General features: G+C 50.7%; 3 protein-coding genes and 1 pseudogene across 3 annotated transcripts; 3 read left to right on the forward strand and 1 right to left on the reverse strand.

Moving 5' to 3' along the window:
- Nucleotides 1-11,960: 11,960 nt before the first annotated feature.
- Nucleotides 11,961-17,155, forward strand: LOC135324533 (olfactory receptor 14A16-like; the record flags this gene model as incomplete). Its single annotated transcript, XM_064501091.1, has 2 exons — nucleotides 11,961-11,973; nucleotides 16,233-17,155. Coding segments are annotated over exons 1-2 (936 nt in total), but the record flags the coding sequence as incomplete, so codon positions are not given.
- An 8,626-nt stretch (nucleotides 17,156-25,781) lies between these two features.
- On the reverse strand, nucleotides 25,782-48,366 carry LOC135324584 (PIN2/TERF1-interacting telomerase inhibitor 1-like). Its single transcript, XM_064501164.1, has 6 exons — nucleotides 48,274-48,366; nucleotides 43,431-43,540; nucleotides 41,362-41,454; nucleotides 40,538-40,616; nucleotides 40,157-40,228; nucleotides 25,782-26,211 (listed from the first exon to the last, which is right to left on the reverse strand). Exons 1-6 carry the CDS (start codon nucleotides 48,290-48,292, stop codon nucleotides 26,093-26,095), a joined length of 492 nt encoding a protein of 163 aa, XP_064357234.1. The 5' UTR covers nucleotides 48,293-48,366; the 3' UTR covers nucleotides 25,782-26,092.
- On the forward strand, nucleotides 27,977-33,372 carry LOC135324583 (T-cell activation Rho GTPase-activating protein-like). Its single transcript, XM_064501163.1, has 10 exons — nucleotides 27,977-29,965; nucleotides 30,138-30,179; nucleotides 30,507-30,591; nucleotides 30,695-30,742; nucleotides 31,205-31,271; nucleotides 31,458-31,636; nucleotides 31,968-32,129; nucleotides 32,638-32,747; nucleotides 32,863-33,058; nucleotides 33,238-33,372. Exons 2-10 carry the CDS (start codon nucleotides 30,172-30,174, stop codon nucleotides 33,370-33,372), a joined length of 990 nt encoding a protein of 329 aa, XP_064357233.1. The 5' UTR covers nucleotides 27,977-29,965; nucleotides 30,138-30,171.
- Nucleotides 33,469-34,543, forward strand: LOC135324576 (T-cell activation Rho GTPase-activating protein-like; annotated as a pseudogene).
- Nucleotides 48,367-69,987: the final 21,621 nt, after the last annotated feature.

Consider the following 69,987-nt stretch of genomic DNA (forward strand, 5'->3'; position numbering starts at 1 on the left):
GAGAGCTGGCCATGCAGCTGTGGCAGGAGAGGTGCTTGGTTCCTGAGCTGGCTCTGCAGCACCTTGGCACATGTGATGGAGGTGACCAGATCTCCAAGAAAGACAAGGTGTCACTGAGAAAGTTCCTGGGCCTGAACAGTCTGCAAGCCAGGCACACTGTGGCTGCATCATTAGCACTGTCCCTGTTCATAGCATGAGAGCTGAGAAAAGGTTTAGGGAGAGAAGAACTAGTGGGGTTTGAGAGGGTCGGCATGCGTGGAGACCTTGGTGTGGTGTGCCTTCCATTTTTGCAGTATGGTCTGGGATGTAGATGGGATGGATTTTGCCTAAAGGCAGTGGTGGGAATGCCTTGTTTGTGAACAGGCAGGAAATGCGAGAAGCCCTGGGGTGTTTGCCCAGCCACCACTCCAAAAGGGCATGCTTTTCCTGCAGGTCCTGTGCTGTACCTGCTAGAAACCTGGTGGTTGTGCTGGACACCCCATGCATCGGACATGGCCCTGCATGAGCTGTTTGCAATGTCGGGTTCTGCATATGTCTCGGCTTCCTAGTGAGCGGAGCTCTTGCAGTAGCCCGCATCAAGTGTCATTTCAGATGGCCGAGGAGATTCTACTCCTGGCAACCAGCTGATGTCCTGGAAGCATATGGGTCTCATAATTGTTCCATCAGAGCAAGCAGAAAGTGGAACATGTCTTGGATCACCTCTGGCCCTTCAGATGTCCAAGGGTGTGTGTGTGTGCGTGGACAGCTGAGTGCCTCCCTGCATCTCCCTTGATTCCAGTGGGAGCTTAAACAAGGAGCTGCCATGCAGACAGGCATTTTGCGCACACTAAGCTTGGGCAAGGGGAATCCCACCTCCTGTGAGTTTGTGGAGAGCACGGGAGAGAACTGTATCCTATTCCAACGAAGGGCTTCGCAGTGAGCACTAGATGTATTGATTAACTCCTCTAAATCATCCCTGAAGCATGAGCAAAGGAACTCCCTTCTTGTGCCTGTGCTCTTATGAGATGGGAGCAGGGCTTTCCAGAGTGGGACGTTTCCACCTCTCCTAGATAGCCAGGTTCTGGTGAGACCAACTGCAATGCCAGAGTCAGTCTCTCCTCTGTTTCGAGAGGGATCCTCGCTGATTATTTTCATCTACTTCCGTGGCTATTTCCCAGGGGTGATCCTGCTGCCTTCCAGGAACTGTCAGCCCTGGAGCCCCAGGAAGGTCCCGAGGGTGCCCAGGGGACAGAGAAAGTCACGTCATCAGCTGGGCCTCTGCTCCTGAGCTGGGCTTGGCTCCTGGGGCTGCCGGAGCCCATGGCAACCTGGCAGGCGCTGCAGAGAGCCAGCTCTGTCCAAGTGCAGCTCCTTTTCCTGGAGAAGCAGGACTCCGGGCACTGCCTGCAGGGGCCAGAACGAGATGGACATCTCCGAAGTTGAAGAGAGTGGGGCATCAGAGGATGGCTGAGAGCTGCCTGCAGCGAGAAATCTTCCCAGCCCCTAACACAGTAAGTCTCTGGCTGCAGGGCAACATTGCTGCTGTGGCTGCCGGAGGGTTCCTCTGAAGCTGGCACCTTCCACAGCTGAGAGGGTCTGTCAGGGCGGCTCTGCCAGCTCCTCCTGTTTGGAGCAGGTGGTGCTTTAGAGCAGGGCTTCCCAGCCACACCATCAGAGGGACAGGCCATCACGGCTACCTTCTGCCAGGGACGGTGCTGGGGTGTGAAGCCAGGGAGTGCCCCCAGGTGTGCGCGGGCTGTAACTGAGAGCAGTGTCCCTGCGACCCAGGGTGCTGTGTGCCCGGGGCAGGGACTCTGCCGCCTGCGAGGGTCAGCACTCAGCCTGCCCAGGGAGCTGCCCAGGGCACTGCAGGGAGAAGCTCTGGGTGGAAGGAGCGACCCCGAGAAGGGTGGGTTCATCCTCCTGTTGAGAGGGTGCTGCGGGGGTCAGGGCTGCTCTCAGATCTCGCTCACCCCCAGGATATTTCCAGGGGACCTTTTCAAGCAGACAGCCATGGCTGGGGTTCCCTGAAAGATAAGGACCTTTCCTGAGTCTCTGCTTTCAATTTCCCACTGTTTGCAGCAGCTGGGAGGTGGAGGTGGGCAAAGGGAGAGGAAAGGAGCTGTGATGTTTGGACAAGAGGCTGATGCTCCCAGACCATTGCAGTGAGAGATCAGTAGGTCTGTGAGGGACCTCACTGCATCCTTTCACCCAGTGCGCTGCCTACAGAAAGCACCACCATCACCTTGCCTGGCCTCACCAGCGTTTGTCTGACCTGCTCCTTAGCACCTGCAAAGCCAGAGATGCCCCTGGGCAGTGCCCTGCTGCTGGGAGGTTTCTGCAGGGCAGGACTGAGTGCCCAGAGGGTGGGATGGGGTCTGTGAGCACTGGCAGGGAAAAGAGATGGGGCAGAGAAACAGCTGCCAGGAGGAAAAGCTACAGGCAGGGGAGATATGATCAGCGAGTGGGGGAAAAGTAAAGCCATAAATGCTGTGGGAGGGGGAATTAGGAAAACTCCCAGTCAGTCCCTGCAATGCAGACATCTTCCTCTCAGCAAGCCCCCCGTGTCTCCTCTCCCACCCAGCACAGCCTCTGCCCTCAAGGCCATGGGCTGCAGGGCAGGAGCCCCCTCCTCAGCAGCCTGAGCTGCAGCAGAGCAGAGGGGCATCTCTGCTGTGACGTGCCCATTTCCCACTGCACGGCAAAGGGGCTGAGAGTGACTGTGCTGTGATGCCGCTGCCTGGGAGATGGTGTGTAGAGCTGGGCGAGGGGAAGGCTTTCCTAACTGCCCATCTGGCTCTCCCTCCTGGCTTTCCCTTTGCTGGCAGGGTCATGGTACTGCTGCTTGTTTCCTCTCCTCTCTGTGCTGCTCTGCTTCTTGCTGTCCTGCTCTCTGGGGTGAAGGAGAGGGGTTCAGCTGCAGTTAAGGCACTGACCCTGTGGGTCCTGCGTGGAGCTGTCTTCATGGCAGTGATGTGCCCAAGGCCCCTTCTAACCTTCTAGGCAATGCATTTCATCTGATTGGGGAGTGATCTGACTCTCCCTTAAGGCTGCCCCCCCTCACCCTTCTTTAGATCTCTTGACTGTCTCTCTGGGGTGTCCTGCCAGGCTGCAAGCTGCCCTCCACAAGACCTCAGCTCTGCCATAGCATAGCTGTGATAGCGGAGAGTCTTTGTGCTGGTCATGCAAGTCAGAAACCTCCTCACCTGCTCTGACGAGCTCTCCAGAGCACACTCCCCATGTCTGCTCTGAGAGAGAAGAATGGGGAAATCTTCCCTCTGGAGCTACATTCCTCCACTCTCACCTCAGCCCAGGTCCTTTCTTAGAGTAACTTGGGAGTGGGATTGTCCTTTAGCTGGGAGAGGGGCTAGCACAGGGCAGCGGGCAGCAAGACTCCTGCACAGTCCAGATCCCCTGACTCTCTCTGTAGTATATAGACACCGTGAGCCCTTTTCCTGCTGGGACACTTAAGTTCTAATGCTGAGAGAAACTGAAATGCCAAAGATTTCTACTGCATCAAAGAATGCTCCCACGGTGTGACGGAGGCATCTCAAAACTCAAGAAACGTAGAATCAGATCACTCCACTGCAGCCCATTTTCTGAATAAACTGTTGAACGAACTTTCCACAAAATGGGTGGCTGTAATCTGCTGCAGGCTGTGTACATCAGAGCTAGTCACATCCCACTCCCTTTGCAGAGCCTGGAGAAAGAGTGCAGAGGGTAAACTGATGCGAGGAGAGGGTCCCTCTCACTGGAATAGAGATGTCTAGGAAGGGTGGGGTCATCCCCTGCCTTCACTCCAGTGTTTCTGTGGCTTGCTGGAGTGGGAACTGGTGGGGCTGATTCCGACACAGACACCTGTGTTCAGGAGGGCAAGGCTGGGGGAGATGAATCCCTCGCAAGGGTCTTCTCTTTCAGAGACAGCTGCCATGAGTGCTGTATTCATCTCTCACAAGGATTAAAAGAGGATATTCCCACTGGGTCACTGGACTGAATCCCCTTCACTCAGCTCACAGTTCCCATCTCCAGGAATCCCCCCCGAAATCCTGGGGGCAGTTTGACACCTCCATTTACAACCCCAGCAGAGCAAGACTGACTCCTCTGGAGCCCACACCCCGAGGGCCCTGCTGTGCACGGCACACTCAGCCACCGTAAACCAGCCATCAGAAAAGGGATCTGAACAAAGGGAGAGAAGAGAGGAAAGGTGGAGGTTTGTACTAAGAATAGATTGGTTTGGGCTCAGAGAAAACTATTTAACTTATCAATGCCTTTTCCTCCTTGGACAGTTCTGAAAGCTCAGAAGAAGCAAATGCCCAACAGCAGTTTCCTGGATGAGTTCCTCCTCCTGGCATTTGTGGACACACGGCAGCTGCAGCTCTTGCACTTCTCACTCTTCCTGGGCATCTACCTGGCTGCCCTCCTGGGCAACATCCTTATCATCACAACTGTAGCCTGCGACCACCGCCTCCACACCCCCATGTACTTCTTCCTCCTCAATCTCTCCCTCCTTGACCTTGGCACCATCTCCACCACTGTCCCCAAATCCATAACCAATTCCCTGTGGGACACCAGGGCCATCTCCTACTCAGGATGTGCTGCACAGGTCTTTTTTTTTGCCTTTTTCGTTTTGGCTGAGTATTGTCTTCTCACAGTCATGGCCTACGATCGCTATGTTGCCATATGTAAACCCCTGCACTATGGGACCATCATGGGCAGCAGAGCGTGTGTCAAAATGGCAGCAGCTGCCTGGGCCAGTGGGTTTCTCAGTGCGGTGCTGCACACTGGGACCACATTTGGAGTAACATTCTGCCACGGCAATGCCCTGGGTCAGTTCTTCTGTGAAATCCCGCAGATCCTCAAGCTCTCCTGCTCAGACTCCTACCTCAGGGAAGCTGGCTTTATTGTGGTTACTGTTTGTTTAGGCTTTGGGTGTTTCATTTTCATTATGCTGTCCTATGTGCAGATCTTCACTGCTGTGCTGAGGATTCCCTCTGAGCAGGGACAGCACAAAGCCCTCTCCATGTGCCTCCCTCACCTGGCCGTGGTCTCCCTGTTTCTCAGCACCATCATATTTGCCTACCTGAAGCCCCCCTCCCTCTCTTCCCCGTCTCTGGATCTGGTGGTGGCTGTTTTGTACTCGGTGGTGCCTCCAGCAGTGAACCCTGTCATCTACAGCATGAGGAACAGGGAGCTCAGGGATGCCCTGAAGAAACTGATTCACCTGGTTTTAGTGCAGCAGCAATGAGCTGCCCATCCCTCTTCACAAGTGGTTTCTAAGTACCTCAGACAAGTCTTGTGCTTTGGGCATTCTTGCTGTGATCATCATGTTTGTGCAGAAGTGTTGGAATTCATACCACTTCCTTACAGCCATGAACCCAGTCTGCCTGACCGAGAGGTATTATGTAAATGTCTCTCACTGTGTCAGAGTTGGCCTCTCTGTAATAAAAGGGGATTTCCCCAGTGCAGTGCTTGAAGGTTGGGCTCGCCTTTAAGAGCTGGAGCTAAGAATGTGCTCAGGGACTTTCCCCCTGAAAGGGCCTGTTGCTTTTCTGGGGCTCTCCCTGGGCTCAAGGCAATGAGCTTAGAGGTGCTGTGTTAGGGAATGAGGGCTGGATTCAGCTCTCACTTGTGGGTGCCCAGTGCTCCTGGAGATCGTGAATGGTCAAGTGATATCTCCCATATGACATGGCTGGACACTGATGCCCATCCTTCTCAAAGGGAGTATGTAACCATCAGGAGAGCACAGGGCATCCCCAAGGGCACCGTGTGCTTAGGGGTGGGCAGTGAATGGAGCTTCGCAAAATGCAGTGGAGTCATCCAGAGGGAAAGGGCTAAAGCAGTGAATGTCCAGGCTAGTGAGAGCTCTGCAATCCCACAAGAGGCAGCTGGGACCCAGGAGGCCCAGGGAAGGGAGCTGCAGAGTGGTCCATGTCATCTTCAATGAGAAGACATGGGCTGGATCTAGCGACACGCCTGAACACAGCCTGAGCCATTTGAAATGCCCTGTAATTGCTCAGAGCATCGTCCATGGCCACAGGGCAACAGACGCCTCAGTAGGGGGTTGTCAGATGCAATGCTGCCCATCCAGCTGGGTCTGCTTCCCACCCTGACCACTTTGACCAGTGAGGAGTCACCCTGTGGCCCCAGGGCACCACAGCCCACTTGCTCTGCTGAGCAGCACTGCCAGCTCGGGGCCCCACAGGGAGCACAGGGTTGGGTCCAGGAACAGCCAGGTGGGCAGAACCCATGCACTGCCCTGGGGAAAGACTCTCCCGGGAGCAGGGACATCCCTGGAAGAGCAAAGGAGCAATTGTGTGCTGGCAAGGAGGAATAAACGAGAAAGAGAAATCTGTTTCTGTGGAGGTCAAGTAAGGGCAGGCTGCTGTGTCCCTGGGGCAGCAGGAGCTGCCTGAGGAGCCCCAGGGCAGGGACCCTTGTGCTGTGCTGGAGAGAGGGGCTGGCACGGGGGGCTGCAGGCAGTCTGGGGGTAGGGAATCTCCTGTGCACAAGAACAAGGGAGATGCAGAGTGTCACTGTGCTCTGCCTCCTTGTGCCACGGGGGCCTGTTCCAGCTTGGAGGCTGATGGGGCAGCTGGCACACACACACCCCTGCCCCCCAGAGCTGCTGTGCCTGCCGGGGGGCAGGGGATGTGGTGTGAGTGCCCAGAACTCTGTAGCTCTCTGCTGTGGAGCCACCACCAGCCTGGTCTGCTCTGCTGGGTGGGCTGGGGAGAGGGCAGGGGAGGTGGGGAGAGCTGGGGAGCAGCTGAGCTGGGCTGGAAAGGGCCCAAGAGAGGCAAACACCAATGTTAGCTCAGCTGTGTGATCGGGCAGGGTGAGGACACACACTGGGGGGTTTGTGGTGCAGAGCCAGGTCTCATGCAGGGGAGCCGAGACATGTTAGCACAGAAGAGAGGAGGCCGCTCTGTGCCCGTGGTTGCACGGACTGATGGGGAAGGTGCCCCCAGGCATTCGTCCCAGACCAGCCTCTCACATGGGCTGTTTCCAGCCCTGGCCGCACACCTCAGGATTATGGGTGCATTTCCCTGTGTGGCCAGCTCTGTCCTGCTGGGCTCAGGGCCTGTATCAAGGGGAACAGCCAGCCCTGCCCGGCCTCTCTCCCAGCCCAGACCCCAGCAGACCCCGATGGATGGCTGTGTGCTGACCCCCACGTGGGACATGGCCAGAGCTGTGCAGGGCCCAGGCGCTGAGGGAGGCTGTCAAAGCAGGAGGGCTGTGGGGGGACGGGGCACCAAGGGCTGTTGTGGATATTGTGCTGGGGGGTGTTTCCCCACCCCTGAAGGCACCCTGCCCTGTGCGCTGCTTGCACAGCAGAAGTGGGGCCATGTGCAGGCACAGGGACAGGGCACAGATGGGAGCCACGATGCTCCTCACTGCTCCACTGCAAAAGAGAAGCTCCCCGAGCTCTCCCAGCCCTGCTCCACCAGCTCTTGTCCCTGCTCCAGCCATGCCAGAGCAGAGGCCGAGGACCAAGAGGACCCTCAGGCAAAGCTGTGCCAGCCTCGGGGAGCTGCCCTGAGCACCAGGACAGGCAGAGCACCCTCCTCCTATGTCCCCACCCTGCTGCGAGGGTGGCAGGGGCACCAGGGAAATGGCCTGTTTCTGCCTGGGGTCAGAGTGGGACTGTTGCATGGGAGGTGAACACAACAGCCACTGCGCTGCAGAAACACAGGCCACCACCCCTCACTGCAGCCCCCACTGCCCTCCTGTCCCCATCCCTGCTTACTTGCCCCACCCCTCCTGCCCCATCTCCTCTCCCCTCTCCCCATACCGCTGGGATCTGCAGTGCAGCAGGAGCTGGAACAGCCTCACAGCTGCTGCCTGGCCCCTGCCCTCCCCAACTCCCCCCGAAACATTGCATCCATCTTCAAGAAGGACAAGGAAGAGGATCTGGGGAATGATGGGCTGGTCAGCATCACACCAGGGATCAGCAGATCTTCCTGGAAGCTAGTTCCAGTCACCTGAAGGGACTGGGAACAGCCAGCATGAAGCCATCAAGTCAAATTGTTGACCAACCTCTTTGCCTTCTGGGATGGGATGACTGGCTGTGCAGACCAGGGGAGTGCAGTGCCTGTTGCATGCCTTGCATTTAGGAAGGCCTTTGACATGGTCTTCCCTAGCACCTTTGTAGCCAGACTGGGGAGAGTGAGGACGGAGGAGTAAGCAATGGAGTGTGGGGGAAACTAGGTGGAGGCTGCCTGGCTCGGAGGGTGGAGGACAGTGGCACAGAGTCCAAGTGACTAATGGTTACCAGTGACGTTCTTCAGAGTCAATACTGGAGCCAATGCCTTCTGTCTTTAGGAATGTTTTTGATGGTGGGATGGAGTGCACTCTCAGCCCGTTCATGAACGATCCCCAACTGGGGTGAGTGGTTGACATGCTGGAGGGCAGGGCTGCTCAGCAGAGGGGCAGCGACAGCCTGGTGATGCGGGCTGAAAGAGGCCTGGGGAGTTCAGCCATGTCCTGTCTCTGGGAGGAAATAACCCTGTGCAGCAGGGCAAGCTGGGGAGGACTGGCTGGAGAGCAGCTTTGCAGGAAAGGACCTGGGTGTGCTGGTGCTCAACAAGTTGACAAGAAGGCAACAGGGTTCTCTTGTAGCAAAGACAGCTTCCGTTATCATGGGTTGTATCAGCAAGAGTACAGACAAGTGCAGGGCAAGTGCAGTGGGACAGATGAAATACCCTGCAGTCTCCACCAAAAAGAAGCAAAATAAAGGGCAGAACTGACAGACTACCAATGCTGGGGAGAGCGGTATGATCAACAGAGTGCCCAGGGACTGCCAACATTTTAAAGCAATCAGAACAAGAAAGGCCTTTCTGCCAGTTGCCAAGTGGCTGGAGCCAGAGGTACCCAGGCTTGCTCAAGGGAGAGAGCTCCAGAGAGACGATTTCTTTACTCAACCACCAAGCGCATGGCTAGGATTATAATGTTCTAGCGATAAAACATGTTTTTTGCAAGTCTAGCTTTTTAATTAAAGCATTAGGACTCATACTCACACCAAATGGGGGGAGGGCAAGCAAAAAAAAAAAAAAGAAGGAAAAAACATTTCCCATTGGCTTCAGTGGCTATGGGATGAAGCCTGCATTTGGTTTGAAAGAGAAAGGATTAGGACTGAATGTCAGGCAGGTGACTATAAACTACCTGATGCTTTCTATACTCTTCAGTGTCTCAGTGTCTTCGTCACTCCTCAGTCTATACTGCACTCTATTTTCTCCCCTGCATCATGGATCATCCCTCTGGAGAAAGAACAGAGTCCAGGGACACGCCATGCCGATAATCTGGGCATCGTGGGGAGCCCACTGCAAGAGTAAGTGTGTGCATGAGAGCTCACAGCAAAGGCCTGGGCAAGCCAAGGAGCAGGGACCCTCCCCAGGTGCCAAGGATCCCAGTCCCTGAGCCACAGGGCTGGGTACAGCCTCCTCCGATTGCTCATGACAGCAGCTCATGACACCCACCACAGAGTCCAAGAAGTTTCTGTGGGAGAGGTGGAGGAAGAAAGTGGAAACAACTCCAAAGAGGGGGAATGAAGGCAGCAGTCCCACGGGTAAACATCTCCAAATATGGGTGGATTTAACCCCTCTCTGGCAGAGCTGTTTCTTCCATGAACAGCAGTACCTGGGGGAAGGCGGGTCTTTTGCTGACACCCCCTGTGGCATAGAGGGCATCAGGGTTGGAGACACCCCTTCCAGCCAAGGGGCAGTTGCTGGGCACTCAAACAAAGGTTTCAGTCGGGGACCTCAAAGCTCCGGGACCAGTGTGGAAGGCAGCAGTGAGTGGCAGCCCTGCCGCTACACTGAGAATTTCATTCTGTTGAGCTAAACCAGGACCCCAGGGACTCCCTGCAGCCGGCTGGATGGGCACAGATGGGACCTGGCCCGTCCTGTTCCTCCCGAGCATGTCATTCAAGGAAGTGCTGGAAGAACAGGCCTGGAGGGATCCTCATGGCACTGCATTGCCTGTGGCTGTGATAACTGATTGTCTCCTCCTGCAAACGCTTCCTGCATCAGGCACTTGGGGACAACCATCTGGCAGTGCTCATGGGAATCCATCAGGACCATGCCCTCTGGGTGGGCAAGGGGACCTCAGGCACTTGTCACCCTGTTGGAGAGCAGCTTGGAGAGCAGAGACCTGGGGGGAGGAAAGAGAGGTCCCATGGCTGGCAGAGTGAAGGTGCTGCTGTGTGCCTGGGGCCAGGGCACTGCCACCTCCGAGGCCCTCTCCTAGCTCCTGAGAAGCTCTTGCAGAAGCAAGCAAACCCCGGAGAACACCCTTCCCCACATTGCTGGGAGTCAAGGAGAGGGTCACTTCTGTGAGAGAACATGACAGGCCAGGAGCAGGCACATGGCTGGGGTTTGTGCTTGTGAGGTCACTTCTGCCCCAGCACCTGATAGGCCAGCAGCAGGCACAGGGCTCACATATGGGGCTGTAAGGTCACTGCTACCTCAGAAGCCGGCAAAGGGCTTCAGTGCTGATTGTGAGGTCACTTCTGCCTCAGTACCTGATTGGCTGGTGTAGGTTCCTGGAAGTCACCTGTGCCGGTGCTGCTGTTAGGCCAGAACCAGGTTAATTGGCACAGGAGACTGTCCTGGAGGGCAGAGAGGCCATGGATCCCTCGTGGATCTTCAGGGACAACGTCCTCAAAGCCCAGGAACAAGCCAGTGTGATGTGATGGGAGTCAAGCAGGGCCTGGCAGGAGAACCGCATGGATGACCAGGGGCACCCTGACTTAGGAGTTCAGCCACAGGAAGGAAGTTCCCGGAGGGTGGAAGAGGGAAGAGGCTGCCCAGGAGGCAGACAGAAACCTTGCCTGTGGGTGCAGCGATGGAGTTAGGAAAGCCAAAGCTCAGCTGGAGCTGGAGTTGGAGCTGGAGCTCACAAGGGGTGTGGAGGGCAACCAGGAGGGCTTTTGTAAGCCTGCTGGCAGCACAAGGAAGGCAGCTAAGGAGAATGTGCTCTCACTGCTCAGTGGGGCAGGGGACATAGTGACAAGGACAGGGAAAAGCTGGGTCTTTCCTTGTCTTTTCTAACTTACACACTACCGCTAAGAGCTGCCCCCAGTCCCCCGTGGTCCCTAAGGCTGTTAGTGCCCCTGTGACATTGCTCTTGATTGTCTTTGAAATGTCCGTGCAAGCAGGAAGGTTCCTGCTATCTGGGAAAAGGCAGACATCACACCCATTTTCAGAGAAGCACAAGAGGAAGAATCCTGGGAACGTCAGGCTGGTCAGCTTCATGCGAGTCCCTGGGAAGGTGATGGAGCAAATGCTCCTGGAAACCATCTCCAAGCATCTGGAGGGCAGGGAGTGGAAGAGCCAGCATGGGCTGACCAAAGGGAAATGGAAACTCTGCCTGACCAACCTGATTGCCTTCTACCAGAAGACTGTGGGCACAAGGGGAAAGCAGGGGACTTGGTGTGCCCTCATATCGGCAAGGCCTTTCACACAGTCATCCCTGTTCTACCTGTAGCCAAACTGTTGATATCTGCACTCGATAAATGAACCATAAAGCAAGTGGAAGACTGGCTGGTCCATCAGGCCGAAAGGCTGTCATTAGTAGTACGAGGAGGCCAAACTGGTGGCTGGTTACTGGTGGCATCCCTCCGTGATCAACACAGGGGGCAACACTGTGGAACTTCTTCATTAATGGTCTGGGACATGGGGTGAAGTGCACTTTCAGAGCCTTTGTGAACTATGTGCAATTGGAGCAAGGCCAGGAGCAAGCTCATTTTGTTCCCTCTGCACTGAGGAGGCAGGTTCAACTACATGACCTCCAGAGGTCTCGTCCACCCTAAGTGCAGTGATTCAGTCACAGTTCACGTTTCTAGGGAGAGCTCTGTAAAGACAGACTAGGCAGACGAAGCAGACAGGGCAGAGAGGCAGAAGAGAGAGGAAGTACGTCAATTTAAATAGAGTTGTTCCTCAGCAGAAAATTTTCCCATTCAGAGTGCTGGTAGCAAATACGGCATGACGAATAGCTGTAAGCATATATGTATATACTGAAATAGAGGAAATGATTCTTGGCTTTTCTCAGTTATTGCATAGAGTTATTCTTTGAATTGGTGAATTTTTGACTAAAAGTTTACATTCAGGCCTTTATTAATTGGGGCACCTAGAGAGGCTGTTGCTGCTGGAGGTGCCCTGGGGTCACTGTGTTCCGAGGCTGTGCTGGGGAATGTGATCCTGGACCTATGGGAACCTTTCTGGAGCAATGTGTGGAGTTCTAGCAGTATTAGGCAGCTAGTGTCATTTCAGATGGCCAAGGAGATTCTTCACCAGGCCACTACCTGATGCTTTAGAAGGATACGGGTCTCACAGTTTCTCCATCAGAGCCAGCAGACACTGACATATGCCTTGGGCCACCTCTGTCTCTTCAAATGTCACCACGTGTTTGTGTGTGAGCAACCAACTCCCACCCTCCATCTCCAGGGAGTATAATGGGAGCTCAGGCAAGGAGCTCACGTGCGGGCATCTTTGTTGTGCACGCTTCAGCGTGGGCAAGGGGAATCCTACCTCCTGTGTGTTCGTGGAGTGCACAGGAAGGATCTGAATCACACCCCATCCCAGGGGCTTCTCAACCAGCATGAGAAGCCCTGATTAACTTGTCTGAATCAATATGTGAACCATGGATAATTGAAATCCCTTCTTGCCCCTTTTCTAGGTGTCCTGCCTAATAAAGAGATGGGAATCGGGTCTTCCAGAGTGGGACGATTCCATCTGTCATAGATGGCCATCCTCTGATGAGACAAATTGCAATGCTGCAATGGGTCTCTCGCCACTCCTTAGTAAAGGACCATAGGTGATTATTTTAGTCTACTTTAGTGAACATCTCCCAGGGGGAGGAAGCACAAGGGACAGAGAAAATCAGGCCTTGAGCTGGACCACTGTTGCTCAGCAGTACCAGGCTCCTGGGACTGAGGGAACTCATGGCAACCTGACAGCACTGCTGAGAGACAGCTCTGTGCAGGAGCAGCTGCTCTGCAAAGGTCAGCAGGGCTCTGGGCACCGCTTCCTATTGCTGACACACATCAGACAAGGCAAAGAGAAGTGAAAGGGAGTGTGGAGTGGGAGGACAGAGGAGAGCTCATTGTGGGAGAAATCTTGGCAGCCGTTTGCATGGTAAGCCTCTGGCTGCAGGGCCAAACTACAGAGGTTCCTGGAGGGGTCTTCTAAACCCAGCCCATGACTGATAGTTTTCTTAAGGATTGCTCTCCTGGCTTCTCCAAAGTGGAGGAGGGCATTCCCTGACGCACCATTACAGGGACAGGGTGTCCTGCTACCTTCTCCCAGGGACAGCTGCAGGGGTGTGATGCCGGAGTGTGCCACAGCTCTGCCCAGAGCTGTAATTCGGAGCACTCCAGGGTGCTGCGTGCCCGGGGCAGGGACTCTGCTGCCTGCGAGGGTCAGCACTCAGCCTGCCCAGGGAACTCCCCACAGCACTGTGGGGAGAAGCTCAGGGTGGAAGGAGAGGGAAAGGAAGGCGTTTTCCTTCTAGGGTGTGTGCTTTCAATTCCCTAATTTTGCCAGGGGTAAAAAAAGGAGTTTTCTGGTTTGGGAAAAATCTGAGACTCCTAAACCTTCACTCTCTGAGAGCAATAGGTCTGTCAGAAAGCTAAGCAAACACCTTCAGCCCCACCTCAGCCTACAGACAGCACCAGCACCACCTTTATGGCCTTGTCAGGGTTTTCCTGACCTGCTCCACAGCACCTTTGAGCACAGCAATGCCTCTGCCCAGTGCCCTGTCCCAGGCAGTCTCTGCAGGGCAGAGCTGAGCACGCAGAGGATGGGATGGGGTCTGTGAGCACTGGCAGGGAAAAGACAGTGGGAGAGAGAAAGAGCTGCCAGCAGGGACAGCTGCAGGCAGCAGAGATGGGCAGGGAATGAGAGGGAACTGCGAACAGAATCACCACGGGAGGATGCATTTGGACAAGTCATGGTCAGTCCCTCTGATGCAGACACCTTCCTCTGAGCCACTCTCCTGTGTCTCTGCTCCCACCCAGCAGAGCCTCTGCCCTGACAGCCATGGAGTCCAGAGCATGAGCCGCCTCCTCTGCAGCCAGACCTGCAGCAGAGGAGAGGGGCATCTCTCCTGCCACGGGCCCATTTCATGCTGCCTGACAAAGGGGCTGAGAGCAACCACCCTGCCAGGTCCCTGTCTGCCACATGGCATGTCCAGCTGGGTAAGATGAAAGCTTTCCCGAATGCCCATCTGTCTCTCTCTCCCTGCCTCCCTTGGCAGCAGGATCACTGTATTGCTCCTTGTTTCCCCTCCTGTGCTTGCTGCTCCTGGTCTTCTCTTGGGCTTTCTGGGGTTGGGGTGCTTCAGCTGCAGTTCAGACACCTGCCCTGCAAGTTGTGCAACAGAGGGGTCTGCATAGGAGTAAGCTGTTCCCAGCCCCCCTGAAACCTTGGGGCAACAGAAAATGCGATCTGTGGGACAGGCGAATTAGCTGACCTTGTCATGCTCTTCATCACTTTCTCCACAGCTGGCCTGAGAGAGAATTTGGAAATCTTCCCTTAAAATCTGAATTCCCCCACTCTCAGCTCAATCCAGTTTCTTTCTGAGAGAAACTTGTGACTGTGAGTGTCCTTTAGCTGAGAGGTACTAGCGCAAGGCCAAGAGGGGCAAGACTCATTGACAGACCAGATCCCGTGACTTTGCACAAAGTCACGGTGAGCCCTTTTTTTTCTCTTGGGATGCACAAATGCTCATCCTCAGAGCAACTGAACTGCCACAGATTTCTACCCTGTCAAAGAATGCTCCCACAGTGAGAGGGAGGTATCTAAAAGCTAAATCATTATCTAATCAGACTTCCCAACTGAAGACTGTATTTCAGAGAAAATGGTGTTGAAATGTTGAGCAGCCTTTCCACGTAAGGGGTAGATATAATCTGCTGCAGGATGTGCACATCAGAGCTAGCCACTTCCCACTCCCACCACAGAGAAAGAGAGCAGATGGTAAATTGGCGTGAGCAGAGGGTCTATCTCGTTGGAGTGGAGACATCCAGAAAGGGTCAGGCACCCCCTGCCTTCACGTGAGAGTTTCCCTCCCTTGCTAGAAGGAGCTGGCGTGGCTGCTTCAGATACAAACGCCTCTGTTCAAGAGGGCAAGGCTGCGGGAAATGAATCCCTCACAAGGATTTTCCCTTTCCGAGACAGCTGACATGAGAGCTTGTCAGCATCCAATACTCTCTGACCAGGTTCTTTTAGATATTCCACACATGGAGGGTGTAATGTTTAATATCAAAATTTACTTCTTTGCAGATATTTGACGTTACACGGGAGTTTTGATTCAGCAGAGTGATACAGCAATATACTGAAATCACAATACAAGTGTCAGTTACACTTAGCGAAATACAGCAACCGCAGTATACAGTTCAATCACAATACCAGTGTGATCCCCATTACTGGTCTCCATATGCTCACCGTCACAACGCTGGGCATCCCCGATCATGGAGAAGGAATACGTGGGCTGAAACCAGCTCAATCACGTTGCTCTTTTCCAAGTTCTTTTGCTAGTTGTTCAGTTTTTATACTTTGTGTTGGGCTGAGCCATGTATACACTCCCCCTCCCATGCTGGTCTGGCTAACTCAGGGAGACATTCACACTCTTTTGATGCATTCAGGGGGAAACATTTACACCAGCTGATCCACTCAGCTGGGGTGTAGTCAGCTGATCTGCTCAACTGACATAGCTGTTTCCCTAAAACAAAGCTTACCCTCCAGTCCTGGTCCCCTTTGCCGTGAGATAAAGCTGGCTTTCTGTGCAACCGCTGTGGTCAGTCACACCCTACCTCATGCCCTGAGCTTCATGGGCACATCACCCTTGCCCATCTCCCCGGAGCCTTCTTCCATGGCAGGGGTATATTGGTTGGTCAAAGTGCTATATTCATCTCTTATTATGGTAAACAGAGAATATTCTCACCAGGCCACTAGACTGAGTCACCTTAGCTCAGCTCGTGGCACCCAAGCCCCTCCTATCCCCACCAAATAACTGGAAATGTTTGTCACCTTCCTCCATTTACACCCCCCAGCAAAGCAGGACTGAGTGCTCTGGAAATGATTAGCAGAGGCCCCTGGTCTGCACGGCACACTCAGCCAGCTCAAACCAGAGCTCCAGACAGGGAGCTGAATGAAGGTGAAGAAGAGAGGAAAAGTGGGAGGTTCTATGAGAAAGGCAAAAGATTTGGCTCACAGAAGACTGCTCTAATTTGTCACTGTCTTTTCCTCCTTGGATAGATCCCCATGCCCAGGGTCAGCAAATGTCCAACGGTAGCTCCTTCACTGAGTTCCTCCTCCTGGCATTTGCGGACACACGGCAGCTGCAGCTCTTGCACTTCTCCCTCTTCCTGGGCATCTACCTGGCTGCCCTCCTGGGCAACATCCTTATCATCACAACTGTAGCCTGCGACCACCGCCTCCACACCCCCATGTACTTCTTCCTCCTCAATCTCTCCCTCCTTGACCTTGGCTCCATCTCCACCACTGTCCCCAAATCCATAACCAATTCTCTGTGGGACACCAGGGCCATTTCCTACTCAGGATGTGCTGCACAGGTCTTTTTTCTTGCCTTTTTTGTTTTGGCTGAGTATTCTCTTCTCACAGTCATGGCCTACGATCGCTATGTTGCCATATGTAAACCCCTGCACTATGGGACCATCATGGGCAGCAGAGCGTGTGTCAAAATGGCAGCAGCTGCCTGGGCCAGTGGGTTTCTCAGTGCGGTGCTGCACACTGGGAACACATTTGGAGTAACATTCTGCCAAGGCAACTCCCTGGGCCAGTTCTTCTGTGAAGTTCCCCAGATCCTCAAGCTCTCCTGCTCAGACTCCTACCTCAGGGAAGCTGGCTTTATTGTGGTTACTGTTTGTTTAGGCTTTGGGTGTTTCATCTTCATTGTGATGTCCTATGTGCAGATCTTCACTGCTGTGCTGAGGATCCCCTCTGAGCAGGGACAGCACAAAGCCCTCTCCATGTGCCTCCCTCACCTGGCCGTGGTCTCCCTCTTTGTCAGCACCATCATATTTGCCTACCTGAAGCCCCCCTCCCTCTCTTCCCCATCTCTGGATCTGGTGGTGGCTGTTTTGTACTCGGTGGTGCCTCCAGCAGTGAACCCCCTCATCTACAGCATGAGGAACAGGGAGCTCAGGGATGCCCTGAAGAAACTGACTCACCTGCTTTTAGTGCAGCAGCAATGAGCTGCCCATCCCTCTTCACAAGTGGTTTCTAAGTACCTCAGACAAGTCTTGTGCTTTGGGCATTCTTGCTGTGATCATCATGTTTGTGCAGTAGTGTTGGAATTCATCCCACTTCCTTACAGCCATGAACCCAGTCTGCCTGACCGAGAGGTATTATGTAAATGTCTCTCACTGTGTTACAGCTGGCCTCTCTGTAACAAAAGCAGATTTCCCCAGTGCAGTGCTTGAAGGTTGGGCTCGCCTTTAAGAGCTGGAGCTAAGAATGTGCTCAGGGACTTTCCCCCTGAAAGGGCCTGTTGCTTTTCTGGGGCTCTCCCTGGGCTCAAGGCAATGAGGTTAGAGGTGATGTGTTAGGGAATGAGGGCTGGATTCAGCTTTTGCTTCTGCGTGCCCAGTGCTCCTGGAGATGGTGAATGGTCAAGTGATATCTCCCATACAACAGGGCTGGACACTGATGCCCATCCTTCTCAAAGGGAATATGGATCCATCAGGAGAGCACAGGGCATCCCCAAGGGCACCGTGTGCTTAGGGGTGGGCAGTGAATGGAGCTTCGCAAAATGCAGTGGAGTCATCCAGAGGGAAAGCGGTAAAGCAGTGAATGTCCAGGCTAGTGAGAGCTCTGCAATCCCACGAGAGGCAGCTGGGACCGCGGAGGCCTAGGGAAGAGATCCTGCAGAGTGGTCCATGTCACCTTCAATGAGGAGCCATGGGCTGGATCTAGCGACACGCCTGAACACAGCCTGAGCCATTTGAAATGCCCTGTAATTGCTCAGAGCATCGTCCATGGCCACAGGGCAACAGACGCCTCAGTAGGGGGTTGTCAGATGCAATGCTGCCCATCCAGCTGGGTCTGCTTCCCACCCTGACCATTTTGACCAGTGAGGAGTCACCCTGTGGCCCCAGGGCACCACAGCCCACTTGCTCTGCTGAGCAGCACTGCCAGCTCAGAGCCCCATGAGGAGCACAGGGTTGGGTCCAGGAACAGCCAGGTGGGCAGCACCCATGCACTGCCCTGGGGAAAGACTCTCCCGGGAGCAGGGACATCCCTGGAAGAGCAAAGGAGCAATTGCGTGCTGGCAAGGCGGAATAAAGGAGACAGAGAAATCTGTTTCTGTGGAGGTCAAGACAGGGCAGGCTGCTGTGTCCCTGGGGCAGCAGGAGCTGCCTGAGGAGCCCCAGGGCAGGGAGCCTTGTGCTGTGCTGGAGAGAGGGGCTGGCACGGGGGGCTGCAGGCAGTCTGGGGGTAGGGAATCTGCTGTGCACAAGAACAAGGGAGATGCAGAGTGTCACTGTGCTCTGTCTCCTTGTGCCACGGGGGCCTGTTCCAGCTTGGAGGCTGATTCGGCAGCTGGCACACACATCCCTACCCCCAGAGCTGCTGTGCCTGCTGGGGGGCAGGGGATGTGGTGTGAGTGCCCAGAGCTCTGCAGCACCCTGTTGTGGGCACTGCTGTGGGGCCATCTCTAACCTGGTCTGCTCTGCTGGGTGGGCTGGGGAGAGGGCAGGGGAGGTGGGGAGAGCCAGGGAGGGGCTGAGCTGGGTTGGAAAGGGCCCAAGAGAGGGAAACACCAATGTTAACTCAGCTGCGTGATTGGGAAGGGTGAGGACACACACTGGGGGGTTTGTGGTGCAGAGCCCAGTTTCATGGATGGGAACCAAGACCTGTCAACACAGAAGAGAGGAGTAAGCAATGGAGTGTGTGGGAAACTAGGTGGAGGCTGCCTGGCTTGAAGGGTGGAGAACAGTGGTACAAAGTCCAAGAGACTAATGGTTACCAGTGACGTTCTTCAGAGTCAATACTGGAGCCAATGCCTTCTGTCTTTAGGAATGATTTTGATGGTGGGACGGAGTGCACTCTCAGCCAGTTCATGAACGATCCCCAACTGGAGATGAGTGGTTGACATGCTGGAGGGCAGGGCTGCTCAGCAGAGGGGCAGCGACAGCCTGGTGATGCGGGCTGAAAGGGGCCTGGGGAGTTCAGCCATGTCCTGTCCCTGGGAGGAAATAACCCTGTGCAGCAGGGCAAGCTGGGGCGGACTGTTTGAAGAGCAGCTTTGCAGGAAAGGACCTGGGTGTGCTGGTGCTCAACAAGTTGACCAGAAGTCGACAGGGTGCCCTTGTAGCAAAGAGAGTCACCGTTATCGTGGGTTGTATCAGCAAGAGTACAGACAAGTGCAGGAAGAGTGCAGTGGGACAGACGGAATACTCTGCAGCCTCCACTAAAAAAATAAATAAATAAAAATAATTAAAATAATTTAAAAAGCAAAATAAAGGGCAGAATTGGCAGACTACCAGTGTTGGGGAGAGCGGTATGATCAACAGAGTGCCCAGGGACTGCCAACATTTTAAAGCAATCAAAACAAGAAAGGCCTTTCTGCCAGTTGCCAAGTGGCTGGAGCCAGAGGTACCCAGGCTTCCTCAACGGAGAGAGCTCCAGAGGGACTTCTTCTTTACTCGACCTCCAAGCACATGGCCAGGATTATGCTGTTTTAGTGATAGAACATGTTTTTGCCAGTCCATCTTTTTAATTAAAGCATTAGGACTCATACTCACACCAAATGGGGGGAGGTGGAGGAGGAGTCCAAAATTGCTTCCCATTGGCTTCAGTGGCTGTGAGATGAAGCCTTCATTTCGTTTGAAAGAGAAAGGATTAGGACTGAATGTGAGGCAGGGGACTATAAACTACCTGATGCTTTCTATACTCTTCAGTGATATTTCTTCTAGTCACTCCTCCATCTATACTGCACTCTATTTTCTCCCCTGCATCATGGATCATCCCTCTGGAGAAAGAGCTGAGTCCAGGGACACGCCATGCCGATAATCTGGGCATCGTGGGGAGCCCACTGCAAGAGTAAGTGTGTGCATGAGAGCTCACAGCAAAGGCCTGGGCAAGCCAAGGAGCAGGGACCCTCCCCAGGTGCCAAGGATCCCAGTCCCTGAGCCACAGGGCTGGGTACAGCCTCCTCCGATTGCTCATGACAGCAGCTCAGGACACCCACCACAGAGTCAAGTAACTTTCTGTGGGAGAGGTGGAGGAAGAAAGTGGAAACAACTCCAAAGAGGGGGAATGAAGGCAGCAGTCCCACGGGTAAACAAATATGGGTGTATTTTACCCCCTCTCTGGCAGAGCCATTTCCTCCATGGGCAGCAGTACCTGGGAGGAGGAGGGCCTGTTCCTGACACGCCCTGTGGCATAGAGGGCATCAGGGTTGGAGACACCCCTTCCAGCCAAGGGGCAGTTGCTGGGCACTCAAACAAAGGTTTCAGTCGGGGACCTCAAAGCTCCAGGACCAGTGTGGAGTGGCAGCAGTGAGTGGCAGCCCTGCCGCTACACTGAGAATTTCATTCTGTTGGGCTAAACCAGGACCCCAGGGACTCCCTGCAGCCGGCTGGATGGGCACAGATGGGACCTGGCCCTTCCTGCTGCTCCCGAGCATGTCATTCAAGGAAGTGCTGGAAGAACAGGCCTGGAGGGATCCTCATGGCACTGCATTGCCTGTGGCTGTGATAACTGATTGTCTCCCTCCTGCAAACGCTTCCCGGGTCAGGTGCTTGGGGACAACAAGCTGGCAGTGCTCATGGGAATCCATCAGGACCATGCCCTGTGTGTGGGCAAGGGGACCTCAGGCACTTGTCACCCTGTTGGAGAGCAGCTTGGAAAGCAGAGACCTGGGGGGAGGAAAGAGAGGTCCCATGGCTGGCAGAGTGAAGGTGCTGCTGTGTGCCTGGGGCCAGGGCACTGCCACCTCCGAGGCCCTCTCCTAGCTCCTGAGAAGCTCTTGCAGAAGCAAGCAAACCCCGGAGAACAACCTTCCCCACACTGCTGGGAGTCAAGGAGAGGGTCACTTCTGTGAGAGAACATGGTAGGCCAGGAGCAGGGATGTTGGGGACCAAAACAGGATGGCACTGTGTAGGACAGCATGGAATCTCTAAGACAGAAAGTGGTGATGTGGTAACTATGATCTGTGGCCAGAATATGTGCACGCGATTTGCCAGTCATAATGATGTGCCTTCCTCCCTACGTACCAGCAGCCATGATGTGTCTTCTTCCCTGTGTACCAGCAGTCACGGTGTGCGTTCCTACCTACGTGTCGGCAGCTACGGTGGGCCTGTCTTGCTGGCCTGCCTGCTAGGGATCAGGAGATGTCTTCCTACCGATCACAAGATGCCACAATGCTTAGGAGATACTTGGAGGAGTGGCTGGGCTTGGTTGTTATATAACCAGCCATTGTGTTTTTCAATAAAAGATCTTCGCACTACCCTACCTCAGGTCCGTGTCGTCATATGCCGCACTTCACCTTTTTTTGCATTTTCCCCTCTTTTCCACCTTACAAGCCCTTCTCTTTTACCACCCTGCTCTACTCCCATGCAACCAGCACACCTCTGTTTACCCTATACCCATTGACCTGGTTTTGCTTGCTTTGTATCTTCCTTTGGCTTCTCTGAGATGGTTGCCATGCATTTCCAGCAGTTCCTTTAAAACAGCACGGCCTTTATTATCTATGGTGTCCTGCAGTTATTCATGCTGTTATCCTGTCAGAGGCATGGCAAGATAGGATGAGCCATCTGCACACACATACATTCACAGCTGACACAAAGGAGCTTGAGCTGAGAGGGACCTGGAGAAGCTTGGAGATGAGGCCAAGAGAAACCTCCTGAAGTTGTGCAAGGAGAAGCGACAGGTCCTGCCTTGGGGGAGTGACCCTGAGGAGAAGGGCCTGGACATGAGGAGGGATGCCATATGAGCCTGTGGTGCATGCTCACCACAGATCCGGCCAGCTGCATACGGGGCTGCACTAGGAAGCGTGTGGCCCCCCAGACAAGGACAGTTACTATCCCCCTCAACCCAGCACTGGGGTGGCTGCATTTTCAATCATGTGTCCAGGTGTGGGATGCCCAGTCCTGGAGGAATGGGGAGGACCTGGAGAGGGTCCGGAGGAGGTCTGCCAAGAGGGGGCTTGTTGCCTGCAGCACATGAGCTGTACAGGGAGGCTGAGGGACCTGGGCTACATTATCCTGGTGAAGTGGAGGCTAAGGGCACTAGAGTAGCAGCCCATTAGTGCCTGAAGGGTGGTTTCAGAGATGGTGGCCCTTTTCTTGGTGGTGGGAAGAAGCACGAGAAGGAGAAGCAGCCACAGTCTTCAGCTAGAGAGGTTCAGACCAGGCATTATAGAAATAAATATCACTTGAAGGGTAGTGCTGTGGTGCAACAGGTCAGGCAGAGGGAGTCTGTGGTGAGCCCCTGGCTTTGTGTTTCAAGGAAAAGCAAGGGAGGGTGGTGTAGGACAGCCTGGGGTGGAGATGGGCAGGGGCACTGCCGAGGCTGAAAGCTTCCAACAGAACTGAGATCTTTGTCCTCTTGTCTATGGCTCCTGTACCTGCCACTGAGGCCTGCCAGAAGACACCATTTCCTTGTAGTCCAGGGCCTTGTTTCCTCCTCCTGCTAAGGGGGTCTGGGACGTGCCATCTCATTGTCCCTCACTCAGTGTTGCACACCCCCACCCTCACGCTGTTCCCCCACAAAAAGCCGTGAGCAAAGCAGGAGTGAAAGGCTCACCCTACTCAGGGGCTGGGTGTCAGTGATGGCCCTGTGGTATGATAAAACACATCCAGGTTTTCTAGGCATCAGAGCTACCTGCACATTTTCTTTACCTACCTGTAACAACTGCCTCTGCTCTAATCAGCCCCTGGAGAGGCTGTGAGAGTAATGGCCCTCAGGGGGACTAATTAACACTCCAAGAAAATTTGCAGTTTGCTTCTGAATTCAACTTCTTGAGAGGTTGGTTCATTCTCCTCTCAGAATCTGATGTTCATGGACTCAGCACCAAATATCCCTGAGGGGTCATTACAATGCAAAAAGTGAGCCATGTCTATCTCCATAATTTCCTTCAGTTCCTCAGAGCTGATGTGGCTAATTGGAGAGGTTTCAGGCGTATATTTAGAATAGGAAGATTTCAATGAGCACCTAAAAAAAGACAAAAGATTCCTGCTTTTAAAGTTTTCTTTACTTTTCAGCTTACAGAATAAGTGATATCCATATTCTCCAATTCATAGGGACTCAGAAGCCATGGGCCGGATCTCGCGACATGCCTGAACACAGCCTTAGCCATTTGAAATACCCTGTGATTGCTCAGAGCATCGTCCATGGCCATAGGGCAAGAGATGCCTCGGTAGGGGATCACCAGGTGCAGTGATGCCCATCCAGCTGGGTCTGCATCCAACACGCAAAACTACGACCAGTGAGCAGTCACCCTGTGGCCCCAGGGCACCGCAGCCCACTTGCTCTGCTGAGCAGCACTGCCGGCTCGGAGCCCTATGAGGAGCACAGGGTTGGATCCAGGAATGGCTGGGCAGGCAGCACCGATGCACTTCCCTGGGGAAAGACTCTCCCGGGAGCAGGGACATCCCTGGAGAAGAGCAAAGGAGCAATTGTGTGCCCCCAGGGCTGCCCTGGCCTCCTCTGCTCCTCCCCTCCCTCCCTGCCTCTCTCTTTCTCTCTGTTCCTTTTCCTTCCCTCTCTCCTTCCTTCCACCTCTCTCCTTCCCTCTTCCCTCCTCCTTTCTCTCTCCTCCTTCCCTCCCCTCTCTCTCTCCTTTCCTCCCTCTTTCCTTCCTCCTTCTTCCCTCTCTACCTTCTTCCCTCTTTCCTTTCCTCCCTCCCCCTCTCCTGCCTTCTCTTCTTCTCTCCCTCTCTCCCTCCCTCTTTCCTTCCTCTCTTTTCATTCCCTCTCTCCTTCCCTCCATCTCTCCCTCCTTCCCCCTTCTCTTCCCCTTTCTCTCTCCTCCCTCCCTCCTCTCTCTCCTCTCTCCTTCCCTCCTTCCCTTCCTCCCTCCCTCTCTCCCTCTCCCCTTCCCTCTCTCCCTCGCCTGTCCCTGGACACCTGGGGCTAGGGGGGAGATGCTGGGCAGCGCTGGGGCTGCAGCCAGAGCCCTGACTGATGGTCCCCTGCGGCCCCGCGGCCATTTGGCGGCCAGGCCTGTCAAAGGGCCCCTGCGGGGTTATTTTCTCGGAATACGGCCCAACGTCCAAGTACCTCTGACCTGCTCTACCCGCTCGCACCCTACTAGTCCCATTTAGTCAGGGCTTTGGTGACTGCTGTGTGATGGACGTTCCTTAGAGCTGGTTGTTCTGCCCCAAGGGTGATGAAAGGGAGGTGCCACGTTTCTGCTGCCCTGCCCCACGCCGAGGGAATCGCCTGTGCCTGCCGGGGGCACAGCTTTCCTCCCCGTCCAGAGACAGGAGCCAGGGCCCAAGGACAAGGGGGGCTGCAAAGGGTAACAGCTCCAGGCAGGGCTGGGGTCCCTGTCCCTGTGCCTGGGGTGCCCGAGGGTGCGCGTGTGGGGCAGCAAGCGTGGGCCTCTTTCACACGTGGGGCAGAGCATCCTTCAGCTCCGCTGCACAGGTCACTCCCAGCAGACCCTGCTCCAGACCGTGCCCGGGGAGATCACAGCAGGGCCAGGAGTGGGGAGCTCCCCAGGGCCCCAGCTGAGCCCCTCGAGTTTGGCTGGGTGCTGCACAGACCCCTTCCCCCTCCCACAACAGCATCCTCCCATTTTGCCAGGGCTTGAACAGAGCCCTCTGCCTGGGTGACACTGGGTGCCCCTTTGCGCACGGTGCTGCCCAGGCCCTCGGAGCGAGGCCAGGAACCACCCCCAAACATGCTGAGCATGGCACTGGCCCCCACGCTGGGCCTTCACAACCGTCCCCCATCTCCTCAACCCACTAGGCCACCACATCACCCCTTCCCTCAACACGTCCACCATCCCTGTTCTTAAATCCTGGTGCCCTCCCATGAAGTGCAGCACAAAACACATTCTCACTGAAGAAATGAGTATATCAGGAGGGAAGAGACATGCATTTCTTCGCAATGCCTCTCCTGTGGGGGAAAAAAGAAAAAATGTATCAGGGAGAAATAGAGATGTGAACAGAAGAGGGGGGGACAAGGGAATGAGGCTTTGCGTGTAAAACACTTTGCAAACAAGATCCAGCTAGTGATGATTTCTGCTAAAGAACGCCAGCAGTGTTCCAGCAGGGCTGGCACTATCGGGCTGACTTTCGCAGATCTGCTTTGCAAGAATCTGCAGAGAACAGGAGGGCTGAGATTCCTGTTCCCCAGTGCAGACTGTGTCCAGTGGAGGGGCTTGATTCATTGCCCTCTCATTGATCTCTTTATGGAGGTGTTTGGCGGTCTCCAAGAAAGATCCATAAGTCCCATCCTCCAATTTAGGGAAGCTGGCCAAAACCCCAGTCCCTCTGATGCAAGACTTCCCCCCTCACAGCATGGGTGGATCCGGCAGGAGGGTGATTCTCCTCCAGGAGTGCTTATCCTTCCAGAAAGAGTGGGGGCTGGCAGTCACCGAGTAGATTCAGGTGTCTGCCTTGGGCTCCTCTGCCCTTGGGTGCAATGAATGCTGCAACATCTCCCCAGGCAGGTGCATCTCTCGTGTTGATGCCTCCGTCTGAGAGGGCTCCCTGGACTCCCATGTTGCGGCCTGAAGGGAGTCGTTCAGGACGACCTCCCTCCCCTTAGGACCAGCGACCAAGTTCGTGATGCCCTTGGACTGAATTAAGGTGAAAACGACACCAGCCAACCACTTTTAAGATTTATTAAGGCAAAATGGAATCAACTAACTAGACACGTCTCGCGTCACACGTTTAGGAAAAAGAGAGGAAAAGGGGAAGACAGAGAGAGAGAGAGAGAGAGAGAGAGAGGGAAAGACAGATATCACCACCCGTGGATCCAGCGGCGTCCCGTTGGTCCTCTTCTCTTGGGAGTCGCGGCGGCGGCGGGGGTGGGGGGCAGAGGCGGGAAGCTCCCATCTGGTTCCGCTGACTCCGCTCGAGTTCTTCAGTCGTCGCAAGCAAGCCCCCCAACCCCCCCATTCACCCAGTCTGCAGTTTTTATAGGTTCTTGCCCCACCTCTGGGCGGTGCTTCCTCGCTTCCCATGCAGATTAACTGTCATGCGCAGTCCGCCCTCTCGGAACCTTCCAGAAACGGGCTGGGGCATCTGGGGGTCTCCTGCTCATGCGCAGATGGCAAATGAGTACGTGCAGTCCGTGCCCTAGAGATGACCTTCTGCCCTTTTTGCGCCCTTTTTACCTCGTGCAGGTGCATGAGGTTGTTTATCTCGCGGACGGCTCCCGGGGGCCCCGGCGCGGCATTGCCCGATGCGCCTTGGCAGCAGCGGCTTTGCAGCAGCAGCAGCAATGTCGAGACAAAACTGCATGTAGAGAACTGGTTCTCTACACCACCCTGTGTCTTGACATTGCAGCTTGGCAGCAGGAGAGAGAGAGAGAGAGAGAGAGAGAGAGAGAGAGAGAGAGAGAGAGAGAGAGAGAGAGAGAGAGGGAAAGCAAGCAAGCAAGGAAGGAAGGAAGGGAGAGAGAATTAGGGACAGGGGGGAAGTCGCGGGAATAACATAGGTTTGGGTAAAAAACAGAGGTCTTGCTCAATGCAAGCTTATTCCTTAACAACTTCAACAACATTTAACTTTACAAAACAGACATCAAAACTGAGTTAAGGAGGTAGTATCGTTACAATAGGCATAAAACAGCTGGCAAATGCGCTGTGGATGTCAATATGCAATTTCCTCCTTCAGGAGAAACTGGGAAATGATGGGTACTGTGGTTGGCCATGGCCAATGGATGGCACGGATTTTCTTTATGCCGTCAGGCAAGGTGGTAGGAACAAATTGCATATTTGACAGAACATGTCAGATTAATTGAACAAAGCAAGGAATGATACAAGAACATTAAGGCGGCAACTGCACCTAACAAATACAATATTAACTGTTTCACCCACGGTGCCCCCAATAACCAGGACTACAAATCGCCACTCCAGCCGTTCCAGGTTTGGACGGGGACGTGGGCTATTTTTCTGATATCTTTGGTTAACTGGAGAACTACTTCGCTTACATCATCTATTTCCAAACAACCGTTAGGAATATTTAATTTCCCACACACTTCTCCCTCTTCAGCTAACAGGTAATCTAAAAACCATGTGGTGCTGAAGGATTGCCGAGCGCATCTGTTGGGATTGCCGAGTTAAAAGATCTATTGCGTCAGCGGTTTTGTTGGTAATAATTTCTAGAGCCGCTTGTAGTCTGATTATTCCAGGTTGCAGGCCCGTAATGTTGAATTATTCGTTCAGGAGGCCACTCATTATTTCCCCACTTTTTGTGTCCCACCCAAATTTACTTTAATGGATCCCGTCTTACAGGCAACACTTCTGTCTCCAAGGTTATCATGTACCTTTATGCCTAACTGAGGTCCGCTTGTTTCTGGTAAAAGGAAAAACAAAGGTCTGATAATCCCTATATAACAAATTCTCAACCACCCCGCGGGTAAAAATTTGTGTGCTGTGTGTCCACAGATCCAATAATGCCCTTTCTTAGCTCCAATGCCCTGAGCAAATGGCCCGTTTATCCCTGGTGGGAATTGAAAGTAAGCTGCACCTCTGTTGCCCAGAGGGCTGAAGAATGTGGTTGCCTCATCACCTATTCGGCCGGTACAATACCAAGCCCCAGAAGTGTATGCTGGTGGTAGGTTTGCCATAGCACATATAAGCACATTAAGACAAGAAGTATTTTTCCAACACAGGTTAAGAATGCCATTCTTGGCTGTTGTGTTTTCAACAATAAAGCTAATTATGATCGCAGCACACAATTACAAAAAATGATAAAAATAACTATTCTAACTACCACAGGTAGTATCGTTGAGGACACTCAAGCTCGACATAAGACAAGTCTTCTTCCTCAGTGCCCTCTTCCTTTCAGATTAATTGACCTAAAAGGAAGGGAGGATCCACCTGGTATGGATTCTAAGATCTTTCCCACGGGCATCAGTAGCTACCCATGCATACAGATTTTTTGAAGCTTTTAGTACTAGAGGTATTTGTCCCACAGTGGGTAAGTGCACTAGAACCGGTTGTCCCGGGTAATACAAGGGATTCCTCGGTTTCTTATTCTCCCTAGTCCCGGGTAAGAGGGATGGAGGATTAGGGCAAAAAGCAGTGAGTCTGGGGCAGCCATTTACTCCCCATCGTCCATTGACTTTAGTTACTGCATCAGATATTCGTCGCGCCCATCCGGGATTGTGCGGTCTCAGGGTTCGTTTTAAGAGTCCGTTTGTACGTTCTACAGTACCGTTTGCCTGGGGATAATATGGGGTATGGAAAATTTTTCAGTTTTCAGTTTTTCAGCTGACTTTTAATGCCAATTGAAACTGGATGATGGCCAACTATATAACATGCTTGCCCATGGTTAACCTGAGAGGTCGATAAGCTGGAGCAAGTCCAACAGACAGTAATCACGATGGTCGGGGGGCTGTAGCGCTTTATCTAAGCCTGGAGGAGAGTTGGCTCTGGAGGGGACTTAATGGCATCCTTTCCAAACCTGAAAGGAGGTTAGTGAGAAGGAGGGTTGAACTAGATGATCTCCAAAGGTCCCTTCCAACCTCAACCAGTTGCTGATTCTGTGATTTGGAAACCTGTGGGGGAAATGCCCTCTCAGGAACGGCTTTCAAGAAAGGCAGCAGGCACAGCATCCCAGCGCCTACACAGAAACCCGGTGTGTGTTTTTAGTTGAGGTTTTCTTTTTGTACTTTACAGAACTCATTTTACTGCACATACTCTGAACACAGTTCCTCCCATGTCCCAGACTGCAGACATGGAAATGCCCCAGCGTCGGAGGAGACAGAGGCCGGGAGATGGCCTGTCACTCCTGCAGCCCCCAGGGCTCCACCCGTCCCGGCCGGCGCATCACAATGTGCCACAGTGGCATCACAGTGACCCGGCCACGGCCACCAGCGCGTGTCCCTCCCCGTGCGGCACTGCGCTGGCGTGGGGCAGTGCGGACAGAGGTGGCTCCCAGCCTGGGGTCACTGCCCGGCACAGGGACACGTGTCCAGCCTCACGCAGGCCTGGTCGGTGCCTGGCGCTGCCGCAGCCGTCTGCCCGGCCTCGGCGCCATGGGGCAGGCCAACATCTGCGGCGCCCGCGGCGCTGCTGCCACCCAGGCACAGCCCGGGGCCCCTGGCCCCGTGGCTCCTGGCGCCCGCCGCGGGCTCTGGCGCAGGGCAGCCTCCCGGCCCCCGCCGCCCCTCGGCACCTTCGTCTCCAGCGGGAGCCCCCAGCTCCTGCTCACCCTCCCTGCGCAGGTGACGCGGCACCAGCGCACGCGCCAGAGGCACCTCCTGCTCTTCCCCCACGCGGTCGCCATCGCCAGCTTCAAGTAAGAAGAGCCACCACAGCCCTCCTTCCTCCCCAGCACCGCCTCGGCCAGGGTCTCCCGCGGGAACGCTGCATGCCCAGCACTGCTCTGGAAGGAGAGCAGGGGGCAGGAGAAGGGCACAGGCTCCTGCTCTTGTCCTCCTCCCCTGCAGGCCCTCACCAAGGGTGCTGCTGGCATCACTGCCCTGCAGCCACTTCTCCAACGGCCTCTGCGTGGCGGCTGCAAAGGAGGCTCCTTGCTGCTGCCTGGGGCTCGGGGCCACCCTCCCCATGGCTCTGCCCTGGGAAACGGCTCTTCCTGGGGGACAGCTGGGGTGGCCCCCACGCTGCACACCCACACCCCAGGCCCTGCTCTGCCTCCCTGCAGGTGCGGCTCCATCTTCTGGCTGAAGCACCGCGTGCGGCTCAGCGAGCTCTGGGTGCTGTGCAGCGAGGAGGCAGCCGCAGCCAGGCCTGAGGAGGAGGAGGAGGAGGTCTTTGGCCTCAAGTGCAGCCACACCCTCATCCTCGTCTGGCCCACCAACCTCTGCGTGGTGACCTTTGGGTGAGTGTGGACGACAGGTCCCAGGGCTCTGCGCGAGCCCCTGTCCTGCCCCACGTGGCTCGGCCCTGGCCCGGGGACTCTGCCCACGGGGGCGAGAGCTGTTTGGGGCCGCATCTGCCCCAAGCAGGAGGAGGGGCAGCGGGGCTGAGGCTGGGTCTCCTTTGTGCTGCAGGTCGCAGGAGGTGAAGCAGCTCTGGCTGGACACGATGCTCCGGTAAGCTCTGCCAGGGAATGCAACCTGCCGCCGCAAGGCTGAGTGGGCGAGTGCTCCGGGTGGAGCTGCACGCAGAAAGACCCAAATGTCGGTGGGGAAAGGTGCCCCCACTGCCCAGGGCAGCTCCTGCGCAGAGCCGCGTGACTTGCTCAGCCTCGCGGTTGCAGTCAGCACCGACGCCGGGAGCTGCAGAGCGGTGCTGGCAGCCAGCGCTGTGGGAGGCTCTCGGGGGTCGGGCTGCCAGGCAGCGTGGGGCTGGCTGGCAGCAGAGAGAGCAGCGAGGGCTGGGGGTGACAGAGCTCTTCCCGTGCCCTTCCCTGTGCACAGGCAGAGCCCAGGAGCCCCAGGAGCCAGGCTCACCCGACTGCCCTCCCTGCGGCTCCTCACCAAGGTCATTGGCTTCTACGGTCCCGTAAGTGTCCTCACACTCGCCGCTCTGCCCCAACAGTGGCTCGCCTTCCCCAAACCCACCCTTGCACAAGTTTCTCACGGCGCCTCTTTGCTCTCTTGCCTAGGAGATGTCACTGACAGCGGCGACCGTGGAGACGCTGATTTCGGTAGAGGTGAGCAGGGGCTCCCTGTGCCCTGCCCGGGCTGCCTGCGCACGCGGGCGATCTCCGCACCGCGCGGCAGCTCCCTGGGACATGCAAAGGCAGCAAATGCCTGGTGCCAGGGAGAGCACGGCACGGCAGACTGTCCCTGCGGTCACGTGCAGACCCCTTGTGCCGCACGGGGGCTGCTCGGGATCAAGGGAGCAGCCTGCAACTGTGCAGGGGGCTGGGGGGCTGCAGGGCCGCTTCGGGGGCGCTGGCTGCAGCAGCAGCCTTTGCCACAGCCCCCATGGCACAGAGGCACAGCGTCAGGCCTGCACCTCCAGCCTCTCCTCCGCAGCCCTTGGACCACCCCTGCTTTTCCTGGCAGCCTCTCCCACATGCCTGCATTGCTGCAGCAACATCGCTGGAGCAGCTCCCTCGAGGCCCCCACTGAGGAGGGGCGGCTCTGTAACCATCAGCCCTTTCTCACAGGCTGACGCCAAGAAAGGCCCCCGCTTGGACCCTTCCGACGGCGAAGAGGCACTTGGCCACTCGGCTGGTGAGTCGGAGAAAGAACGGCAGCAGCTGCCTTCGGACAGGCTGCTTGTTCCCTCCCCCCGTGCAAAACCTCGGCGCCTCCGGACAAGCTGCGGGAGACCCTGCAGCACAGGGCACCGCACACACGCAAAAGGCAGCCTCTGCGCCAGGTTTTCTACCCTGAGTTGGGCTTTGCTTTTGCTTGCAGCAGAGGGAGCGAAGGCAAGAAGGCAGGTGATCTCCTGGCCACTTGCTCGGCGAGGAACCCCTGCCAGCAGGGCCTGCCCTGTCCCAGGGCAGCTCGCCTCTGGCCCCAGGGCGGCTCTCTTTGGCCAGCCTCTGGCAGCTCTCTGCGGGCAAGACGGGGGCCTGCCCCAGCCAGTCCAGGTAAGCAAGCCTGCCCACAGAGGCACGCTGCTTCGGGCCTCTCGCGCGACACAGCCTGCCCAGCACTTGTGCTGGGGCTCTCAAGAGAGAGGCGCTTTGGGGCTTCCCCTTCCACACGCGCTGCTGACACACAAGGCCTGCAGGCCAGGTCCCAGCCCAGGGGGGAACGGGGGCCAGCTCTGCGGCTTTGCTCCAGCCCACACCACTGGCACGGGTGCCTAGGAAATACCAGGTTATTGCCAGTGTGATCGACGTGGAGCGAGAAGGAGCTACTAAGGCAAGCAAAGCAGAGTGTGCCCCCAAGTCCAAACCTGTCCATTCCTTCCTGCAGGAGCTCCTGGCTATACTGTATGAGAAAGGGCCTGCCACCGAGGGCATCTTCAGGAAGGCGGCGAGCGAGAAGGCCCGCAAGGAGCTGAAGGAGGTCCTAAACCAGGGCAAGAGCGCTGACCTGGACAGCAGACCCGTGCACCTCCTGGCAGTGGTGCTGAAGGTGAATTCCTTGCACCAGCAGAGCACACAGCTCTCCGAGCACGTGCCTCATGTGCATGGGCTCCTGGCAGTGCCTCCACTCCCCTCGGTGGCACTCCAAGCTAAAAGCCTACTGAAGCCAGACTCCGGGCTTCAGGCTCAGGACACTGTGGCACTTTTCTTCCCCCTCAGATTGTCAGCTGCCCTAGTTCTGCCCCTGATTCCCTGCATGACCATGGGAAACTCCCTTCCTCCACCTCCTCCTCAGCATCCTCCTCTCCTCAGGGAGGACCACGGAGACTCAGGGCTGCACCAAAGGCTCAGCTAGGAGCTGGGTCCTGCTCCTGCACTAACACCAGTGCGTTTGGCACGCACTCGCACAGCCCCCCGCGTTCTCAGTGCTCAGGAGCACCTTTGGGAGCAGGCAGCTCAAAGCAACCTGCCTGCTTGTGAGCCCAAGGCACCGCGATGCTCCCTCTCTGCTCACTGGCACTGTTGAGAGCATCCTCTAAAGGACCTTGGCCTTGCAGGACTTTCTTCGGGATATCCCCTCCAAACTCCTCGTGGACAGCCTCTACGAGGAGTGGATGCAAGCGCTGGAGAAGCCAAGCCAGCAGGACAAAATTGACAAGCTGAAGGAGTAAGAGTTTGAACCGGTCCCACCATTTTGGAGGGCACTCCAGCTTGCTCCCGTGAAGGCAGAGCGGTGCCTGTGCCCTGCATCTTTAACCTTCCCTTTGGTTTGTGTTCCCTAGGGTGGCCGACAGCCTGCCCACAGCAAACCTCCCGCTGCTGCAGCGCTTGCTCGCTGTGCTGCGTCACATCAGCGAAAACGTGGAGACCAGCAAGATGGACACCAGCAACCTTGCGATCTGCGTGGGGCCAAATATGCTGAGCCCCTGCACGGACAACGTGCTCACGCTGGCAGAGCTGAAGGAGAGGAACGACAAGGTCTGCGGAGTTCAGCCCCTGGCTCCCGCCTTTGGCGCAGCTCGGGGCCAGCCCCGCACAGCCCCCTGCCCTTGCCAAAGCTCAACGAAGCAGCACCTCTGAACATTGGGGCGCCCCACATCAGGACTGTGTGCAACAGGACAGGCAAATCTCTGACATCACGGGTTTTCTGTGTGCAGGTGACAGCCCTGGTGGCGTTCCTAATAGACAACTGCCGAGCAATATTTGGGGAGGACATCACCTTGCCCTTCAGTCCCTCAGCCCAGGAGTCACCGGAGCACACCAACAGCTCCACAGGTAGGAGGAGGCACTGATGGTTGTGCCAGGCCAGGGCTGCTGGTTTGCAGTCTTGCCTTGCATAGCAGAAGACAGAAGGCTGTGGCAATGCAGAGAGCTGCAGACACTTGAACATGGTAGTGCAGTGGTTGCCCCCTGGAACACTTTCCAAAGGACAGCACTCCCAGAACAGCATTCCTCCCAGATGGGAAACGTCTGTGCACTTCTGCTCCTCTCCTAGTTGCTAACGCTGGCCTAGAAGTGCACTCTCACAGGACATTGTCCTCGGGGGTCCTTGTTTTGCTAGGGTGCGTGGTTCCACAGCGAAAGCCCCCTTGTATCTTCAGGTGGCCCCTAACAAAGACCTAGCAGGCTCTTTCTCCCCACAGGACACCCAGGGGCTCCTCAGCATGACGGTTCTGCCTGCAACAGCGCGGAGCCGCAAGCTGAAGGCAGCACCCCCGTGTTGGAGCTGGAGCAGCCCAAGGGCAGGAGCAGCAGTCTCCGCAGGCCCTATCCTACCTGCGTCTCTGCCCCTTCCCTGAGCAATTTCACCAGTGGCATCAGCAGCATGGACAGGTGCTTCTCAGAACCAGACCTGTCCTGCCACGACCGCCTGGAAGGCTGGGCAAGGGAGCAGGAGGCCAGCGAGAGGGAGGGCAAACTGCCAGGGCAGCAGTAACAGCTAAGGTTGCAGAAGGAGGCACTGGAACAACACCGTGCAGGATTGCCTTCCCAGCTATCAAACAGCTCTCCCTGCCCCAAACAGCCTCCAGCTGCTCCCTGCACAGCTCCTTGCCTCATCTGATGCCTCCGTCTTCCCCACTTCCCCACTACTTTCACCCTCTACTCCACAAAAGACCTTTCGAAAGAGGCCCCAGGCTTTTTCCATCAAGTGCACCGAGGACGGCAGGACACCTGGCAGAGCCATCGGAAAGCGCTGCGTGTCATGCTCTTGGCAAACCGCAGGAAAAGGTGCCCAAAAATCCTCCAGAGCTGGGGGCCTGGGAAAACAGGAGCTGCCAGAGAGACAGCTCCCCAAGGACAGACAGTCAGTTCTCCTGCACAATTGTCCAGGGAGACAAGAAAAGCCCTTGCCTGTGGCATATCAGCAAAGACCCCATTTCAAGGCAGCGGAGGAAGTGTTTCGAGAGGAGGGTGGAGCAGAGGAATTCTGGAAGAACCCCCCCTTATGAAGAGCCTCCCTAGACCTGCCTGACCACGAGAGTTCCCTCTGTGGCCTCACAGTATCAGCCGCGAGATCCACCACATCCAAGCAGGACACTCTGCCCCCCTGCCCATGCCCCAGCTGTGCACAGGACACGGCAGAGGTGTCTCCAAGGCATGTGCTCAGGGCCCGAGGTTCTGCACAGAGGGATTTGGAGGTGGAAACCACAACCCGCACGATTCCTGCTGGAAGAAATTCCCCTGGCAGTTTCCCTGGGACCCCTGCAGCACATCAACTGGGAGCCGTGTGTGAATCCTGTCAAGGACCCAGCCCAGGGGTCACCTTCTTGGGCACCCGATGGATAGGGGGACGGAAAACACTGCCAGAATCTATATGAGAGGTGATAGAAAACATTCCCACACTTTCAGATCAAAACCCTTGAGACCTGTCTGAGGAACTTGGGGGGTTTTGGAGGTGACACTTTCCTGGATTCTGTATTCAAGTAGCACCTCTGCATGATTTGCTGAGGAAAAGCTCCCTACGGAATTGGGAACCTCAACACCAGGCAGCATTAAGTGCTTTCAAAAAGGAAATGCTTGCTTGACCATCGAGGGGACACCCCCCAGCCTACATGCCCATGGGATTACGGCAACAAAATGTGCAAGGCAGAAAGGATTACACCGTTGCCATAGGCTCTAAAGTTTGGCAAGGGTGCCAGGAGAACCACACTCCCTTGGAGAAAGTGCTCTTAGCTGCCTAAGAAGGGCAGCTAACAACCGAGCCATTAACGCAAGAAGGGAAAAAAAGCTATGCGTGCTGAAAAGTATTACAGGCCCTTAGAATGCAGCTACCAAAGAGCTCTTCTGCCTGTTGCTAGGGACGCATCAGGGACATTCATACAAAAGGAATGGCTTGAGGCCAAGATGCTGTCATTCCTAGTGTCTTTCATGGGAATGTGTGGGCACCTGCCTTGGCAGGAGATCATTTGCATTGCCGTACTCATGGCACTGAGGAGGTTAGCCAGCACTGCAGCTACTGGCTATGCAGGCAGGGATTGACCTGTCCTACCACGCCCAGAGCTCTGGACTTAGGCAGGAGGAAACACTCAGCTGGTCCCTGTGCCTGGCAACTTGCCTGTGGTACCGAGACATGACAAGCATATGACAATGCTTTGGGAGGCATCTGGGTATGCACCTTCAGTTGTATTCCCTGCAAAGATGATGTCAGCTGTGAAGTTGGCAACGTTAGCTGTTGGAATGGGACATCTGCTTTTGATCAAATCACCAAGCAGAAGTACTGCTTAGCTTCTCCTGGGACTGAACACAAGATGTCTTCTTTGGCACCATTTAATACCTCCGTCACACTTGGAGTGACCTTCCATCAACTAGACAGCTTTCCCAAAAATCCCCACCAAGGCCACTAAATGTCTGTGCAGAACTGGAAAACACTGAGAAGAGAGAGAAGGAAAAATGAGGGATAATCTAGCAAACTGATTCAGTGAGCAAAAGTGGAAACCCGCCTGCCTGAACAGCCTTGGGATGAGATCTTGAAAGGCTGGTCACCAAAAGCTCTCCGTGCATTGCGACTGATGCTACCTGCTCTGCTCCTACTGTTAATAAACACCGCCTTGTTCTTTGTTGTCACCTTGATCTTGACCTGTTCATTTCAAATGCAAAGAGTTCCCCTCCCACGCGTGGAATACCTGACAGAACCTGGTCAGAGAGGAGGGCATCTGACACACCTCCCTGCTGAGACGGGCTCCAGGCAGCAGGCCTGCTTCCCCACTGCTCTGCAGGCCCAGGGGCACTGAGGGTTGCGCAAAGCAGGTGCAAAATGCTGCTTTCTTGGTCCACATTCCCTCTGCATGCCTGAATGCCCCCGTCTCCCATGGCAAGCAGCACAGAACCTCAGCCATGCAGGTCCCTTGGAAACGCAGCCATGAAGGTGACCAGGGTCATTCTGAGGGGAACTTGCTTACTTTTCTGACCCAACAAGTGTTTCAATGCCCATAATGCACCATATCCAGTTGCAAACCCCCGCAAATGATAACATGCTGCTACTCTGCCAGCAGTAGCCAGGCAGCAGCACCTGCAGCTGCCATGTGCCTCTGCACCAGGACAAGTCCTGACTCCAGGGAAAGGAAGCCCCCCTTGCTTAGGTGCTCTGGTTGCACTTCTCTCTGAACTGTGAGAGCAGTCAGTCCCTATTGCCTGTGTCACTAGGACAAAAAATGAAAGCTGCTGAGGAACTGCAGAAGGCTCCACATTGACAGGAGGAGGCAACACCTTCAATCGATAGTCTGAAAAGAGCAGCAAGGAAAATGCATGGGGAAAGGCGATCTGCTGGGCCAAGTGACCCCATCCCCAGAGGCACAGCCAGCTCACATGCACACAGCCAGCCACGAGCCTGTGTGGGTGCTGGGGGAAGCACTGTTTTTTTATCACCTCTCTGAACAAAGGGGAAGCAAATGGTTCACAAATCCCAAGCACACTTGGACTCTCGGGAGCTCTGCTTCATCTTCCCTGGAAGAATAGGAAGAGGTTTCACACACTGTAAATCAGACTGGCTCTTCAGCCAAGCAGCCAGTTACAGAACTGATCCTGTGGCCGCTCAAAACTCACCCTTCCGCCAACCCACACTCCTCCCACCAGCTGCCCTGACAGAGGCTACCGCCCAAACGCAAACCCTGCAGCTTCAGGGGGGGCACCCACAATGTTGACAGGATGCAGCAGTATTTTGTGAACTTGTAAGGCCCAAAGCAAGAGAACTGCAGGAGCGATTCCCCGGGAGGACAGCTTGGTGATAAAGGCTGAAGACTTGCAGGAAGGTTCCTTCACTGCAGGGTCCTTTCCCCTCAGGCCTCCTGCACAGCCCGGGGCTTTGCAGTTCCAGCCCACTGGTCACAGGGAACAACCCTGTCCTCTTCCTCCAGGCCCTGAGCAGCAGGTTTCTACACTCAGCTTTCCCTGCGCCCTCCACCTGCCTTTTCTCTGCCTCCACTTCTGTTGCACAAAGCCCAGACTTCACACAACACGTGCAGCCCACCAGCTTTGGCTGGCATTCACCAGCCTGCTCCCCCGGGCACCACGGCTTAGGAGGGCAGCAAGGGACCGCAGGGGCAGTCAGGAGCTTTGCAGAGGCCTCTACTCCAAGGAGGACACGACATGCCGCGACACGATGCACACGTGCACACCCACTCGGAGAGGGACAGACACCAGGAGACGTGGCATTGGAGAAGTCTCTGGGTGTGCAAAAGAGAAGAGCCGTCACTCCCGCTCCCTAGGGCACCAGGGAGGAGGGCCTGGAGGGGAACGCTGGAGACTTGTCGAAGGGGTATTTCTTTCACTTCCAGCGCCGCTTTTTTCCACAGCCTTCCTGCACAGCTTCAGCTCAGGCCCCAGCAATCCCACTCAGCCGAGGGAGGCTGGTGCCAGGCTCCCCCCAAAGCCTCCTGCTCCTCCGCACCATGTCACGTACCAGCTCAGGCTGCTCTGGCCTCAGTCCCACCAAACAGGCAAGGCAGAGCAGAGATGGCCACATCGCTACAAAACACTTCTCTCTCTAGAGTAGATACTCAGTGATATACAAAGAGTTACATCTCCCTAAGCACTCCTATGAAACAACTGCAGAGCAGGGTTGGTCTCTGGCAAAGCTTGCAGTAACTAGGAGGGCGAGCTCTTGGCAGCCCCTAGCTTGAGAGGAAACAACGGGGTAGGCCAGCATGATGGGGGGGTTGGGAAGCGAGCACAGGTAATCCTGCCGTGTTTTCCCACCTCCTCCTCACCCCTTGCATTGGCTCTCCCTCCGAGTGTATTGCAAGATGTCAGGCAGGAGCTGCAGACCTGCTCTCAGGTGCTGCACGAAATGGCAGATGCACACCTCCTGTTCCTAAATGGGGATGCCTTCACCCCTGCCTTGCCGGAGAGACGCTCGCCTCACCGCCTGAAAGCCTGTGGCCAGGGAGTATCCCATACAGCACGAGGGTCTCCTGACAACACAAAAGCAGGCTCTTTGTGGCTCCAAGGCAGCTGCACAGAGCCGCAGCAAGCCTGAAAGGAGACAAGCCCTTGGCCTGCACTTTTCAAAGCAGCAAGTGTGCTGAGGCTACAGAAGCGGGAGAAGGGGCTCGCAGCCTGGAGGGTCGTGCTGCCATTCAGAGGGCTCTTGAGAGGCTGGCGAGGGCAATCTCCTGCAGCTGAGCAAAGGCAAGTGCAGGGTCCTGCCTCTGAGCAGCAAGAAGCCCATGCAGCAGGACAGCCTGGGGGCCGACCTGCTGCAGAACAGCTTGGCAGAGAAGGACTTGGGGAGTCCTGGTGCAAAACAGGTTAACCATGGGCAAGCATTTGATCTTGGAGCACGGCTGCAAGCAGAGTTATCTGGATGAGTTTTGCCAGCTTAAACAACAGCCAAAAAACAAGTTTCAGAGCAATGCTTGCGGTCTGTAAATCACCAAACTTGAATCCTACTGGGACCTTTCAACTTGCACCCAAATTTATCCTCAGTGATGGAAATCTCTTGTCACAGTTGCTAAAAAGACCATGGAAAAATAACTCCATATGACAGAGAGAAATAGGGCTTTAGGGGGCCTCTTTGCATCCGTACAGATGACCCAGGGAATACAGCACAGGTTTAGGAACAAGTCAGCCTTGCTCACTGAACCTGCCCCTGTGCTGACTCACTGTGTCCTTGGGCAAGTCATTTCAGCTCTCTGCTCATCAGTTTGCAGGTTTCCCACCAGTTACACCTAACTGATCTTCCCATCGCTCAAGCTGGAACTTGGGTAGGATTTATACAGAAAGACAGACAGGAACTTTCGGAATTTCCCTACAATATGCTATTTTACCGCTTTAGGATTTTAACTACAGCACCTAGCACTGTGTGGCCTCAGATCACAATTAGGGCTGCAGTGCACAAGGATGACTAACATAGCAATTAAAAAAAGTTTAAGCTTTAGATCCAGAATTTTAATCCTCATTTTCTGGACTGTCACCAACTACAAGAGTCAAGGAATTAAACTTTTCCCTAAACAACTAATTTGATCCTTCTTGTAATTGACTTTCCTCCTCCTCCTTCTACCCTCCCTCTCCTAGAAAATCTTCTGCTCTCTACTTGCTGAATTCACTAGGGTGACAATTCTGCCACTGGCAGCATGCGGACAGGCTGTCCAACAGATCCTCTTGATTTAATGACACTCCACAGAGGCTTGTTCAGATATGCGGTTAGAGTCTGAACTTGAGAGATGTACCAGTCTAACTAAAGGAGAGATGATAAACCAGCTTTGATGTGTGCAGTTCTTTCTGTAAGCTTGCACCCACCGTTGAAGCATTACTTCATTTTTTAAACAAAGGTCAGACTGAACATACACCAAGAGCTTTTCAAAATTAGATGACTTTATATATAGCTCTTTTGGGGAAGCTGTATAGTTTCCCCACTTGTGTGCTCTACATCACGGCTAGAAAAATCACATTATACCACATTCAAAACAGAAATGCATAACCCTGAGTCAAAAGCTAAAAAGCAGTTCTTTGAGGGCAGGAAAAGTAGGCAGTTAAGAAACCACCAGAGCATGCAAGCCAGATGCAACAGTTCCTTAGCTAAACAAAGGCAAACGCGTTGCAATGGCGACTGTTTTTGTTGTGAGCTTTCATACTCACTCTGGCTGCTTTTCAAAGAAACAAGTGCTGTTGTAGCACATCCCAGCAAAAGGTCCTCCTCTATGTTGTGGTCTTGGGTAAAACACACAAGTTCAAAATGTTGATGTTTGCTATCTCAATAAAAAGCCTTTAACAGGAGCCTGACCCAGAGCGAAAACAACACACTAAGATTTACACATCCAATTAGACAAACTTTAGCATGATCATGGATGACACGTCCTTCTGCTCCCACTGATTTTCAGGGAGAGGGGGAGGAAGGGAAGTTGTCAACCCCATACTATGAGCAGCCCAAAGGATTAGGTCCCAGCTAGCCTTTTAAGACAGAAAGAATGGAAACCCTGTTAAGCTTCCAGCATCTGACTGAGCAAAGCATGAACCTACCTGTTTCACCCTGTCCATGGCAATCATTCAGTTCAGCCAGAAGCTGGTTGAAGTCATCCTGATGAGCAATCCAGCTGTCCTGTAAATATCACCCACATGAATACAAGGCAAGAGCTTTCAGTCCTAACAGAAATTTCACTAAAAAGCGTATTAAGATTCTGCACTCTGAGAAGTAACTTAATTGCAGGTACTCAACCCTTCTTGGCAGGAGGGACCCTCTGAAACTCCACAGGTGGCAACACTAACAGTGGCTTGTTACAGTCACTCCAAAGTGCAGAAGGGATAAGGGTTGTGTTTGCATGTCTTCAAACAATACTGAGCTGCTGTTGGCTCTGCGTGTCATAGTCTGGGCAAGATGTTTTCAACAGCAGGCAGGAAATATTAAGGTGATTTTCCGGCAACAATGTTACTCGAGATGTTGACTCAGAATCCAGTACCTTTAGGACTAAATTCTGCTTTTGCTATGTACCTGAGCTCCACTCAGGAAGGTGACTGTTCCAGAAGGAAAGACAGAAGGCATAAAGCTAAGCTAGGTAGTCTTTACAGAAGAGACACAGAGGAAGCAAGTATTTTAGTGGTTTGCTAGAAAGCAACTATTCTCTGAACAGCCTCCTGTACTCACTGTAACCTTTCCAAATAGCCACTTTCTCCCAAAACACCCAACAGAGCGTAACTAAACTGAAGGTCAAGAGTTTCTGCAGAGATGTTCACACAGGTGTATACCGCCACCAGGAGTGACAGCAGATTTCACTGAAGTCCCATTACAAAGGTTGTGCTTTAGCTGAAATGGGAGCCACATTTTCTTACCTAGGTCTAGTGCTCACCTCGTGATTGATGGTTGCTCCTAACCCCAGCATGTTGTTTTTCACGTGAACCTTGATATGTTCTGTATTCCCTTGTTCCTGAGCCCCAAGACCCTAAGGAGGATTTAAGGGCAAAAGCGTAAGGATTCTTCTGCAGTGTCTAAGCAACTAGAGCTTTTGTACTGTAAGACAATTTGTAATGAAATACAGCAATAAACCACAAGTTACTATTTATTTGCTTGCCCGCAACTTAATTCATTTGCAGGCATTAGCACACACGAGATATTAACTATTTTTAATTTACTACTAAAGCCTCCAGCAAAATATCATAAACACTAAAATAGCAACAGCATTATGTAGCTGGGTGATTAATCAGGAAGCCACCTGACACTCCCAGGCAACTCCGAAGTGTTTACTATTTTAAAACAAAACACACAAAATCAATGTGTCTCTCACCAAAAATACAGTCACTATTGGGAAGGCAGATGCATAATGACAAACAGCTATAAGACACAGGATAGCTCATACTGCATAATAAAGGTATGTTGGGGTGGGGGGCAGAGAAAGGATCAGAATGCAGCTAACAGAGCCTTAAAAACATCCTCTATAGCATTCACATCCGTAACTTAGTAAAGAGATGGGGGCAAACAAATGTTGGTTTTGTCTGTTCTAAAAACCCTAAGCATTCGCATCTTGGAAGCAATCTTTGGGTCTGGTATTATCCTTTTTATCTGTATGATTTGGGGTGGGGGGGAGACAAAGCCTTTGTCTGAGTTTATAATGAAATGGGGATATAAAACCTTCCAGCACAGCTGTAGCTGTTGTAAAGGAAGACCCTGCAGCCTAAGCCAGGAAAATTACTGTGAGGAAGATGAGGGGAGATGATAGACACAAAGCAACACAGGGCCTTCCTTCCACACCCTGACACAGTGTTCGTAACGGCAAAGGCATTATCTACGCTGAGATGAGCTGGCTGCCTAAGATATAAACAGAATATTTAACAGCATTTTTTCTACTCTGGGTTATACATCTATTTTCATCTTACATACAAAACAAACATGCATGCACCTTTACATAGCCAGACAGTTCTCAGTCACATACTGCAACAGTTTGTTCTAAAGCCTAGAGAAACCAATGCCAGTTCCTTGATTTCAGCAGCCTTTGAATCAGGTACCACTGGTTATTTTTGAAATTAAAGGCAGGCAGAAGATTTTTTATGTACTAAATAGAAGCCAGTTTTCTGAGGCAAGAGTAGGCTACAATCCAAGAGCAGGCTTATTTTTGGCACTGTAAGTTTTAATTTATTCAGAGTTGAAAACAGTCCTAATTTTATTCCTTTTAAAAGGGGCAGGGAGAGGAGTTGAAGGAGAACAGTTAAAGATATATTGTGGATTTTCTTTGTGCGTTTCATTAGTGACGCAAGACTTGAAAACACGCTGACACGCAAGCCCAACTCCCCGCTTTGCTGAGACACCTTTGTGGAAGTTAAAGTGCTTTTAAGGGAGAGCTGAGATGTCTGCATTGACCTAGAGAGTTATTCTTAGCACCAAAGCCAGTCACCTCACCCCCTTACCACACAGGGATAGGCTGGAAGCTGAAAGGAATACAGCTCACACACTACATTTCAGTCATTCAGGGAACACATCAGAAGTAACCTTTCAAAAATAGGTGAAAGATTAAAGCAGATCCTGGAGTTGTTTTAAACAATATAAAAGGCCATGGAGAGAACTGAGGGGATAAAGGCAACATAAAGTCTTCTCTAATACTTATCTGATTTTATATCCATGCTCCTGTTTTTACTGGGGGACATTATCTTGTTTGGGAGGGGAGTGGGGAATGGAAAGGAAGAAAGCCAGAAGTTAGTGAGTACCTGTGTAAAAAAACCTAAAAATTTAACATTGCTCAAGTTTTCTCTGCATTCTCATCAGACTTCAAGAATAAATTACATAAAAAGAAGACGGCTGTTTAAACACTGGGACCGAGAGTCACCAGCAAGTCTTCCACCCAGATCTCTCCTCTTCTCAGCGTTTTTAGTTCAAGAAAAGTTTAGAGACAACCTTTCAGCTAGACAATTCTCCTTTAAGTCATACCTTTCCTTTGGACCAGCCCATCTTTTCCAGCATCTTCTGGCCAAATTTAGATTCATCTTTACTCCAAGCACTGTTTCGTGGATCCACAGACCACTTCTGCCTTCTACGGGCTACAGCAAGAAGGAAAAGTCAGGCTCTGTTTATATTGTGCTTACAGTGTGCATATTATTTATTTCTAATCAATTCAAGAGAAGTCCTTCATTCCAAAAACCAGAGCTTATGCCAGACCAAACATGTTTTTTGGGGGGGGGTTATTTTTACCAAATTATAGATTGCAAAGAAGTCCAGTGAAAAATATTACTATTAATGTGAATAATGCCACAGCAAGATAGCTATGGAATTGGTCAAACCCTGGGGACGGGCTGCACTTTAGCAAAGGCTTTAAGAATTGTCATTTAAAAGTGCAGGCCTAAGTTCTGTTTGAACTTTATTTTACATTTGGCTTCAACAGGTGATCTATAGAAGAGATGTCAAAGCTGGTTTTCCTAGCTCTGACAAATGTCTACTGTCCATCCTTCCTCTTATCGAGAATACAGGAGATCTAGTATCTGCCTTCATAACAAAAAGCCAAACCCCAAATAAAACCTAATCACTCATATGGAATGACAGAGCAGAAATCTACCGAATTTCAGATTTTGGATTTGCCACAAAATGGCTTATTCAGAAACCCTGCAAAAGTCAATAGAAATTATTGCAGGTGTCAGAGATCTTCAGGATCTGGGTTCTTCTGTTCTAAATCTACTACTGAATAACTACAATGCCCCATGCCCAAATACATATGTTTGCCTTTATCACTACGAATAGCTTCACTGAAATCGAGGAAGAAAAGTTACTACAGTTAACCAGTCACATTAAGTGTGCACCTAAACATATGCAGGAAGAGAACTGAAATAAAACAAGATGAAAAGAATGGGAGACAGGAAGATTACAAACTTCGTTAAACAAGATGGGAAATGGAGAATCATTATGACCGATTAACTCAAGGCCATAAAAAGTCAGTAGGAACCCATGTCCACCGAGACGTTTTCATAATAATCAGGAAATCATCTTTCCCTAAAATGCAGTACTCACAATCTGGGCCAGAGGGAGAGAATATCACAGTGAAGTTCAGTTTATTTTTAGCCTCATCTTGGTTCTTAAATAAAAACTAATGCTACCAGAAAGTGTGATGGTGGTTGGATTTTTTAAACATTTTTTGAAGCTTCGAAGCTCAAAATAGGCTACGTAAGGCAGTCCCTTAAAAAGCAAAAGTCTGACAAAGAATTTCGTAAAACACCAAACAGTCTGTTAAAAAGATTTTACAGTATAAGTGACTCAGTGCTGTGACAGAAATCCATACAACACTCGTTCGGTCCACTTCTCTATAGGCAAGTGATTGACCTATTTCCATCAGGCAGCCTTCAGAGAAACAAACATCCACTACAAACCCTGTGCTGGTAACACAACGTGGTAAAGTGCTACTGTGGACTGGGATTTTTACACGGGCCCAAGCAGATTAGGCTTCCCAACCGCTCCGCTGCGAACAGAACGCCTGGCTAGGTGGCTCACTTCACTCATTTACTGTGTTTGAGACAGTCAGCTAGGAATTTGGGGCAATCAATTTCACATGCTTTATCATCTTCCTTCACCCAAGATACAGACAATTTCTAGGGACCCAGGTTTCAGAGGGTTGATAGGGGGAATGGATTAAAAAGATATCAATCAAGCTGGGCAGTAAAAGTTAAGGCCTACCAAAACTGGGAAAATCTTGGCCATTGCTTCCTTGAGTAGCTAAGCGTGAAACAGACATTAAGGTTAATAAAAAGAACCAATTTCATAGAGAAGGTTAGGCTCCCCAGCTGAGCAGCAGCCTTCCTTTCAATCATATTTCCTAATTATTCCCTTTGTTTAAAATCCCTCAATTAGCAACAACTCTCCTTCACTGAGTCACTAAAACCAACTTGCTCAATTTTATTTTTTAATCTATCTATAACACCATACTCAGTATGCTCACCTACTATTTTGCTCTCTGTAACTAGTTCCCCAAGTGGCGAGGTTGCAAATCCCAAGAAATTAAAGTCAATGCAATTCACACTTTTGTAAAGTACAGTGTGTATCTAAGGATTTGTCTACACAGTAGAAGTAATCCATGTCAACTGAATGTGTGAATTTAAATTAATTTCCAAACTGAATTGTTTGATGAAGCTCAACTAATCCACTTTAAAAGTTAATTTTGATTAATTTTCCAGAATATCTCTCTGTAGACAAGCCCCAAGACATTTTACTCCCAGGAGAACCCTGATAACAAAACACGAGGAGACTTAATGCAAAGATTTCTTAAGCTTGAAATTTTAAGAGACCTTCCTCTTCCCAGCACTTTTAATCCATGTACTTCAAACCTTGTAACTACTGTAAGGGGATTAATCCTCACATTTCTGTCATGTTAACACAGTCTTATTTTCAAATAGCATAAGCTAGTTGCAGGAAACTACAGGAAGTTGCTTATATTGATCAAAAGTACTTAAGAAGAATCAGGAACACTTTCATGTCACATATAGCAATCATAAAATCATCTACCCTCTCCAAACAAATGATAAAAAAGGTATTTAGCCTACAATTTGTCAGAGATGTTTGCTCACAGAGGTCTTTTAAAAATCTACTCTCTTCCAGCTAAAAAGTTCAGCTCTGAAGTTAACACCAACGTTCTGGGCTGCTCTTAGAAAATGATGCTAGAGATATTAATGAAATTCTGGGCAAGTAGCACCATCCAGTGGAGAAAAGTGTCATTTCTTTAGATACTCCCTTAACCCAGAAGCCCCACTATTTGGAAGAGATCAATTACTAAACTGTTTTGCCCAAACAAATATGTGCACCAGACATGGAATTAAACTATAATTTTCTGAAAGTAAGCTAGGAGGCATTCAAGAGCTCTGACTCACCCAGTTCATTTCCCCAAATGACCAAATTCTATGTTTGCATTCACAAATCCTTCTGACCCAGTACCCAACTTCTAACTTTGCCCATGTCTCTATAGCATGCAAGATTATGGGTTCCCATCCAAACCAGAGCTGTGGGCCTACATCTAGTGATAACAAGGACAGTAATAAATAGGCTGAATTTGCCTTCAGTGATCCGGAAAAGAAAAAGATACAGTCCACAGACAGGAATGTTTTTTATTCCAAGCTAGGAAACCCATCCATATAGTTTTTCCCTCCAAAATGAGCACCACTAAGACAGACAGTTAATTATCAAAGTTTATTAAAAACTCTGAGTTAAAAATAAGTGAAAAATAAAAGCTAACCTTTTGCCCATTTCTGCTACTGATAGGCTTTTAAACTCAAACTACATAAACTGTTATTTTAGGTTCCTGATATGCATGTGCTTTCACAGTTGTAGTAAAACCAATTAACCCCTCTCCCCATCTCTCTTTTGGGATTAGTAGGAGCATGTGAACTTGATGCAGCATTGCAAACAAGAATACAAGTGTATTACACGGCCTTACTGAATTTGCAGGTGATGAACAAAAACGTACAATTCTGGAAAGGTGGCTTTCAGTAGTTAGATTTGTTTTTAAGACAACCGATTTCCAAAGGGTTTTCTTGTTTGTTTATTTTTCACTATATCCAGAAGCATTAACGTAGCATTACAATACTGAAACTTGCAGTATCAAATTAAAAAAAGAAGAAATTCTCAAAAATGGTACCAACAAAGTTGACATCTGAAATAATCAGAAAGGTACATGCATAAAAGCAATTTTCAACAATTCAGATCTATATCTCCCAATGGAAACCAGATTTTCTGTTTAGCCAGTACGCTTATGTCCATCTTTCCTACAGTTAAGGAAACAAATTTATTAGACCTTCTGTTATGATTTTCAGGGTATCTTGACAACAGTTAATCTTACCAATATCAGCTAAGAACATTAACAACAACCACACACAAGTATACCAGAGCTGTTACATAAAACCCTACATGAATGCAGTATTCTGGAACTACGCAGTAGTCTGTAACTATTACTAGAAAAGTTTCTTGTTGCATTGGCACTCTCCATTAACAAGACGAAATATTGTGCGTGCGTAATTGAGAGGTTTGCACACAGATTTACATTTACTAGAGAAGGCTACTTTACAGAAACGCTTCTTGAATTTGGAAGACAAGGTAACAAAAACTTTGTTTCTGTGGAAAAAAAAAAAAAAAAAAACCCACCTCAGGCCAACCCCAAGAGAGTTCTGTATCCTGCATAGATGAACTTCACCCAAAGAAAAGTTATCGACCGGGATATTCACCCCAAGGCTTTAATCGATGCTGTTAGATATAGGGAGCCCAAGCCTTCCAGCATCTCAGAGGTAGGAGCAAAGCCCTTTTTGATTCCAGTGTCGGGGGGAGGGGGGGAGAAATTACCCAGGTGGCTCGTAACAACATAGAAAACCTTCACGAATGCTCCATTCAGCAACACCCTTGTGCGAAAGGCTTACGAGAAATGGCTCAGCCTTAGACATGAGTTCTCCCAGTGAGCCCAGGGGATCTACTGCACTTAGAGCTACGCAGGCTGGTGCCTTTACCGAAGCAGCCGCCTAAAACCCTTCATCTCCTGCTCTCTCCTTCCCCCACAGCGGAATTTCGCCCTGGCCCCAACCCCCCGGCCTCAGGGCAGCCGCACAGTGCCCAGGCCTGGCGGAGGGCGGCGCGGGGCAGCCCTGAGGCGACCCCGCTCCCCGCTACAGCGGTAGCGCCCAGACCGGCACCCTCCCCGCAGGGATAACGGCTCCTTCTCCTCGCCATTCCCGCCATCACCCCCCGCTGCAGGTGGAATCACCCCCCAGCAAGCGGTTCCTCCCCCGGGGAGCCCCGAGAAGCCACTCACGCTCCGCCAGCATCGCCATCCTGGGGGCCTCCCTCCCTCCCTCCCGGCCGCTGAGGCGCCAGCCCGGCTCCTGGGACGCCGTCGGGGGCCTTCCGCGCTTTCGGGCGCAGGAAAAGGCGGACAAGGCGCAGCCTGCTTGAAAAGCCACGAAGCAGCCGGGCGCAACCATCACCCGTGAGGAAATAGAGGTTGTAAAGCTATCTTCCGGGTGATAAACCTTAAAAAAATACGTAGTATATCGAATATCGGCTATTCCCGCGCATATTTCCGTGGATATTAGACAGGCGTTTCTGCGGGCAGCTGAAGCGCTCGCACATGGCCGGGAGCGGGGAGCGGGGTGTCGCCGACCCCCAGAGAGGCTCCGAGCCGCCCGGCGGCCTCTGCCCAGCGCGTTGGGGCCCTGAGGGCCCCGGGCAGCCTCGGAGCACGGCAGGGAGCTGCCAAAGCTGCCTCACTCCCCTCGGGGTCGGGAGGGAGGGTTGGCAGGGCCATTTGGGGCGTTCAGCCGTCTCCACAGGCAGAGCCGGTTGTGTGGGGGTTGGCGGGGGTCGGGAAATTACCTAGAAAGTTGGTCAAGAGCAGGGTGAATCGTGCTGGTAGGGTATTGTCTTGCCTTAGAAATTTTATGAGTGCAGGTTAGCTCAGTTTGCACTTTTCTCAAAGAGTTGTAGGGCTGGAGAGGCCCTCACAATGCTGCGTCCACCAGCTTGTGCTCATCCTCTGGTCCCAGGAGAAGTTCAGCTTTATGGCATGATCGCGGCAGCTCTTGGTGGTACCTACTTCTTACGGACATCCAAAGAAGAGCCTCCAAAGCCTCTTCAGGAAAACTATGCCTTTATCTCCTTTTCACGATTTTTAAGATTCTGAGATTCCTCCCCTCCACCTGCCCAAATCGTCCTTGCTGTAATATAAGCACTCTGCTTCTTGCCTTACCCACTTAAGATGTGGAAACAATTTATTCCTTCCTTCCTTCCTTCCTTCCTGCAACAAGTTTTTATGCATTTGAAGACTGAGCACATTGCCTCCTCGGTGTTTACTTGCTGAATCAACCACGCCTGTTTAGCAATCTTTCTTTGTGGGTCATGTTTTGGAGCACTCTGATCATTCATGTCTTCTGTTCTCTACCTGCTTTCTAGTTGTCTCATCTTATTTGAAATACAGCACCCAAAACACGACACAGGGATTGCTGCTGAGTTTCTGAGAGCACTTACTAGAGTTGTAGGCTGCTTCCTCTTTGTCTGAGGCTACATTTTTCATCTTTCAATGTTTTGTTCTCTAACCTCCATATACCCTTCAGGGAAGTGCTACTTAATTAGGGGTTTTGCATTCTGTGTTCATGCAGCGGATTAATGCTGTCTTTTGCCCCTTCTGAATCAATACTGATTTTCTTCAGACTGTATTTCCATTTTGTTCATGGTGTTCTGAATTCCAGACCTATCCTTCAGTGTGTCTGCTGTCTCTTTCCCAGCTTGGAGTCACCTGCAAATGCAGTAAGTGTACCCTGTACCGTAAGTCAGGTCACTAATGAAAATATTGAATATGATTTGTTCTTGGCAAGCCTATAACCTTTCAAATAGTTTGTTGATTTATTTCTATAGTTTAACTTCAGTTCCTGTTAAACTGACTGCTCTGACTGCCCCAGTTCCTCCTTTACCACTCCCTCTTTAAAGAAGGGTATCAGATTGGCCCTTTCATAGTCTTCTAATCTCACATCCAACCTATACACGTTCTCATAATACGTACTTTGACCTGATGGTTTTGTCAGTTCTCTAAGTATTTTCAGGTCGCATTCTTCAGGCTTGACTGATGTGAAAACAAATAAAATACTTTCCAGTCCTTTAGCACCTGAGACAGAGATCTTCTTCCTTTGCTTCTGTTGCTAATTGTGTTAGCCACTTGATTGCTGTTAATTCCTTTCATGAAGACAGGATGGATGAATCACATCATGCCCCCTCTGCTGCGCAGTGGGTCAGCCTTGCCCTCGGTCTTCCTGTTGTGACTCTTACATTACATAAAGGTGTCTCATTGCTGGTTGTATCTTATTCCGTGCCTTGACTTTTCTCATTTTGTCCCTTTTACTCATACTATGTGTCTGTATGCAGTCTGCGTGACTTGGCCTTGACTCTACTTGTTCCTTCAGCTTGCAGCTAGGTGTTAGGCACTGGTGCTCTTATCAGTGTTAAATTAAGGAATGGCTGGCTACCATTAGTTCATAGACCAAGTTCTTTATATTGCCCAGTAATTCTCTGAGCTTACTGAGGTCTACTTGAAATCTATTATTTTTATTTGACTCCTCTCTCCTCCTTGAGGAGGAATCATCATTTGTAGCTGGAAATTACCAGGTACCTTGGTAGCTTTCAGGTCACTTTCACTTAAAATTTCCCTCCAGGGGGAAATCCCTAGAGGTCAGAATCAACCCTTAGAAGAGCCTTCTTTCTCTTTGCTTTACCTCCTGTACTAAAAAAATATCACATATACCACAGACCTGCTTGGATTATCTAGAACAGGGTCCATCTGCTCCCTTAAGTGTGTACAAGGCAGACCTCTAATTTGAACTCCTGGTGTTTGTCTCTCTCTCCTGACACAGGGGGAGTTTAGATACCCAGTTGATTCTTCGGATAGCTCAAGTTGAATCTCCTCCTTGGTACCTTCCTGGTGGAAGTCAGGCTAGATGAAATCTCTTGTCACCACCCACTTTGTCATTCTGCTAGTTCTCAAAAATCATCTGTCACCCAGTCTGCCTTCTGGCGCTCTCAGGTCACCTACTAGGATGCTCTTCCCCTTTCATTACCACTCAGAGACTCTCAGCAGGGGCCACTCTTTACCTAGTGTCTGGATCTGAAAGACAAGGTGTTTTATCCTCACCTCAACCATCCTTCTACCTGTGTTTTCTGACCAAAGTACTCCACAGTAATAGCCATTTCTATGAATTATCCCGCCGAGGTCTCTATTCCATCAGTTAAAGTGTAGTGTCATCCATACAGTAAATGTTTTAATGGCCACTTTCCTGGGTGAGCCATTTCACCAGCCACATTCTGCTTTCGTTTTTCATTCTGCACCGGTAAAAGTCTCTTAGCTGAGAGTGCTGGTGTAATATCTTATTGCTCCAATAGACAGCAGCATTACACACATTTGCGTGAGCTTCACTGTGGTCTTAAAGAAATCACTGAAGGTGTAAGATTGGAAGTAATTTCAGTTAAAAGACTCCTTGAGGTTGAGATTTGCTGCTTGTTTATTTTTGAAACTTCACAGTCAACTGCATCAAAGCACTTCTACTTCCATTATTATATTACTCCCCTGTTTGCAAAGAATCACAGCTCAACAAGTAAATGAAACCATACCTGCTTTAATTATTGATCACTGTATTTTACATTACAGTAGGCTTGAGGTCCAGTGTCCAAATCATTCTGTACAGATGTAGATGTGTAGATATGTGTCTGTGAATTAATAATTTAAGGTTCTGATCCCAGATTTAAGCACGTGAACATGCACGAGGGCAGTGAAATTAGGTAATACACTGAAAAAAGAGAATGTTCCATCCAGAGGCAAATGCTGTATTTCATAATTACATACCTGAGTAAAAGGTATGAACATTGTCCCGATCCAATATTGGGAGGGTTTTGTTACGATCCCAAGGACGAGATTAAGACGCTAAATCTGGTCAAATATCGTACAACCTTTTAACTTTATTTTCCACGAAGTGGGGAGAAAAGGTGGGGGAAAAGCGAAGGGGAGGCGAAGGGAAGAGGGGAACAGAACAAGGGTAAGGGGAAAAGATAGAGAAAGTTGGAAAAGGAGAGAGGAAGCTAGCTACCACCACTCCGAGGCCGATGATGTTCCGCTGACTCCGCTCGAATCACAGCTCAAGCTGGGGGCCTCCGACGAGGGACGAGGGACGAGGGACGAGGGACGAGGAGCGAGGGCCGAGAGAGGGAGCGAGAGGGGCCAAACAAAGAAATCCCTCGGCAATTATAGCTTTTTCAAGTTAAGTTTTCCCACCCCTCACGTGGTAGTTCAGACCAATAGTAATATTTGGGTCTGGGGTCTCCTGCTCCTTATTGGGTCTCATCACTGTCCCTAGGTAGGCCGTTTACTGTTGACCTTTCTGCTGACAGGTGTGTCTCCATTCTTGGGTCCAGCCATTAGCTCTCAAGGTCCTGACAAAGAAGGTGATAACTCCAGCAATTAGCACTGTTTCAGCAGTGCACAGGAATGCAAACTGCTGGTAACTCCCTTATCATTCCCGCCTGCAGCAGCTCTGGGCCCTTTCTCACTGTAGTAGGGAGTGCGGCCTAAGGCTTCAGCAAATTCAGCCACTCATGCCAAGCAGGTTTTATAGAAGTTGTGCTAAAAACGGACAATAATTTACAGTCCAGATCCCAAAGTCTCTGCCCGATTGTGGTCTCATTCAGTGCAGGCTCGGTGTGTCCTGGGTGGTCGCAGGGAGACCATCTCGGGGGGTCACAGCAGCCCAGTCCTGTTTCTGCCAGGGACAGATGGCTTGTTCGGAGTTGTGGCCTGCCTGCACCCCATGCACCAAGAAATGTTTAAGGCAAAAAATTCATTCATCTGTCCGCCACAAACATATATGCATAAATATATATATGTATGTACGTATATGTGTGTCTATTTATTCCAGTATGTTTTCATCCAAGAGAAGATCAGCTAATATGAGTGGTCCTAACTGCCTAAGAAAATATCAAAAAAAATCTTGAACAAAATATCCTGAAAATCCTACTTCCAGGGTTCTTGGAGTGGTTGAAGTGTAGCTCTTCTCTGAAAAATAAAGCAGTAAAGATGCCTCGTGGGACGTTACATTCAGAGTTCTCCAGTGAATTTTCCTGAGCGTGTTACTTCCTTGAGAGGAGGTTTTTTCCCTGGAGCCAGCGCTACAAAGATCACTTAGGGCTCCGAGATGTGAGTCGAGTATTTTCCTCCTGGTACATCACTATCGATCTCCTGGTGGCTTCAGCCTGTGCTGCACTGTCGATGTCAACTCCAAAGTCCCCAAGAGCTTTGGGGAATTCCTTTGATGCTGCTTTCAGCTCTAAGTGTCTGGATCTTAGCGAAAGACTAGAGGAGATGAACAGGATCCAGCTGGGCTGAACACATCCAACACTATAGACAAATTGAAATAGCAGATAAATGTGTGCGTGTGTAGTATTTGCCCAGCCTATAAACACATTGGAGCCCGATTCCCACCCTGGTGGCCTCATTCCACCCAGCGGAGATCCTTGGAAGGAAGGAAGGAGGGAGTTAAACTTGCCAGCCAGCTCTGGAGCAGGTTAAATTGGCTATTCGCCCAAAACATTTTGTTTGCCCAAGGGCAGTAGTGAAATTCTTTCTGCTGTTTTCTAACTTGCTGTTCAAGGAAGCCATGCTACTGTGTACAATAGCACTGGGGTGGGATTCATAGGCCGAATATGGGGGCCTTCCTCTAGGCTAGTCGCTTTTCTTCCTTTCTTAGTGGAAAACTCATCAGTGCAAGGAAAGCTGTTTATGCCAGGAAAACAGCAGTCCCCACTGCAGCTTGTGGTGCTGTAGCCTACTCTTTTTTGAGTTGCTTCCCACAATACTCACACTGTCCCCAGTCCCTCCTGCCTTACCCCTGCAATGCATTCTCAGCTGGTGGTACTTTTTGCCTGATTGCTAAAAGCCTCAGTTATGGGTTAATAGACCCATCAGAGGATGTGGTGTCAGCACAGTGGTTTCATCTCCCTTTTGGATCCTTGTGCCTTGAGGTTTGTACCTTCTTGTACTGCTCCCAGGAGCAGAGTGAGCATCCCCAGCAGGTGACAGCTTCTCACATTGCTGGGAGCCATGGCTCAGTGCCTTTCTCTACCCCAAACCAGATCGTTCTCATGCTCAGCAGAAAGGCAGCCATGGATACTAGCAATGTGCTAATGCCACGAAGAACTCTACACTGGTCACTTGCCACTTGAGGACCCTGCAGTGGGATTCATGAACAGCTGGTCACATTAGACATGTTATAGCCCCTTTGGAGCTGATGGAGGGAGAAACAGGCTTTCACAGGCAGGGTTTGGGTCCCTTAACACTAACTAGATGCCTGCAAGAGTTGTCTAGACCTGAGTACATCGCAGTGAGCTCAACTGGAGAAGAACCAGCACCCATCAACACACCCATTTCTCTCTGACCCATTCAGATGCCCCATCAACCAGGGACATATGAGGAGAGAGAGGAGAAGCATCCAGGAAAAGAAAAGATGAGAAGTGGCAAGAAAGGAGGAGAAAGGCAAGGCAAGAAATAGGATGTGAATCCTGGCTGTGCAACAGGTCATTTGTGAGGCAAATCAGCCTCTGTTGTGTGATAATGGCCTGAGGCCAGACTGGAAATGCTTACTGAGCGAGTCCTGGGAGAGGTGTGATGGAAGCACTGGGGACAAGGACTGCCTAGAGACCTTAAAACGAAAAGACAGGTTTGATTTAGGACAATGATTCAAAAGAACATGCGGATTAGATGTGAGCTGTGGTATAAAGCTGTATCAGCCGAGCAGAGAAGCTGCCCATCAAGCGCCACGCAGGGAACAAGAGATTAACAACATCTGACCCATGGAGCAAAAGATGTCAGAACGAGTGCCCGCAGCCGGGAGACAAAGGGGTTCAAAGAACAGCTACTGGGGCAGGTGAGGTGCAGAAACTGGCTGTGGGCACGGGGGTGATGTTACTAGAAATGCCGCCAGCGAAGAACTGAGCAGTAGGGTGCAATGCCCGGCAGCAAACACTGGAGGGAGTGTGGGCAAAAGAGGCAGCAGCCAAAGACACAGGTGGTTTTCCTGCTATGCACGACCACAATGTGTTTTTTGTATTACTTTTGCTATTTTTGTTGTTATTACTGTTCATTAGCCTGGGCTTTATGAGGTGTGAGACTGAAGTTCTGCTCTAAGCAGTTTGTTATCCGAACGGAGAAAGGAGATGAGTAGCAGATGAAAGAGCAGCAACGGTTTATGGGGAGGGAGGGAAACTGAGGCAAGTCAAGGCGCTAGCAGCTTGCATTTTTTTTGTGGAGATATTTTAAAGAATAAAGAAGTGCGAAAGAGCTGGATGCTACTGAGAGATTAGGCTCAAGTCAATAGTCACGGTTATGAGTTATTTCTGTTACAGCTGTTTTTTGGGTGGTCAGATTTAATGGCTGGACCATACTGAACTTGGGCTGGAAGCACCTGCTATGGGCTGTAGTTGTGGCAGGATGAGGCCAGGCACCAGAGGGTCCTAGATGGACTGGCCCAAAGGAGGAAGTCAAGAAGCCAAAGTGCCAGAGCCAGCAGGCTCCAAGAGCAAGCCAAGGTGTAGCTGAGAGATGGAATGAAGGTCAAGATCCCAAGGATATGGACAGCAGCTCAAGGCTTGAGAATAGCATCAGGCAGGTTGGTGTAAAAGAGAGAAAGGGAGGCAGGGTCAGAAACCAGTAAGGACCAGGCTGACCAGACAGGAGATGAGGTCGGGAGGAGGCCAGGAAACCAAGACATGGACCAGGACTGCAAGCTCTACAAACTGGTCAGGAGTCTTTGCACAGATGTGCCTTCAGGAACCGTCAGCTACAGACAAAATTAGCAGGCAAAGGATGCAACTGTCAACAAACAGAGTTGGAGTTTAGGAGAATTAAGAGGAGAATGGGTCAGTCTGGGCCAATGCTTAATGTAGATGGGACATTAACAAGCCAGTATGAAGCAGTGTCAAGAGACTGAGGGACCTGCATGTTTCTTGTTTTAGTCTTCCCTGAATCCTAAGCAAATATTTGGTGCAATTTAACGATGCCGCTTTGAGGACAGGAAGAGAGGGGTGAAATGTATCCACTTGGAGGTTTGTAACTTGGATAAGGCCCAGCCGGGAACTTGGATAAGGCTCAGCCTGGAACTTATGGCACTAAATAATGTCTGAATCACTAATCATCATCGTCGCAGAAAGAGAGTAATGATTGAGCCAGGGAATCATGGATGAATTACCTTGATTCCAATCCCTGGGAAAATACTGCAGAAGTTCTTACATAATCGGTTCCATATTTGGCCACTGGAGGACAATGTGGTGATGAAGAACAGCCTACATGACCTGCTGGGAGCAATTCTCAACAAACCACCCTAATTTCTATCTCTAACTGAGAAGTTGGCCTTGGTGACTAAGGTACTGAGGTTTTCTTCTAGGCAAGAGCCACAGACACATGGCCCGCACCTCAGTGAGCCAAGAGTAAGGAGAGCTTTGGAATCACCCACAGAGGGGAAAGGACTGGCGCTCTTCACAGTTCCCTGGCCGCAGGACAGGACAGGTCTGAGCTGAAACCCCAGGAAGCTTGATGGGGTCCCAAGGAGACGTGAGGGTGTCAGATCCTAGTGCTGACTTCCTTCCACAGCCAAGGAATTGGGCGTCCCAGCAGCCTCCACAGCAGCATCAACTTGCTGCCAATCATGTGGCAAAGTTCCAATATAGGATTTGCTTTTGGCCTTCCGACAAACTATTTGCAGCTCAAAAAGTCACAGGTTGAGCATTTCTAGTGAAAAAACAATGACTTAAAAGAAGACTTTCAACACCGTCCCACATGCAGACTTATGTTCCAGACAGTATGCCCATAGCATGGGTGCACAATGTGTCTAGTCAGCAGTTTTTGAACAACCTCATGTGGGACAGACCATCTGCTGATATCCATATCAGCATAGAAGAACAGCAAGAAGTTTGGAAGGTAGGATCGAAATTCAACTGATCACTTTAAAGTGGAGGAATACCCTGAAAAAGATGAGGTAACAAGCAGCAGGAAAAGACTGAAGCCCTAAGCGCAGTAAATTTCTCACAAACAGGATTTGGGAATTACCAGAAGGAGCCAAAACTGGGAGGAAATTAAAAAAAAAAAAAAAAAAAAAAAAAAAGAAAACGAGGAAGGAGTAGAAATGAAAGATAACTAAGGAAGTGAGAACGTATGGTCAAATGCTGTTGGAAAAGGACCACATCAATTTCGTTCTGGGCAACATCACCTATGTCAGAAGATGTAGTTGTACCTTGACTTAGAGATGGAGAAGCCGTAGCTGTAGCACCATGTCTGTATCTGGCCACTGCCCTTTAAGTAAGTTTGGGAGGAACTGGAGATGGAGAGGATAAGAACTGAGACAATCAGATGATTAGAAAGGGGAGTCTGAGGAACAGCTTGAAGGAACTGGGCTTGTTTGGTTTAGAAATGAAAAGCAGACAGGAGCTCTGGGGCAGGCTGCTGGGGATGAGGGTGAGCAATTGCTCTACTTGTCCGCTGTGATCTGGACAAGCAGAAATCAACTTAACTTGAAACATCAGAAAGTGGTTGGGGAACCAGAAACCCTGGGACTGGCTAAGAGGTGGTGAGATTGCCTTTCTTGGAGGATAAGAGCATGACGGTCAAATGTGTCACAGATGGTCTGTTTGACCCTACTGTGGAATGGGGAGGTGAGCTAGGTGGCTTCCTAGAGGCTTCTCCAGTTCATCCAGTTCTTCATGTCTACCATTTTTATGGATTATGTAATTCAGGAAGCCTTCTCAGAACCCGTATTTCCTCAGGTCCAATGCAATGTCTTAACCACAAACCCAATCCTATGCTATTTACGCTTCTGCAAGTGCCATTTACTCTTCTGCAAATTAAAGCATCCTCTTTAATTCTGTGAAACACTCACTTGCTTTGTTCAAAATGAGAGGGGAAAGAAAAAAGGGATTTCCTGCAGATACTCATTCCAGTTTCAAAATGAGTTCCCTTCCACCATCATTGTTTTTATTTTCTGAGAAGCAGCTAGGCAGCACATTTCATTCACACAGAATGTTTTGCTTCCAGCAGGGTTCAAGTGTTATTCCGCACACCTGAGGTAAAGAAGCAAATGATACTTTCGTATATACAAGAATTGCTCATCTGGTCAGGAAGCAAGAAGGGGAGTAGGTGAGCAGCATGTAACCAATGCCAATAGCTCAGTTCAGCATGATCCACAAAAAATATTCACGATGAAATTACTGAAATAAAGAACGTTCCTTCTCCAGATATCAAATACTTTTGGATTCACAAATGGATGTAAGGGAAGTTCATCACTTTCCGTTACAAGGAGAAAACACTAGGCATGTTTAATACATTTTTCGCCAGAAATTATATGCTGAGGCCTAGTCAAAATCCAGTGGCAGCAAATGGGGGTCAATAGTGAAAAAATAAATGGATCTACAACTGTTTTTAAATTGTTTTAATGCGTGGAGTTTATAGCTCATTTTATTCATTAGCTCTGGATGTCTGCTAAGTTCTCGTGGCAGGACTGACGTTACTTCTGAAGATGTCAGAACCAACATTGCTCACATTCTCAGCAGGACTCATCTTTGTAAACACAGCAAATTAGATTTAGGGCTTCTAAACAGAAATAGAGAGGGAAACGCACAAGGACATTGCTCACTTTTCAAAGCGTAGCTGCACTTTCAAGACTGACCCAATACTGTCATTTCGGGACTGTTTGAGCAACCACTGGAAAATAATAGAGCACTAAAAATAGCCAATAGGGGCTCATTAGCTCTTTAATTACACATTCGTTTTCCTTTCTTTAATCTACACTTGCCACTTTGCCCTGTGATCTCACCATGGACATTCATTGGGGGGTGCCCGGAGCTGTCCTGGGCTGGTGGACAGTACAATTTACTGCCAGTTCTCTGTAGGATCCAGTCCATCTTCTAATCCTTCCCTTCTCTGAAGACTGGAAGAATGTGATCCCCCCATGAAGCCCCCGGAAAGGCAAGCAGCAAGGAGATGAAAATGCAGAGAGAACAGGGTAGGAAGTGACAGTAACAGCCTCTGAAGTGCTCAAAGCTTGTCCCAGTACATTAAATCCAAATTCAACAGAAGGCATGTGTTAAAGAAGCAGCCATGACTCCAGCTAAACAGACATCCATACAGCTTAAATATCAGTGGTGAGACCATTGTTCCCTGGGACAACTCCGGTTTTAAATCCTACTCAACAGCTATGGTTGAGTAACACATTGCAAGTAAGCAATTCTGTAGTGTAGGATTCTCTACACAAAGGTGACCCTGAGAAGATCTAATTAGATGATGTAGTGGATGTGGCTAGGGTATTTCCTGCTACATCATTTTGACCTGCTAACCGCACCAACTCTAAAGCACTAACCTGGGCTCAAGCCCTGCAATGCCATTGTCCACATTGTTCAATTATTAGAGTGGTCCTTGGCCTGGTTTTGACCCAAACTCTAAACACTGCCCAAGGACAGTTTAGGAGTCAACAAAAGCCAGGAATTATTCCCAAGAGCAATGTGGATACAGCTACCCTGTTTTGGACCAGGGTACAATGCGAGTAGTGAAACACTGAGAACTGTTTGCTTAGTTCTGCTGGTCTTGCTGCAAGCCTGGTGGTGGCTATATCAAGAGAAAGCTGAGTGCCCTGGCAGCCACAGGGCTCATGGGCATGACTGGAGCAGCAGGAGGGGCAGGCAGCTCCGTACAGCCTTTTGTTATTGTCACCAGTAACATCCCCGAGGGTTGCAGCCTGGGTTGGGCATCTGTAGGACGGGGGGGAAGAGAAGTGTGAATTTTGCCCACCAATCAAAGCAAAGAGGCTGTGCCTTTTTTACAGCAGGAGGCCTTCTCTTAAAAATGAGGGTACAGGAATGCATTTTCAGGCTCAGCTACCTAGTGATGCTTGGCAAAGTGGGTCTAAATAAACCAAGTGCTTCCCTGCATGAGCAGGTTAGACCCAGACTTATTGCTCCTGCAGGAAGGAATCACTGGAGGTGCTGAATCAGGCACCTGTCAACCCACCTGCTTTTCTGCTTGCAGAGCCGACCCAGAACCTCCTGTTTGCCACCGTTTCCTCCTGTATCGCAACTGCTCCATTGTGGTACTCATGGCTGCAGGATGCTGTGGAAGGATACAGGGATTGAAAAGGTATCAGACACATTGCTGAAGGGCAGGTCCACCAGGAGCTATTGAACACGATAGTCCAGCTGCTACCTCCAGCTCAGAAAGGCTTTAAAGACGTCGTTATTAAGAGCCAAGGATATGTGCCAAACTGGACTGCTCTAGACTTGCCACGTTTCTCATGCCTTTTCCTAGACACCGACTAATGGGCACTTTTTCAGGCCATGTGCTGGGCTGGGTGGACCTTTGGTTTAATGCAACCTGTCGGTTCTGATGAGGTGCTACTGAATGAAGCTTAATGGTGCTTTCTGTGGAGCTCAAAGGCAACAAATCCACTGGTTTTCACAGCTTATTTAGCTGCTTGGATCCACAGCTCTGCTCCCCCCACCTGCTGATGTCTGCCCCCACAACATACCTTGACAGACTGACAAGTTGGGATACAACAGCATCTCTGAGCTACAAGAAACCAAATGACTGAGTGATCTCATGCTCTTGTGACTTCCCGATCAGCATGGAAACACTCTGTACCACATTCTTCAGGAGATTTCCGCTTTTAACACCACTAACTTTTTAATTTCCACAAGCTCCTTGTAAAACAGTAGCTGTGCCGGAGCTTTCATTTGTTCGCTCATGGTAGAGTCAATGAGCCAGGGAATGTATCATTGCACACTTATCCCACAAACACATTTAAATCCACATCTAATGCAAATGGCAGCACTAATAGCGCTTGTAAATATCGTTGTTTACTTAGCGTTCTCTGAAGCACTTGGAAAAGTGCTCTGCTTGAAAAGAAAATCTTTGCTTCAACTCAGCAGTCAGATCCCAACTTGTTCTATATTGAAAGAGGAATTTACAAACAGATAAAATTCACATGCACACATAATCAGATGTTTTATTAAGTTTTAGGCAAGGAGCTAGGAAAACCACAGCTAAATCTAGTGAGGTGTATCCCTAATAAATGCTGGGCTAGGGTGCACCTTCCCAAAGGTACTTAGAAAGAGGGGACTGCAAGGGTCACCCATGACAGGATCAGTGCTACCTATGCTAGTCCTAGCTGAAATGCATCTAACCTCTTCTTCATCTCCAGTTATAGGTACTCTACTCCTACCCAGATAACCTAGCCAACGTTGACTTATCCTAGCAGGACAAAGTTACTCCTGATTTATCACAAAACCCTCCTTTGCAGCCCGAAGCCCATTGGTTCACTTTTTCCTCACTGGTTGTTTTCTGGACTATTTGTCTTATTGCAGTAAGTTCCCCAAGCGACCCTTGTGCCAGGCACTGTATAAACACACAGATCTTCAATTAAACAATTATTACGTGACCCGGCAGACTTCTCTGTGATTACAGAGGTGCTGAAAATGTCGGCTATTTCTGTAAAGGTAAATTAAACTTTGTCAGAACCCACATCTGGTTGCTGTAACTCTGCTGTTGCTTACCATGGTCCATACATGGTTTCAAGCCGGGCCAACTGGCAGTGACCCAAGCAGCCCTTAGACATTACTGAGGAGTTGGCACAGGTCACAGATCAGTCCCAACATGCAGTCTGGATATAGCCATTTGGACCCTCTCCATGGGTCCATGGACATATGTACCTCCACTCCTGTGAAAGGAATAATTTCCAAACCTTCCTCTTGAACTAAAGGCTGGGGGAGTCTCCAAATATTTCACAGTGAAATCCTGGTCCACATGGAGGGAACTGCTACTTTCCTTGTGCTATATAATGTGGCAGGAGTCCACTCTAGAGGCAGAGGAGGCATAGCAAAAAGAAAGAGTCAGGTTAAAGACTAAGCTGAAGTTGTCCTCACCAAAGTGTTTGTCAGTAGCAAGTGAGAGAAAAGTATCGAGGAAAATTTTAAAAGTGAACTTGGCAGACAGATGAAAGGGTACAGGGATCCTTTTCTATCAGAAGGATGTCCTGGGGTGGGTAATAGAAGAAAACATGGTCATGTGAAGCAATTTCTTTGCTTGTTTTCTCCCCCTTCTTCTAGGTGAAAACAGGGCTCTCCAGGGAATGCTGCTCTGCTCTGGCCTGGGTGTAAGTTAAAACCACTTGGTGTTCTTCCCTTTGCATTTATTTCTGCTTCTCTTCCCTTTCAGGACTGTGCCGTTCAAAGTTTGGATCATGGGATGGATGGATGAAGCCCATCTCTGAAGCTCTCCTCACTCTGCAACTTTCTGGCATTGCACGTCTCTCTGCAGCTGCATTGCAGGTGGCATTTCCAGTCCTGGCTCTTCTGCCTTGGCAGAAGGTGAAAGTGCCAGTGCTGCTGCCCTTCATCAGCTGGTTTCTCAGCAGGAGTCACAGTCTCCGCAAACTGGAGGTGCTCCCACACTCGGTGCCTTGTGTCTGTGAGTTGCAGCTCGTCCTAACACAAAAAGGACCTGGTGTTGAAGAAGACCATCCTCAATGGTGTCCTGGCTGTTTTTTTCATCTTCTCTTTCCTTAGGTCCCTTCACAGCTTCATCCACTGTCCCTGGATCCCTGTAGCCTCATCCCTGTATTCCCCACCTCCTCTCCTCCTTCTTCTCCACCTCCCAGCATCAAAAAACTACAGCACTAAAGCTTTTACCCCAGTGCTTGTGAGTCAGACTTGCGGTTGTGCTGGGATCTCATCACTCCTGACACGTCTGGGGAGCTGAGAGCACAGAGGGGTAAGAAGAGATCCTGTCTGAGGCTCAAGGCTGGTTAATCCATGAGAGTGTTTTGTACAGAGCTCGAGAGCTGTTGGGTGGCTCTCAGCCCACACTGCTGCCCATGATGAGACATGCAGACCATCCCTATAGCCAGCAGCAGCAGCATGTACTGGGCTATCACAGGGGGTAAGAAGGGAATGGTCTGTCTCCTTTCTGCTAGAAATATCTCTCTGCCCCTAGAAGAACAGGTGAAGCCACAGTGAGTACATGAGGTACTGTATAGTGAAGTAACCCCCATTCCCAAAATCACATAACCAAAATAGACTAGGACAGGGAAAATAAAGACCACCTGCATCTTAAAGATAGATAAAGAAGATGAGGTGGTTTTCCTAAATTCACACAGGGCATTTACAGAGCTGGTCCCAAGTCTCCTGAATCCAAATCTGATACCTTGTATGTCATTAATTAAAATGAGATCAGCTTTAGGGAGGATTTTGTTTGTTCGTTTTAAAACCAAGCACATTCCTTACCTCATGGAGATCCTGCACTGGAGTATTCCACGGGTTTACCAATGGGTTCCACGGTCCGCACTAAATTCTGCACTTTTGGCTGTCTGTCAAGGACAGGATCTTCTGATACATCAGCCCCACGTGACATACATGAGGCCTCGGAGTGGACTAAGGCGTAGCATTTGGATCGGGGCCAGTCTCAGTCAAGGGTCTGAGGCACTGACACATTCCCCTTCCAGACCTCCACAACTCTTTCTGGTTGCTAGTGGAAGCTTGATGGAATTTCTCTGGGCAGGGTGTGGTGCTCAGAAAGGGAAAGATCTTCACACAGACTTAAGGCAATGGCGTGAAAAATCTGTCACAGATGCCACTCGCAGCACAAGTCCTCCTGTGGTGAAAATCCCATCTACCTCCTGTTGGGAAGCAGAGGAAGATGCCCACACAATAGCTAGCATACGCTGCACTGGTTTACATCCACTCCCAGAGGAAACAGTCTCCCTGCATGCCTTTCCTTAAAAGAAGTCAGGTTCTCCTGGAGCTTAGCTTTTCTGGCCATGACCTATTTCCTCTGACTCTAAAGCACTCCAGCACACCTGGCAACATCCTTTGGGGAGACCAGTGTGTAGGGCTTGTTCTTCTGTCTGAGAGTCATGACCAGGGAAGACTCCAGCGCTCCCCCCAACCTGTGTCATTTTCCAGATGGCAATGTCTCCTTCCCTTCGGGAAGTGTGGATGCAATGTAGAAGGTGCCTGTCCTAGACTGGCTTGGAGAGAAGCATGAATTACTCATCTCAAAAAAGGTAGGTTGAGTAAAAATAAAGCAAGCTATCTGCACTGAGTGCCCATACTCCCCTGGTTTTCTTCACCCTGTATCTGATAGCTCTCAACAGCCCATGCGTTCTCTGATGTCCCTCGGGTATAATTTTCAGCTTATACAGCTTCATGCTCCCAGCTCCTACCTTCTCCTGCTCCCTTGACCATTCAGTATCTCCCATATCTGACTTTCAAGGGAAATTTGGCAACGTCATGAAATTCTGATTCTGCCCAGAACATCCTGGAAGCCTGAGTATATTTGGTTCGGACCAATGTGTGTATGTCACAGCTCTCTTCCTACTGCGTATTCTTTGATAAGCAATGAAACACTGGACCTTCACAGATGCCTGGGGATAGCTCTGGAGTTATGTCAGTTCCTTTGCGAGCTATGACAGATACTGCAGAATAAGTTACACTCCTGCTCTCAGGTTTGTGGTATTTCCTTTCTGTTTGTTCTTTGTAATCACAGAGTTTTTTAAGGGAAAGTGGATACCTTCTGGAGAAGGTCACCTGTGTTTTGGGACATCACTGTACAAGCAGTCCACTTTCCCATCACCTCCCAAGGGTCAGATGTTTGACAACAGGACTGGTTCCACAAAGCATTACAATTTTTAATGGCCTGGGCAAATTTGATGAGGGACCTTCCTGCAGTCTGTGCACCCCGAATTTTCATTCTGCCCTGAAATACGTGGGTGGAGAAATTACAGGTTCATATTCCCACTGCTGCAAAACCCATTTCCAGAGTGAAGAGAACAGCAGTTCCATGAGGGAAACAGGTACAGATGATGGCAGGGAATGTATTGCATGTCATGGACAATATTATCTGCTCTTCCTGATAATACCCAGAGGCTATCACCAAAGGACAGCACCCCACTGGCCCTCTGTAATGAGGGTCCACCTTCCCTTGTTGTTAGTGTGCTATGTAGTGCAGCAGGCCGGCACAATGTTCTCATAGGTTATGTCTATAGCGGTAAGTTAAACAGCTCCAGGGCAGATTTATGGGCGCTGGAACTCATTCATCCATACCCTTCAACTGTTAGCACACTCCTCGGTACAGTTTTAAACCAGGTCAACAGGAACTGTCCTAGATAATCCTTGGACTCGACACAGGAGTTAGTATAGACCATTCCCATCAGGCAGTTCAGATGTGACCACCCCGCTCTGGAGGCTGAGGGAGTCCGATAGCATGGACCTAGCCAGATGGTGCCTCAGGGCCAGGGACGTAGTCATAGCCTTTACTCTCTGTCTCAGGCAGATTTGCTTTCTTCTCCATGCAACAACGGTCCCCAGCATGCAGTCTCCCCCGTATAGTGGGGTACCACGAAAGGCCTCACAGCTTGCTCATCCTGGGTGCCCACAGGCAAGAGTTAACCACTGCATGATAGACCTGCTTCTGAGGGAGCTCTGCTTGCACAGCCCACGTGATCCTTGGCCTTTCTCTATGAACTGATGGGTCAAGGGGTCAGTTGTTAACTGGGCTAAATGTGGGTTTGGATTCATCAGGAAGCTGGGAGAGGGACTCAATAGGAGGCACAACCTGGGACCTGGAGAGAAGAAGCAACAGCCCAGGTCATCAGCAGTGTTATAGACATGTCCCTCTAAGCAGCGAGATAGACATTTTCCAGGATAGGGACATGGAAGAGCGGGAGGTGACAAAACATGGCTGGAGAAGAGCAGGAGCTGAATTTGGGGACTGGTGGAAGAGATGCTAAATCTTTATTTAGGGGTGAGTGTGTCCAGCAGGGACAGGACAGGTATCAGCCACTTAGTCCCTGTGTGAATAGGCTCACCTGGGAGTTTCAGTGTGGGAATCACTCCACTGCCAAAGGCTGCAAACTGCTTCCCCTGCAGTGTACACACAGGAGACGAGGTTTGGCTGTGCCATCCCTTTGGCAAATCCACAGGGAGGCAGCTTTACCTAGACCCATCAGCAGATAATTAGATTTGCAGCTACGCAGTAGTTTACCCTAATCCTGGACCCTCCTTACCCACCAGCTCTTCTGCCCTCTGAGGCTACCACATCCTGTGATTCCAGTGCCCATTCGGTTTTCCCAGAGCATCCTGCTAAAGATGCAGTCTTGCTCTGGTCTTAAAATAAACTCAGGATTGCTGGGATCTGAAATGCTCAGATCTGCTTTTGGTTTCATAGACTCTGTCCAGCAGCTCTTCCAGTATGGAGCAGAAAGGAGAGAATAAAACGACACAGCACACTGCAAACATGTTATTAAAATGAACTGTTTATATTATCTCAGTTGAGTCAATACATTATAATGTATTAAAATGGAAAGGTACAAAATTGAAATAAATACTTTCTGATTCATGTATAAATCTTTTGTCAAGATGACATTTTGTTTGTTTTTTCATCAGTACATTTTTCAATAAAACATTTAAAATGACATTTAAAATATGGTTCATGGAAGAAAAGGTTGAAATCAAACAACTTTGGGCTTGTTTTGGCATGAGATCTTGACACAATCTGGGTTCCCCAAAACCACGTAAATGCTGGTAAAATATAAATGCTCAAACTCATTTAAAAAAATACACAGGCTTTACAAAACCCTCTGATCCTTGACTTAGCCACTTTTCTGTATAGTCTGCACTTACGATATATACATTCATTAGTGTCCAAGGGAAGACAGCCACTGACTTTCATTTAAAGAGCTTGGTGGAGAGGCCTAACTAACAGTATGCAGCTGACTACAGTTAACACGGTTTAAAAAATTCCTGACAGTGCAAAAAACAGCTCAGAAATCAAAGCATACAAATGGGACAGGGAAGAGGCAAGTGCACAGGTCCAGATGTGAAGCAAAGCTCTAGGCATTTCGGCCAGGTCTACAGAACAGCTTTTGCCAGGATAATCCAACTGGTCAGCAACCCTGGCAAAGGATTGCCAGCATGCACTTAACATAGACTTGCAAATCAGCGCATTTGCTGACAGATCATTTCAGGTTCCCCTTCAGCTCCCAGTGGTATTCGCATTCCCAGGAATATACAGCTTGGCACACCGGAGACTTTTGCAGAGACTCCTTTGTTATTCACCGTGAATGCGAGAGCCATGCTAGCAAAATTCGGTCGTGTAAGCCTGGCCTGGGAGAGGAGGATGATCTCTAGACACGAAATTGCAGAGTGGGAAGGGAAGAGGGGAGTGTGAATGCGAGTTCAGGACCTTTGAGGAGAGGCAGTGGGGAATTCACTCCCAGCCAGCAGTTTTTATCAGGATCATGGAGCAGGCTTGTTCGTGTGCTTTAGTTTCAACAGTGTGCTTATTTCTTCTTTGTTGCCACAGCCAACGGCTGCTATGGTCCCTCTAACCTCTACCGTGTGCTTATTATTCTGGGGCAATGGACAAGGTGCTGTTTGGGTTGGACATCCCTGTTGGATAATGGTGACATTTTCCAAATCTCAGTGCTTCAGGAACCTTTCAAGTTTCACCCAAAAGGGGAAAAGAAACACGGTTACATTAAAAACAACATGAAAAAGAACTTTCCTGCTAACCTCAGATGAAACTTCTCCATGCCTGGTACAGGTCCTGCAGGTAATGCTGCTGCTGGCAATCTAAACTGCATAAACTGAAGAGTGGGGTTTGGTTCCTTGGTTGGTTTTAAGGCAGTAAACGACTTCATCACCTCAGAAAGGAAATAAAACCACATCCTCGCTTGGATGAAGGACAGAGAGGATCAGAGATGGCTGCCTGTGCCAGTTCTCCTTCGAGCTCTGTAGGTTCACGGGGACTAACTCCGCTTGTGCACCTGGTTGCTCCCATCCGGCGTGCGAGGATCTCGCGGCACCAGCTGTTTGCAACGCTCTGAGCATTGCTGTTGATGCAGGGTTCCCACATCAAAGCAAGACCCATTTCAAAGGTTTGTGCTGCCTGTGCTAGAGGGTCAAGTGATGTGAAGGGGTGGAAGTCTTTCGCAGCTCATGAAATCTAACTATTGGGAATTGTTTGGAGAAGTCATTTACCTCCTCCCAAAAGAGCCAGTGCATCATAATTATAGCATCTTGTAGGAACATGCCAGATTCAAACTGTTCCCTCTTGAAAAACACCACAGCCACGGGGAAGTGAAGGACATGATTTGAGGCTGTTGGATATCTTTTTTGATATCTTCAAAATTAAACATTTAGGGTTTCAAAACAGCTTTTCATTTCAAAATGCAGGGTAAATTTTTAAAAAAGGAGTATGCAACCAGGCAAAGATCAAAACAACCTCTCTCCAAGATACCGAAACAATATTTTTGTTGGCCTATGCATTGTTTTGCATATTTTTATTTGTGTTTGCTGTTATCCTTGAGGTTTCCATGTCAGCTGGAAAAACAAATTCATAAAAATTTTTAAGGGATGGACAAATTCTTACCTATCCAGATCCCCTGTGCAGAAAACTTCATTAATCTCAGCAAAAGCTCCCCTATTCTACATTTTTGAGTTTGTGACTCAGCTTACAAAGGCAAAGGAAGCAGAAACTCTCTGAGTGCTGCTTTCTAGTTAGGGTGACCCATTTGAAGCTGCTCCAGGAATGTCCTTACATGTGTGGGTGAGAGACATTTTTTTTCTGCTGTTTTTACTTAACCGAAGTATGTGGGTGCACAAGAAGGATCTTTCATGAGCTCCTTTTCCTTTTCTGGGAGGATAATTTGCACATTTTCCTTTTTTATCATTTCTGTCCTTTCCATTTTTCTTTCAGCTTTCAAGAGACCAGTCTTTGGATCGTTGGGTCTATGGAAGGAAGCAGTGGAAATTCCTGCACTTGGATGGAATGAAAACTGGATGAGACAAAGCTTTGGAAACAGTAACAACTTTGCTGACTATGTGGTGGGCTTGGAACCTCACAGGTTTTCCTCTTCTCCATTGCCAGTTGCTGGGATTCATGCTGTAAGTCCTGTTTGCCACAGCCCAAATCCATCGACTGCAGTGCGCATTGTCAAGGAGGGGCTGTCTCTGGGCATCAAGGTGCTATACTCTTAGCAAAGCAGTGCGATGATTCAAAGATGAGCTTTCTCCATACATCCTTTCAATAGCAACAGGCAAGAGGTTTCCCTGGGTGTTCCCACAGTGCTATATGACAACCTGGACCATGTCAGAGAAAGCAGTGGCATCTAATACCCAACCAACATGTGCGCTTACACCAGATTCAGTGTTTCTAATGAGATTTTGCCACCCAGAGACTGGGTGGTCATGGTGACAAAGAGATTAATGATGTGGTGGTTGGCGGCTTGGGAGAATAGGGCAAAGCACCCTTCCTCTATGTGTGTTGGTACTTGGAGCTAACTCAGGAATAAGAGTGGAGCTTCCTCTGTTGCGCTGATCTCTTCCATGTGCCGTGTCCAGCCTCGCCCGGAGGGAGTTACTGCAAATGGCCCAAACTTTGGCACCAGATGAAAGCAATGAAAGCAGTGAAAACACTTATCATATTTCTTTTGCCAACACTGATGTCTTAAAGAGTTTGTCAGGATTGCAATGAGCTAATTTATGAATGCAGAGCATTTCTACTCCACCCTCCAGATAAGGATCTCAATAACAGAGCCTCGCAACACCCCTGTGAGGTAGATATTATTATACCCAAGTGGGTAAACTGAGGCACGCATAGAAGAAGTGGCTTGTTCAAGGTTACAGGGCAGGTGAGAGGAAAAGCTAAGAATAGGATCCAGGGATCCTTCATGCCCGTCTCTTGCTCTGAGTAACACTTCCTCTCTGAAAAAGAAGACACGTGGCTGTCTGCTGGAAGGTGGGAGAGACAGGCTGATGTGCTCCTGCCACAGCATTCCCAGAGATAACAAGCATTCATTTTTCTGTTTGAAGTCCAAGGTTTGGTTTGCTAAAGGCCAAGCAAGGACACTGAGCACAACAGCAAAGAAAGAGATGACCAAGATTAGATGAGAAACCGAGTCTG

The sequence above is a fragment of the Dromaius novaehollandiae genome, chromosome 32 (assembly GCF_036370855.1).
Source record: "Dromaius novaehollandiae isolate bDroNov1 chromosome 32, bDroNov1.hap1, whole genome shotgun sequence".
Classification (NCBI taxonomy): Eukaryota; Metazoa; Chordata; class Aves; order Casuariiformes; family Dromaiidae; genus Dromaius; species Dromaius novaehollandiae.

Bases quoted from the DNA above. Each gene is read 5' to 3' on its own strand.
- LOC135324583 (XM_064501163.1), top strand. The intron at 31,272-31,457 runs GTGAGTCGGAGA...TTTTGCTTGCAG, and splicing joins GGCACTTGGCCACTCGGCTG to CAGAGGGAGCGAAGGCAAGA. The intron at 31,637-31,967 runs GTAAGCAAGCCT...TCCTTCCTGCAG, and splicing joins GCCTGCCCCAGCCAGTCCAG to GAGCTCCTGGCTATACTGTA.
- LOC135324584 (XM_064501164.1), bottom strand. The intron at 41,455-43,430 runs GTATGACTTAAA...AATCCTCCTTAG, and splicing joins TGGGCTGGTCCAAAGGAAAG to GGTCTTGGGGCTCAGGAACA. The intron at 40,617-41,361 runs GTGAGCACTAGA...TGATATTTACAG, and splicing joins GAGCAACCATCAATCACGAG to GACAGCTGGATTGCTCATCA.